Source organism: Tinamus guttatus, unplaced genomic scaffold (genome assembly GCF_059628265.1).
Source record: "Tinamus guttatus ecotype Peru unplaced genomic scaffold, ASM5962826v1 Tinamus_guttatus_pri_ptg001550l, whole genome shotgun sequence".
NCBI lineage: Eukaryota > Metazoa > Chordata > Aves > Tinamiformes > Tinamidae > Tinamus > Tinamus guttatus.
Window position 1 is genome coordinate 1 of NW_028290084.1, and position 59213 is coordinate 59213.

The 59213-nt window shown below is 65.6% G+C and overlaps 3 protein-coding genes and 1 long non-coding RNA gene across 4 annotated transcripts; 3 read left to right on the top strand and 1 right to left on the bottom strand.

Annotated features, from left to right (window-relative positions):
- The first annotated feature begins 10444 nt into the window (after positions 1-10444).
- KMT2B (lysine methyltransferase 2B) lies at positions 10445-37501 on the top strand. The gene is made up of 17 exons (XM_088539265.1): positions 10445-10449; positions 11027-11081; positions 12108-12245; positions 13686-13844; positions 15753-15873; positions 16370-16448; positions 18121-18257; positions 20651-21614; positions 23272-23325; positions 24136-24221; positions 24823-24936; positions 26455-26529; positions 27691-27868; positions 32301-32408; positions 33180-33263; positions 34629-34758; positions 37224-37501. Exons 1-17 carry the CDS (start codon positions 10445-10447, stop codon positions 37497-37499), a joined length of 2763 nt encoding a protein of 920 aa, XP_088395391.1. The 3' UTR covers positions 37500-37501.
- A 2049-nt stretch (positions 37502-39550) lies between these two features.
- On the top strand, positions 39551-42003 carry LOC148590249 (gamma-secretase subunit PEN-2-like). The gene is made up of 3 exons (XM_088539266.1): positions 39551-39622; positions 40493-40597; positions 41864-42003. The coding sequence occupies exons 1-3, from the start codon at positions 39562-39564 to the stop codon at positions 42001-42003; spliced, it is 306 nt and encodes a 101-aa protein (XP_088395392.1). The 5' UTR covers positions 39551-39561.
- A 103-nt stretch (positions 42004-42106) lies between these two features.
- On the bottom strand, positions 42107-51364 carry LIN37 (lin-37 DREAM MuvB core complex component). Its single transcript, XM_088539267.1, is given in 10 exon segments — positions 42107-42172; positions 42174-42189; positions 42994-43067; positions 43480-43602; positions 44652-44770; positions 47447-47532; positions 48137-48166; positions 48545-48595; positions 50483-50558; positions 51293-51364. Coding segments are annotated over 10 exon segments (675 nt in total). The 5' UTR covers positions 51327-51364.
- Positions 51365-56818: 5454 nt separating this feature from the next.
- On the top strand, positions 56819-57915 carry LOC148590251 (uncharacterized). Its single transcript, XR_015914341.1, has 2 exons — positions 56819-56899; positions 57862-57915. It is a non-coding gene; the product is annotated as an uncharacterized LOC148590251 (long non-coding RNA).
- The last annotated feature ends 1298 nt before the right edge of the window (positions 57916-59213 follow it).

Here is a 59213-nt window from a genome sequence, read left to right on the forward strand (position 1 = left end):
GGGACATTGAGGGTACATGGGGGGATGCTGGGCACACTGGGGACGTTGGGGACATGGGGACACCCTGGGGACATGGGGAGACACTGGGGACATTGGGGGGACATTGGGGGTATACGAGGGGCGTGGGGGGACACAGAGGTGGCATGGGGGGACATAGGGGACATTGGGGGTACATGGGGGATGTGGGGGGACATTGGGCCATGGGGGGACATGGGGGCACCCTGGGGACATTGGGGACAGGGAGGGACATGGGGGGGGCCTGGGGGGACACTGGGGGTACAGGAGGGGCGTGGGGGGGACGTAGAGGTGACATGGGGGGACCCAGGGGAACATAGAGGGGCACAGGGGACATGGAGGGACATGGGACATTGGGGACATGGGGGGACATGGAGGGACATGGGGGGACATGGGGGGACATGGGGGGATGCTGGGGACACTGGGGACATTGGGGACATGGGGACACCCTGGTGACATGGGGAGACACTGGGGACATTGGGGGGACATTGGGGGTACACGAGGGGCGTGGGGGGACATAGAGGTGGCATGGGGGGACATTGGGGACATTGGGGGTACATGGGGGACGTGGGGGGACACTGGGGACATGAGGGGACATGGGGACACCCTGGGGACATTGGGGACAGGGAGGGACATGGGGGGAGCCTGGGGGGACACTGGGGGTACAGGAGGGGCTTGGGGGGGATGTAGAGGTGACATGGGGGGACCCAGGGGAACATAGAGGGGCACAGGGGACATGGAGGGACATGGGACATTGGGGACATGGGGGGACATGGGGGGACATGGGACACGGGGGACATGGGGGGACATGGGAGGACATGGACATGGGACACGGGGGACATGGGGGGACATGGGGACATAAAGGGGCACAGGAGACATGGAGGGACATTGGGGGTACACAGCGGACATGGGGGGACATGGAGGGGACATTGGGGCCATGGGGACACCCTGGGGACATGGAGGGATATGGGGGGGACACTGGACACATGGGACACGGGGGACATGGGGGGACATAGGGGACATTGGGGGTACATGGGGGACACTGGGGCCATGGGGACACCCTGGTGACATGGGGGGATATGGGGGGGACACTGGACACATGGGACACGGGGGACATGGGGGGACATGGGGACATTGGGGGTACATGGGGGACACTGGGGCCATGGGGACACCCTGGGGACATTGGTGACATGGGGACACTGGTGACATTGGTGACACTGGTGACACGGGTGACACTAGTGACATTGGTGACACTGGTGACGCGGGTGACATTGGTGACACTGGTGACGTGGGTGACGCGGGTGACACTGGTGACATTGGTGACACTGGTGACACTGGTGACATGGGTGACGCGGGTGACGCGGGTGTCGCGCAGGGCGGGCGCTGGCGCGGGCGGCGCCCTGGGACACGGACGAGTCCCCCGAGGAGGCCCCCGCGGTCCCCGTTGTCCCCGCTGTCCCCGAGGGGCCCCGCAAGTCCCCGCGGCGCTGCGTGCGCCAGCGCGTCCCCCGCTACGGGGGGGGCGGCTCCTCGGGGGACGAGGACGAGGACGGGGAGGGGACCCTGCAAGGGGACGGTGAGTGAGGGGACGTGGGGACATGGGGGGACATGGGGGGACGTGGGGACATGGGGGAGGATGGGGGGACATGGGGACATGGGGGGACATGGGGGGACATGGGGACATGGGGGGGACATGGGGGGATGTGGGGGGACAGGGGACGCCATGCAGGGACGGTGAGTGAGGGGGGATGGGGACAGGGGGACGTGGGGGGACATGGGGGAGGATGGGGGGGACATGGGGACATGGGGACATGGGGGGGACATGGGGGGACATGGGGGGACGGGGGACCCGGCGCGGGGATGGTGAGCGGGGGGGGACAGGGACATGGGGACATGGGGGGACATGCGGGAACATGGGGGGACTTGGGGACATGGGGGGACGTGGGGACATTGGGGACATGGAGGACATGGGGGACATGGGGACATGGGGGGACATGGGGAAGGGGGGACCTGGGGACAGGGGGGACGTGGAGGGACACGGGGGGGGACATGGAGGGACATGGGCACATGGGGACAGGGGGGACATGGGGGGACGTGGCCCTGCGGGGACATGTGTGACACGTGGGGCTTTGGGGACATTGGGGTATGCAGACATGTGACGCAGTGTCCTCGTGTCCCCCCGTCCCCATGTCCCCTATTTGCTCGTGTCCCCCCGTGTCGCCAATGTCCCCGTGTCCCCCATGTCCTCCATGTCCCCCACCCCGTTCATCCATGTCCCCCCATGTCCCCTATGTCCCCCCATGTCCCCGTGTCCTCTTGTCCCCATGTCCCCCCGCTCTCATGTCCCCCCTATGTCCCCCCATGTCCCCTGGTCCCCCCATGTCCCCTGGTCCCTATGTCCCCCCAAATCCCCCCTGTCCCCATGTCCCCCCATGTCCCTCCATGTCCCTGTGTCCCCCATGTCCCCCCATGTCCCCCTGTTCCCATGTCCCTCCCGTGTCCCCCCATGTCCCCCCATGTCCCCTATGTCCCCTATGTCCCCCCATGTCCCTGTGTCCCCCATGTTCCCCCATGTTCCCCCATGTCCCCCTGTCCCCCTGTTCCCATGTCCCCCCATGTCCCCAATCTCCCCAATGTCCCCAATGTCCCCCCATGTCCCTCCATGTCCCCCAATGTCCCCCTATGTCCCCCCATGTCCCCTATGTCCCCCCATGTCCCCCCATGTCCCCCTGTTCCCATGTCCCTCCCGTGTCCCCCCATGTCCCCCCATGTCCCCCATGTCCCCTATGTCCCCCCATGTCCCTGTGTCCCCCATGTTCCCCCATGTCCCCCATGTCCCCCATGTCCCCCCCGTCCCCCCAGCCCCCCCCATGGTGACCGAGGACCCCCCCCGGCCCCGCCGCGCCCCTCCCCCTCCCTGCTGCAGCTCAAGGCCCGGAAGCGCCCGGAGCAGGTGGGGGAGGGGCCACCGGGGGGGGGGGACACGGGGACACTGGGGGGGGGCACCCAAGGGGGCTGCGGGGGGGCTGGGGGGGGCTGGGGACATTGGGGACACTGGGGGTCCTGGGGACACTGGGGGGGGGTTTGGGGACACTGGGGGTCCTGGGGACATTGGGGACACTGGGGGTCCTGGGGACACTGGGGGTGGCTGGGGACACTGGGGGGGGTGGGGACATTGGGGGGGGTTGGGGACACTGGGGGTCCTGGGGACACTGGGGGGGGTTTTGGGGACACTGGGGGTCCCTGGGGACACTGGGGGGGGGTCTCTGGGGACACTGAGGGGTCCCCGGGGACACTGGGGACACTGGGGGGTCCCTGGGGACACTGGGGGGGGCTCTGGGGACACTGAGGGGTCTTTGGGGACACTGGGGGACTCTGGGGACAGTGGGGGGTCCCCGGGGACCCTGGGGGGTCCCTGGGGACAGTGGGGGACACTGGGGGGGCTCTGGGGACACTGGAGTCACTGGGGGGTCCCCGGGGACACTGGGGGGGTCCCTGGGGACCCTGGGGTGGCTCTGGGGTCACTGGGGGGTCCCCGGGGACACCAGGGGACACTGGGGACACTGGGGGCTCCGTCCCCCCCCGTCCCCCCCCGCTGACCCCCCCGTCCCCCCCCAGGGCACCGACGGCCCCTGCCCCCCCCTGCCGGGGGGATGGGCGGGGAGGGGGCGGCCCCCGGACGGGACCCCCCGACTGCGAGTGGACTTCAAGGTGGGGGATGGGGGGACGTTGGGGACACGGGGGGACGTTGGGGACATTGGGGACACCCAGGGCTGGGGGGCGTCGGGGTCCCGCTCTGTGGGGAGGGCTCTGCTCCGTAGGGTCCGTAGGGATTCCGGGGGATCCGGGGGGATGTGGAGGGGATCCATAGGCTCCATAGGGCTCTGTAGGGCTCCACAGGACTCCATAGGGAGCCATAGGGTCCATAGGGCTCTGTAGGGATCCATAGGGCTCCATGGGCTCTGTAGGACTCCGTAGGGCTCCATAGGCTCCATAGGGGTCTATAGAGCTCCGTAGGGTCCATAGGCTCCACAGGGCTCCATAGGCTCCATAGGGCTCCATAGGCTCTGCAGAGCTCCATAGGGATCCATAGGGCTCCATAGCCTGCATAGGGCTGCATAGGGTTCCATAGGGCTCCATAGGCTCCATAGGGCTCCACAGGGTTCCATAGGCTCCATGGGGCCCATAGAGCTCCACAGGGCTCCGTAGGGTCCGTAGGGTTCCCCAGGGCTCCATAGGGCTCCGTAGGTTCTATAGGGCTTTGTAGGGTCCTTAGAGCTCCCTAGGGCTCCACAGGGATCTATAGGGCTCCATAGGTTCTACAGGGCTCCATAGGCTCCACAGGGCTCCCTGGGGCTCCACAGGGATCCATAGGGCTCCATAGGGCTTCATAGGTCTCCATAGGGTCCATAGGGCTCCGTAGGTTCTATAGGCTCCATAGGGCTCCCCAGAGCTCCATAGGCTCTATAGGCTCCATAGGCTCCACAGGGCTCCCTAGGGCTCCGTAGATTCTATAGAATCCATAGATTTTATAGGGCTCCCCAGGGCTCCGTAGGTTCTATAGGCTCCATAGGGCTCCATAGGGCTCTGTAGATTCTATAGGCTCCATAGGTTCCATAGAGCTCCCCAGGGCTCCGTAGGTTCTATAGGCTCCATAGGCTCCATAGGGCTCCCCAGGGCTCCGTAGGTTCTATAGGCTCCATAGGCTCCATAGGGCTCCTCAGAGCTCTATAGGCTCTATAGGCCTCCATAGGGGTCCATAGGGCTCCGTAGGCTCCATAGGCTCCATAGGGCTCCCCAGGCCTCCATAGGTTCTATAGGCTCCATAGAGCTCCATAGGGCTCCCCAGGGCTCCGTAGGTTCTATAGGCTCCATAGAGCTCCATAGAGCTCCATAGGGCTCCCCAGAGTTCCATAGGCTCTATAGGCCTCCATAGGGCTCCATAGAGCTCCCCAGAGCTCCATAGGCTCTATAGGCCTCCATAGGCGTCCATAGGCTCCGTAGGCTCCATAGGCTCCATGGCCCCGCTCCGTGTCCCGCAGGAGGACGGCGCCCTGGACAACGTGTGGCTCCTGGGTGGCCTCAGCGTCGTCACCTCCGTCCCCGTCCCCGCGGCCCTGCTGTGCCTGCTGTGCGCCAGCCGCGGCCACCACCAGGTGACAGCGCGGGGACGGCGGGGACACCAGGAACAGCGGGGACAGCGGGGACACTGGGGACCTGCCAGGGACAGCGGGGACCTGCTGGGGACAGCGGGGACCTGACAGGGACACTGGGGACAGCGGGGACACCGGGGACCTGCTGGGGACACCGGGGACAGCGGGGACAGCGGGGACCTGACAGGGACACTGGGGACAGCGGGGACCTGCTGGGGACCTGCCAGGGACAGCGGGGACCGGCCGGTGACACCGGGGACCTGCTGGGGACAGCGGGGACACCGGGGACCCGGGGACTGGCCGGGGACACCGGGGACAGCGGGGACACGGGGGACCTGCTGGGGACACTGGGGACAGCGGGGACCTGACAGGGACACTGGGGACACCGGGGACCGGCCGGGGACACCGGGCACAGCAGGGACCTGCTGGGGACACTGGGGACCTGCTGGGGACCTGCTGGGGATACCAGGGACACCGGGGACAGTGGGGACCTGCCGGGGACACTGGGGACAGCGGGGACACCGGGGACCGGCCGGGGACACCGGGGACCAGCCGGGGACAGCGGGGACCTGCTGGGGACACCGGGGACCTGCTGGGGACAGCGGGGACCTGACAGGGACACTGGGGACACCGGGGACCGGCCGGGGACAGCGGGGACCTGCTGGGGACACCGGGGACAGCGGGGACCTGCTGGGGACCTGCCAGGGACAGCGGGGACAGCGGGGACCTGCCAGGGGGCTGGGGACATTGGGGACCTGCTGGGGACCTGCTGGGGACACTAGGGACAGCGGGGACCTGCTGGGGACACCAGGGAGCTGCCGGGGACACCGGGGACCTGCTGGGGACAATGGGGACCTGCCAGGGACCTCCTGGGGACACCAGGGACACCGGGGACCGGCCGGGGACACTGGGGACAGCAGGGACCTGCCGGGGGACAGCAGAGACAGCGGGGACCGGCTGGGGGTCTGGGGACAGCAGGGGCAGTGGGGACCGGCCAGGGACAGTGGGGACCTGTTGGGGACACCAGGGACCTGCTGGGGACACCGAGGACAGCGGGGACCTGTTGGGGACACCGGGCACCTGCTGGGGACACCGGGGACACCAGGCACCTGCTGGGGACAGCAGGGACCGGCCGGAGACACTGGGGACAGTGGGGACCAGCCGGGGACACCGGGGACCTGCCGGGGACAGCGGGGACCTGCCGGGGACCGTCCCGGGGGGCTGGGGACACCAGGGACATTCCTGAGCGCTGGGGACCTTCCTGGACCCCAGGGCCCCTTCCTGGCCCTGAACCTTCTTGACCCCTTCCCAGATCTCCATTCCCGGCCCTATTCCCGGTATTCCCGGTATTCCCGTACAGATGCTCCTGTGCCAGGTCCGCCCCCAGCCCCATTCCCGCTCTCATTCCCGTTCTCATTCCCGGTATTCCCGGTATTCCCGGTATTCCAGATGCTCCTGTGCCAGGTCTGCTGCCAGCCCTTCCACCGGTTCTGCCTGGAGCCTCCGGAGCGGCCGGGCGGCTCCGCTCGCGGTGACGGTCACGGTGACGGTGACGGTGACGGTGACGGTGACGGCTGGTGCTGCCGGCGCTGCCGCTTCTGCGACGTGTGCGGCCGGCGGGGACGGAGCGCCAGGGTGGGGACAATGAGGGGACAATGGGGACACGGGGGACATGGGGACAATGGGGACAACGGGGACAACTGGGACAATGGGGGACACGGGGACAACGGGGGACATGGGGACAATGGGGACATGGGGGACAATGGGGGGACATGGGGACCCCAATGGGGACGTGTGCGACCGGCGGGGACGGAGCGCCAGGGTGGGGACAATGAGGGGACAACGGGGACAACGGGGGGACATGGGGACAACGGGGACAATGGGGACAATGGGGGGACACGGGGACAATGGGGGGACATGGGGACAATGGGGACATGGGGGAACATGGGGGACAATGGGGACGTGTGCGGGCGGCGGGGATGGACCTCCAGGGTGGGGACAATGGGGGACAATGGGGACAATGGGGGGACACGGGGACAATGGGGACAATGGGGGACATGGGGATAATGGGGACAGTGGGGGACATGGGGATAATGGGGACAATGGAGGGACACGGGGACAGCGGGGACAACAGGGGGACAATGGGGACATGGGGACTCCAATGGGGACGTGTTCGGCCGGTGCTTGCAGAACGCCAGCGTGGGGACAATGGAGGGACATGGGATAATGGGGACAATGGGGGACATGGGGACAACGGGGACAATGGAGACAATGGGGGACATGGGGACACGGGGGGACAACGGAGACATGGGGTCATGGGAACACAGGGGGACAATGGGGACAATGGGGACAATGGGGACAATGGGGATATGGGGACATGGGGGGACATGGGGGACGTTGGAGACAATGGGGGACATGGGACAATGGTGACACTGGGGACACGGGAGACATTGGGGACAATGGGGGGACATGGGGGACATTGGGGGACAATGGGGACATGGGGACATGGGGGACATGGGACAGTGGGGACACAGGGGACCCGCGGACATTGGGGGACATGAGGGACATTGGGGACATGGGGGACAGTGGGGACATGGGGGGACATGGGGGGACACGGGGACACGGGACCCGTTGGTGACGCTCGCGCTGTCCCCAGCCCCTGCTGCAGTGTCACCGCTGTCACCGCTGCTTCCACCCGTCCTGCCTGGGCCCCTCCTACCCGGAGCCGCAGGAGGGGCACCCATGGGTGAGGGGGGGGGAATGCGGGGGGGGGGGCACCCATGGGTGAGGGGGGGGGGACACGGGGGGGCACCTATGGGTGAGGGGGGGGGATGCGGGGGGGGGCACCCATGGGTGAGGGGGGGGGGGACGCGGGGGGGGGGGGCACCTATGGGTGAGGGGGGGGGGACACGCGGGGGGGGCACCCATGGGTGCTCTGGGGGGTCCCTGTCACCCATGGGTGTTACGGGGTGTCCATGTCACCCATGGGCGCTACAAGGTGTCATTGTCACCCATGGGTGCTATGGGGTGTCCTTGTCACCCATGGGTGCTATAGGGTGTCATTGTCACCCATGGGTGCCATGGCTGTCCCTGTCACCCATGGGTGCTATAGGGTGTCCCTGTCACCCATGGGTGCTACGAGGTGTCATTGTCACCCATGGGCGCTATGGGCTCTCCCTGTCACCCATGGGTGCCCTGGGCTCTCCCTGTCTCTCCCAGCTCTGCTCCCGCTGCGGCGGCTGCGGCGCCGCCCAGGACCCGGCAGGACCCCCCGGAACCGGCACCGGAGACCCCCCCGGTGAGAGACCCCCCCCCCGGGACCCCCAGCACCCATGGGATCCTCTGGGACCCCCCAGCACCCACGGGACCCCCTGGGAGCCACTGGGACCTCCTGGGCACCCATGGGAGCCCCCAACACCCGTGGGAACCTCTGGGACCCCCTGGGACCCCCCAGCACCCATGGGAGCCCTCAGGACCCATGGGATCCCCTTGGACCCCCTGGGACCCCCCAGGCTCTCATGGGACCCCCCAACACCCATGGGTCCTTCTGGGACCCCCCCAGCACCCACGGGACCCCCTGGGACCCCCCAGCACCCATGGGAGCCCCCAGGACCCATGGGATCCCCTTGGACCCCCTGGGACCCCCCAGGCCCCCATGGGACCCCCCAACACCCATGGGATCCTCTGGGACCCCCCAGCACCCACGGGACCCCCTGGGAGCCACTGGGACCTCCTGGGCACCCATGGGAGCCCCCAACACCCGTGGGAACCTCTGGGACCCCCTGGGACCCCCCAGCACCCATGGGAGCCCCCAGGACCCATGGGATCCCCTTGGACCCCCTGGGACCCCCCAGGCTCTCATGGGACCCCCCAACACCCATGGGTCCTTCTGGGACCCCCCAGCACCCACGGGACCCCCTGGGACCCCCCAGCACCCATGGGAGCCCCCAGGACCCATGGGATCCCCTTGGACCCCCTGGGACCCCCCAGGCCCCCATGGGACCCCCCAACACCCATGGGTCCTTCTGGGACCCCCCAACACCCATGGGACCCCCTGGGAGCCCGTGGGACCTCCTGGGCACCCATGGGACCCCCCAACACCCATGGGACCCTCTGGGAGCCCCCCAGGACCCATGGGGCCCCCTGGGACCCATAGGATCCCCCAGGCACCCACGGGATCCCCCTGCACCCATGGGAGCCCCTGGGAGCCCCCAGGACCTTCTGGGATCCCCTTGGACCCCCCAGGCCCCCATGGGACCCCCCAACACCCACGGGACCCCATGGGAGCCCCTGGGACCCCCTGGGACCTCCTGGGCACCTATGGGACCCCCCAACACCCATGGGACCCTCTGGGACCCCCCAACATCATTGGGATCCCCTGGGAGCCCCTGGGACCCCCCAGCACCCATGGGAGCCCCCCCAGGACCTGTGGGACCACGGGGCACCCATGGGACCCCCCTGGGCACCCAGGGGACCCCCCTGGGCGCCCATGGGACCCCCCAACACCCATGGGACCCCCTGGGACCCCCCAGCACCCAAGGGACCCTATGGACCCCCCATGCCATAAACCTGTCCCCATGGGGCCGTCTATGGGGGGGGGACACAGGGTGGGGGGGTCTCAGAGCAGCACCCATGGGTGCCCCCCCCTCCCCCCCCCTCCAAACAGACGAGGGCTCCGAGACGGGCGACGGCGCCGCCCCCCCACCCGGCACCCAGGTGAGGGGGGGGGCACCCATGGGTGGGGGGGGACACGGGGGTGGGGGGGAGACATGAGGGGGGCACCCATGGGTGGGGGGGGACACGTGGGTGGGGGGGACATGAGGGGGGCACCCATGGGTGGGGGGGGACACGTGGGGGGGGCACGTGGGGGGGGCACCCATGGGTGGGGGGGGGCACGGGGGGGACACGTGGGTGGGGGGGGGCACGGGGGGGACACGGGGGGGGGGACACGTGGTGGGGGGACATGTGGGGGGCACCCATGGGGGTGGGGGGGGGACATGGGGGGGCACCCATGGGTGGGGGGGGACACGGGGGTGGGGGGGGACATGAGGGGGGCACCCATGGGTGGGGGGGACACGGTGGGGGGACATGGGGCACCCATGGGTGCTGCCCCCCCCCTCCCAGGTGCCACCAGGTGCCACCGGCTGCTGCCCCAAGGGTGACACCGAGAGACAGAGCCGGGACACGGAGCGGTGAGAGGGACGGGGGGACATTGGGGACATGGGGGACGTGGGGGACATTGGGGACATGGGGGGACATTGGGGACATGGGGAGACATGGGGTAACACTGGAGGGATGTTGGGGACATGGGGACATTGGGGACAAAGGGCCATGGGGGGACATTGGGGGGACATGGGGGGACACTGGGGGGACATGGGGTCATGGGAGGACATTGGGGACATTGGGGTCATTGGGGCCATGGGGTCATGGGGGGCCATGGGGACACTGGGGGGACATGAGGGGCCATTCGGGACATGGGGGGCCATTGGGGACATGGGGACATGGGGGGGACATGAGGGGCCACTGGTGCCATTGGGGTGCCATTGGGGTGCCATTGGGGGGACATGGTGACATTGGGGGGACATGGTGACATTGGGGTGACATTGGGGTGCCATTGGTGCCATTGGGGTGACATTGGGGTGACATTGGGGTGCCATTGGTGCCATCGTCCCCCTGTGTCCCCAGGCCGCCGCCCCCGGTGCCCCCCCCCTCGGCCGATCACTCCTACGCCCAGCGCCGCCCCCCCCCCCCGCGGGGCCCCCCCCGGAGCCGCCCCCGGAGCCGCCGCTGCCACCCGGGGCCACCGGGGCCACCGGGGACAATGGGGACAACGGGGACAATGGGGACAATGGGGACAGCGGGGACACCCGGCAGTGCGTCCTGTGCCAGCAGCAGGGGGACGCCCCCGCGCAGGTGAGACCCCCCGGGATCCCGGATCCTGGATCTTCCCGTTATCCCGGATACCCCGTTATCCCGGATACCCCGTTATCCCGGATACTCCATTATCCCGGATCCGCCCGGGATCCCAGGTCCTCCCGTTATCCCAGGGCTCCCTCATTATCCTGGATCCCCCTGTTCCTGGCCCCGTTCCCGGCTCATCCCGGCCCCATTCCCAGCCCCATTCCCATCCCCATTCCCGGCCCCATTCCCGTCTCATCTCGGCCCCATTCCCATCCCCATTCCCAGCCCCATTCCCAGCCCCGTTCCCAACCCCATTCCCATCCCCATTCCTGGCCCCGTTCCCGTCTCATCCCAGCCCCATTCCCAGCCCCATTCCCGGCCCCATTCCCGGCCCCATTCCCAGCCCCATTCCCGGCTCATCCCAGCCCCATTCCTGGCCCCGTTCCCGTCTCATCCCAGCCCCATTCCTGGCCCCATTCCCAGCCCCATCCCAGCCCCATTCCCACCCCCATTCCCAGCCCTGTTCCCAGCTCATCCCGGCCCCATTCCCATCCCCATTCCCGGCCCCATTCCCGGCACATCCCGGCCCCATTCCTGGCCCCGTTCCCGTCTCATCCCAGTCCCATTCCCAGCCCCATTCCCGGCCCCATTCCCGGCCCCATTCCTGGCTCATCCCAGCCCCATTCCCATCCCCATTCCCGGCCCCATTCCCGTCTCATCCCGGCCCCATTCCCATCCCCATTCCCGGCCCCATTCCCGTCTCATCCCAGCCCCATTCCCAGCCCCATTCCCAGCCCCATTCCCGGCCCCATTCCCGTCTCATCCCGGCCCCATTCCCAGCCCCATTCCCGACCCCATTCCCGTCTCATCCCAGCCCCATTCCCAGCCCCATTCCCAGCCCCATTCCCGGCCCCATTCCCGTCTCATCCCGGCCCCATTCCCAGCCCCATTCCCGGCCCCATTCCCGTCTCATCCGGTGCCCATTCCCGGCCCCATTCCCGTCCCCGTTCCCGGCTCATCCGGTGCCCATTCCCGCAGGACGCGGGGCGGCTGCTCTACCTGGGCCAGAACGAGTGGGCCCACGTGAACTGCGCGCTGTGGTCGGCGGAGGTGTTCGAGGAGGCCGACGGTTCCCTGCGCAACGTGCACGCGGCGGTGGCGCGGGGACGCCTGTTGGTACGGGTGACACCCGGGTGACATGTGTGTGTGACACCTGACACGTGTGTGTGACACCTGTGTGTGTGTGCGACACCCGTGTGTGTTCGAGGAGGCCGACGGTTCCCTGCGGAACGTGCACGCGGCGGTGGCGCGGGGACGCCTGTTGGTACGGGTGACACCCGGGTGACACCCGGGTGACGTGTGTGTGTGACACCTGACACGTGTGTGTGACACCCGTGTGTGTGTGTGTGACACCCGTGTGTGACACCCGTATGTGTGTGTGACACCTGTGTGTGTGTGTGACACCTGACACATGTCCCCATGATGTCCCCATGCTGTCCCCATGTCCCCAGCGCTGCGAGCTGTGCCGCCGTCCCGGTGCCACCGTGGGCTGCTGCCTGGCCGCGTGCGCCATGTCCCCATGGTGTCCCCGTGTCCCCATGTCCCCATGGTGTCCCCCTGTCCCCATGATGTCCCCATGATGTCCCCATGTCCCCAGCGCTGCGAGCTGTGCCGCCGTCCCGGTGCCACCGTGGGCTGCTGTCTGGCCGCCTGCGCCATGTCCCCATGGTGTCCCCGTGTCCCCATGTCCCCATGTCCCCATGATGTCCCCATGTCCCCATGGTGTCCCCATGTCCCCATGATGTCCCCCTGTCCCCATGATGTCCCCATGATGTCCCCATGTCCCCAGCGCTGTGAGCTGTGTCGCCGTCCCGGTGCCACCGTGGGCTGCTGCCTGGCCGCGTGCGCCATGTCCCCGTGGTGTCCCCATGATGTCCCCATGTCCCCATGATGTCCCCATGGTGACACCGTGTTCCATGTCCCCATGTCCCCAGCGCTGCGAGCTGTGCCGCCATCCCGGTGCCACCGTGGGCTGCTGTCTGGTGACACCATGTGACATGTCCCCATGATGTCCCCATGTCCCCATGGTGTCCCCATGTCCCCATGATGCCCCCATGTCCCCTTGGTGACACCGTGCCCCCATGATGTCCCCATGTCCCCTTGGTGACACTGATGTCCCCATGTCCCCAGCGCTGCGAGCTGTGCCGCCGTCCCGGTGCCACCGTGGGCTGCTGTCTGGCTGCGTGCGCCATGTCCCCATGGTGTCCCCATGATGTCCCCATGGTGTCCCCATGGTGTCCCCATGTCCCCATGATGTCCCCATGTCCCCAGCGCTGCGAGCTGTGCCACCGTCCCGGTGCCACCGTGGGCTGCTGTCTGGCCGCGTGCGCCATGTCCCTATGGTGACACCATGTCCCATGTCCCCATGTCCCCATGATGTCCCCATGTCCCCTTGGTGACACTGATGTCCCCATATCCTTGTCCCCAGCGCTGCGAGCTGTGCCGCCGTCCCGGTGCCACCGTGGGCTGCTGTCTGGTGACACCATGTGACATGTCCCCATGATGTCCCCATGTCCCCATGGTGACACTGCTGTCCCCATGTCCCCATGTCCCCAGCGCTGCGAGCTGTGCCGCCGTCCCGGTGCCACCGTGGGCTGCTGTCTGGCCGCCTGCGCCAGCACCTTCCACTTCATGTGCGCCCGGCGCCGCCGCGCCGCCTTCCAGCGCGACAAGAGGGTCTTCTGCGAGCGCCACACGGCCCTGCTGGACGGCACCGTACGGGGACGGCGACGCGGGCGGCCCCGGGGGGCACTGGGAGCCGTTGGGTGGCCTTGGGTGGCCTTGGGAGTCATCAAACGTCATTGGGTGGCATTGGGAGCCATTGGGTGGCATTGGGAGCCGTTGGGTGGCTTTGGGTGGCCTTGGGTGGCCTTGGGAGTCATCAAACGTCATTGGGTGGCATTGGGAGCCATTGGGTGGCTTTGGGTGGCCTTGGGAGTCATTGGGTGGCCTTGGGAGTCATCAAGGGTCATTGGGTGGCATGGGGTGGCATTGAGTGGCACTGGGAACCATTGGGTGGCATTGGGAGTCTTTGGGAGTCATTGGGTGACATTGGGTGGCATTGGGAGTCTTTGGGAGTCATTGGGTGGCCTTGGGAGCCATTGGGTGGCTTTGGGTGGCCTTGGATGGCCTTGGGAGTCATCAAACGTCATTGGGGGGCATTGGGAGCCATTGGGTGGCATTGGGTGGCCTTGGGAGTCATTGGGTGGCGTGGGGTGGCTTTAGGCAGCATTGGGAACCATTGGGAGTCATTGGGAGTCATTGAGGGTTATTGGGAGTCTTGGGGAGTCATCAAGGGTCATTGGGAGTCATTGGGTGGCTTTGGGAATCATTGGGAGCCATTGAGGGTCATTGGGTGGCTTTGGGAGCCATTGGGTGACATGGGGTGGCATTTGGAGGCATTGAGGGTCATTGGGATTCATTGGGAGTCACTGAGGGTCATTGGGTGGCTTTGGGTGGCATTGGGAAACATTGGCAGTCATTGGGAGACATTGGGTGGCATTGGGAGTCATTGGGAGTCACTGAGGGTCATTGGGTGACTTTGGGAATCGTTGGGTGGCATGGGGTGGCATTGGGAACCATTGGGAGTCATTGGGTGGCATTGGGAGTCTTTGGGTGGCATGGGGTGGCATTGGGAACCATTGGGAGTCATTGGGTGGCATTGGGAGTCTTTGGGCGGCATGGGGTGGCATTGGGAGCCATTGGAAGTCATTGGGTGGCACTGGGAATCATTGAGGGTCATTGGGGGTCATTGGGAGCCATTGGGTGGCATTAGGTGACATTGGGAGTTATTGAGGGTCACTGGGAGTCGTTGAGAGTCATTGGGTGACGTTGAGAGCCATGGGGTGGCACAGGGTGGCATTGGGAGTCATTGAGGGTCATTGGGTGGCATTGGGAGTCATTGAGGGCCCTTGGGTGGCATTGGGTGTCTTTGGGTGTCCTTGGCTGTTGTTGGGAGTCGTTGAGGGTCATTGGGTGCCATTGGGTGTCTTCGGCCATCGTTGAGGGTCGTTGGGTGACATTGGGAGTCATTGAGGATCCTTGGGTGGCATTGGGTGACATTGGGTGTCCTTGGCCATCATTGGGCGGCACTGGCTGTCACTGGGAGTCATTGAGGATCATTGGGTGCCACTGGGAGTCGTTGAGGGTCCTTGGGAGTCATTGGGTGACTTTGGGAGCCATGGGGTGACATTGGGAGTCATTGAGGGCCCTTGGGTGTCTTTGGGTCTCCTTGGCCGTTGTTGGGAGTCGTTGAGGGTCATTGGGTGACATTGGGAGTCATTGAGGGTCCTTGGGTGGCATTGGGTGACATTGGGTGTCCTTGGCCATCATTGGGCGGCACTGGCTGTCACTGGGAGTCATTGAGGGCCCTTGGGTGACATTGGGTGACATTGGGAGCCATGGGGTGACATTGGGAGTCGTTGAGGGCCCTTGGGTGACATTGGGTGTCCTTGGCCGTCGTTGGGAGTCATTGATGGTCATTGGGTGACATTGGGTGGCATTGGGAGTCATTGATGGTCATTGGGTGGCATTGGGAGTCATTGAGGGCCCTTGGGTGCCATTGGGTGTCCTTGGCCGTCGTTGGGTGGCCGGGGGCGCCCTGAGCACCCGTGGGTGCCGCAGGGGCTGGTGGGCGAGGGCGGCTTCGCGGTGCTGCGCCGGGTCTACGTGGACTTCGAGGGCATCAGCTTCAAGCGCAAGTTCCTGGGCGGGCTGGAGCCGGGCGCCGTGCACATGGTGCTGGGTGAGCGGCACCCGTGGGTGCTGGGGGGGGCCTGCGGGTCCCCAAGGTCCCCAAAGGTCCCCCAAGGTCCCCCAGGGTCCCCCAAGGTCCCCAAAAGTGCCCCAGGGTCCCCAGAAGATCTGGAGATGCCGGGATGTCCCCTGGGCTCCAGCGGGATTCTAGGGGCACCCATGGGTGCTGGGGGGCGGCCAGCAGGTCCCCAAGGTCCCCCAAGGTCCCCAAAGGTCCCCAAGGTACCCCAGGGTCCCCAGAAGATCTGGAGGTGCCGGGATGTCCCGTGGGCTCTAGGGGATCCTAGGGGCACCCATGGGTGCTGGGGGGTCCCAAGGGGGTCCCGTGGGTGCTCAGGGGTCCCATGGGCCCCAAGGGGGTCCTGGGGGCACCCATGGGTGCTGACAGGTCTCGGAGGTCCCAAGGGGGTCCCAGGGGCACCCGTGGGTGCTGGAGGGTCTCCGGGGGCACCCATGGGTGCTGACGGGTCCCGGTGCTGCCGCAGGCTCCACCCGCATCGACAGCCTGGGGGCCCTGACGGAGCGATCGGAGCGGGACGGGCGGCTCTTCCCGGTCGGCTTCCAGTGAGTGACGGGATGGAGCGGGATAACGTGGGATGGACCGGGATAACGTGGGATGGAGCGGGATAATGTGGGATGGAGCAGGATAGTGTGGGATGGAGCAGGATAATGTGGGATGGAGCGGGATAATGTGGGATGGAGCGGGATAATGTGGGATGGAGCGGGATAGTGTGGGATGGAGCGGGATAATGTGGGATGGAGCGGGATAATGTGGGATGGAGTGGGATAATGTGGGATGGAGCGGGATAATGTGGGATGGAGCGGGATAGTGTGGGATGGAGCGGGATAATGCGGGATGGAGCGGGATAATGTGGGATGGAGTGGGATAATGTGGGATGGAGCGGGATAGTGTGGGATGGAGCGGGATAATGCGGGATGGAGCGGGATAATGTGGGATGGAGCGGGATGGACTGGGATAAAGCGGGATGGACCGGGATAATGTGGGATGGAGCGGGATGGAGCGGGATAAAGTAGGATGGAGCCGGATGGACTGGATTAAAGCGGGATGGAGCAGGATGGGGTGGGATGGGATGGGACTGGATGGGCGGCTCTTCCCTGTCGGCTTCCACTGAGGTTCCAGTACTGGTTCTGGTCCCGGTTCTGGTCCTGGTTCAGGTTCCCTCCATCCCAGTCAATCCCGGTCCCAGTGCCAGTCCTGGTCCCGGTTCCCCCCATCCCAGTCGGTTGTGGTGCCGGTTCTGGGTCTGGTTCTGGTTCCCCCGTCCTGGTGGGTCCCGGTGCTGGTGCCGGTTCTGGTGTGGGTCCTGGTGCCGGTTCTGGTTCCGGTTCTGGTGCGCGTCCAGGTGCCGGTTCTGGTTCTGGTTCCCCCGTCCCAGTGGGTCCTGGTCCCGGTGCCAGTTCTGGTGCGGGTCCTGGTGCCGGTCCCGGTTCCAGTGCGGGTCCTGGTCCTGGTTCTGATGCGGGTCCTGGTGCTGGTTCTGGTCCTGGTCCCGGTTTCCGCCATGCTGGTTGGTTCCGGTTCTGGTCCTGGTTCCGGTGCGGGTCCTGGTGCGGATATTGGTGCCGGTTCTGGTCCCGGTTCTGGTCTCAGTTCTCGTCCCAGTCCCGGTGGGTCCTGGTGCCGGTTCTGGTGCCGGTTCTGGTCCCGGTCCCGGTCCCGGTCCCGGTTCTGGTACCGGTCCCGGTTCCTTTCCCAGGTGCTGGCGGCTCTATTGGAGCGCCCGGGACGCCCGGCGCCGCTGCTGGTACCGGTGCTGGTTCTGGTCCCGGTTCTGGTCCCGGTCCCGGTTCCGGTCCTGGTTCCGGTCCCGGTTCCGGTTCTGGTCCCGGTTCTGGTTCCGGTCCCGGTTCTGGTCCCGGTTCTGATTCTGGTCTCAGTTCTGGTCCCGGTTCTGGTTCCGGTCCCGGTTCTGGTACCGGTCCCGGTTCCTTCCCCAGGTGCTGGCGGCTCTACTGGAGCGCCCGGGACGCCCGGCGCCGCTGCTGGTACCGGTGCTGGTTCTGGTCCCGGTTCTGGTACCGGTTCTGGTCCCGGTTCCGGTCCCGGTTCTGGTCCCGGTTCTGGTCCCGGTTCTGGTGCCGGTTCTGGTCCCGGTTCCGGTCCCGGTTCTGGTTCTGGTCCCGGTTCCGGTCCCGGTTCTGGTTCTGGTCCCGGTTCTGGTCCCGGTCCCGGTTCCGGTCCCGGTTCCGGTACCGGTCCCGGTTCCTTCCCCAGGTGCTGGCGGCTCTACTGGAGCGCCCGGGACGCCCGGCGCCGCTGCTGGTACCGGTGCCGGATCCTGGAGCGGAGCCCGGGGGGGGCGCCCGGTACCGGGGGACGGGAGCAGAACCGGACGATCGTCCACGAGGCCGGTACGGGAATGCGGGAAAACCAGGAATGGGAATGGGGAAAACCGGGAATGGGAACGGGGGAAACCGGGAATGGGAACAGGGAAAACCGGGAATGGGAATGGGGAAAACCGGGAATGGGAACAGGGGAAACCGGAAATGGGAACGGGGAAAACCGGGAATGGGGAAAAGCGGGAATGGGAACGGGGAAAACCGGGAATGGGAACGGGGAAAACGGGGAATGGGAACGGGGAATGCGGGAAAACCGGGAATGGGAACGGGGAAAACCGGGAATGGGGAAAACCGGGAATGGGAACGGGGAAAACCGGGAATGGGAACGGGGGGAAACCGGGAATGGGAATGGGGAATGCGGGAAAACCGGGAATGGGAACGGGGGAAACCGGGAATGGGAACAGGGAAAACCGGGAATGGGAACAGGGAAAACCGGGAATGGGAACGGGGGAAACCGGGAATGGGAATGGGGAATGCGGGAAAACCGGGAATGGGAACGGGGGAAAACCGGGAATGGGAACAGGGAAAACCGGGAATGGGAACGGGGAAAACGGGGAATGGGAATGGGGAATGCGGGAAAACCGGGAATGGGAACGGGGAAAACCGGGAATGGGAATGGGGAAAACCGCGAATGGGAATGGGGAATGCGGGAAAACCGGGAATGGGAACGGGGGGAAACCGGGAATGGGAACGGGGAAAACGGGGAATGGGAACGGGATGGGAACGGGAATGCGGGAAAACCGGGAATGGGAATGGGGGGAAACCGGGAATGTGAATGGGGAAAACCGGGAACGGGAACCGGGAACACGGGAAAACTGGGAATGGGAACGGGGGAAACAGGGAACGGGAATGGGAACCAGGGATGGGAATAGAGGAAAACCGGGAATGGGAATGGGGAAAACCGGGAATGGGAACGGGAATGGGGGAGGGAACGGGAATGGGAATGGGGGGGAAAACTGGGAATGGGAACAGGGAAAACCGGGAATGGGAACGGAGGAAAATCGGGAATGGGAATGGGGAAAACGGGGAATGGGAACAGGAACGCGGGAAAACCGGGAATGGGAATGGGAACGGGAATGGGGGAGGGAACGGGAATGGGAACCGGGAATGGGAATGGGGGGGAAAACTGGGAATGGGAACAGGGAAAACCGGGAATGGGAACGGGGAAAACCGGGAATGGGAATGGGAACAGAGGAGGGAACCAGGAATGGAAGGAAACGGGAATGGGGGGGGAACCAGGAATGGAGGGGGTGGGAATGGGGGGGGGGTCCCCGGACGCCGGGGCCCCTTGTTGGGGGAGGGCCCCCCCCACCCCCCCCCCCGGCCCAGCCATGGCCCCTCCCCCTCCATGGCCCCTCCCCCCTCCATGGCCCCTCCCCCGCCATGGCCACTCCCCCTCCATGGCCCCTCCCCCCTCCATGGCCCCTCCCCCTCCATGGCCCCTCCCCCGCAGGCGCAGCCGGAGCCCCTCCCCCCCCTGCGGCCCCCGAGGGGACGGGACCCCCCCGCGGCCCCCCCGGCCCCCGCGGCCCCGGTGAGTGACAATGGGGACAATGGGGACAATGGGGACACGGGGGACATGGGGGACATTGGGGACAATGGGGACAGGGGGGACAATGGGGACAATGGGGGGACGGGGGGACATTGGGGACAATGGGGACAGGGGGGACAATGGGGAAAGGGGGGACATTGGGGACATGGAGGGGACAGGGGGACATGGGGGACAATGGGGACATTGTGGGGACATTGGGGACATTGCGGACATGGGGACAGGGGGGACATTGAGGACATTGGGGACGAGGGGGACACTGGGGACCTGGAGGGACATTGGGGGACGGGGGGCAGGGGGGACATAGGGGACATGGGGGGACATTGGGCCATTGGGGACATGGAGGGATGGGGGACATGGGGACATTGGGGACAAGGAGGACATGGAGGGACATGGTGGGACATGAAGACATGGGGGGACATGGGGACATGAGGGACATTGGGGACATGGAGAGACATGGGGGGACATTGGGGACATGGAGGGATATTTGGGACATAGGAGCATGGAGGGACATAGGGGACATAGGGGACATTGGGGGCATTGGGGACGGGGGGACATAGGGGAAAACTGGGGACATGGGAGGACATGGGGACATTGGGGACATCTGGGAGATTAGGGACACGGAGGGACATGGGGGACATGGAGGACATTGGGGACATGGACATGGGGGACATGGAGGGACATGGGGACACTGGGGACATGGGGGCCACCCCCGGCCCCTGGTGACACCCGTGTCCCCGTGTCCCCGTGTCCAGGCGCTGCCACCGCGGCCGCCCACCCCATTGTCACCGTCGGGGACCCCGAGTTCCCCCCCCCCCGGCGGCCACGGGGACCCCTGGGCCCCCCCTGTCCCCAGCCGGAGCCACCGCTGTCCCCAAGGCCACCGTCCCCAATGGAACTAAAGTCATCGGTGAAGCCATCGTTGTCCCCAAGACCATCATCCCCTATGGAACTAAGGTCCTCTGTGAAACCACCGCTGTCCCCAAGGCCACCGTCACCTACGGAACTAAGGTCATCTGTGAAGCCACCAATGTCCCCAAGGCCACCGTCCCCCATGGAACTAAAGTCATCGGTGAAGCCACCGCTGTCCCCAAGACCATCGTCACCCATAGAGCTAAGATCATCGGTGAAGCCACCGCTGTCCCCAAGGCCATCATCCCCTATGGAACTAAGGTCATTGGTGAAGCCATCGTTGTCCCCAAGGCCATCGTCACCCATGGAACTAAGGTCATCTGTGAAGCCACCATTGTCCCCAAGGCCATTGTCCCCTATGGGGCTCAGATCCTCTGTGAAGCCACCACTGTCCCCAAGGCCATCGTCACCCATGGAACTAAGGTCATCTGTGAAGCCACCGCTGTCCCCAAGGTCATCGTCACCTATGGAGCTGAGGTCATCGGTGAAGCCACCACTGTCCCCAAGGCCATCGTCACCCATGGAACTAAGATCATCTGTGAAGCCACCATTGTCCTCAAGGCCATCGTCTCCTATGGAACTAAGATCATCGGTGAAGCCACCGTTGTCCCCAAGGCCATCGTCACCCATGGGGCTCAGGTCATCAGTGAAGCCACCTCTGTCCCTAAGGCCATCGTCCCCTATGGAACTAAGGTCATCTGTGAAGCCACCATTGTCCTCAAGGCCATCGTCCCCTATGGAATTGAGGTCATCAGTGAAGCCATCGTTGTCCCCAAGGCCATCGTCACCCATGGGGCTCAGGTCATCGGTGAAGCCACTGCTGTCCCCAAGGCCATCGTCCCCCATGGAACTGAGGTCCTCCATGAAGCCACCGCTGTCCCCAAGGCCACCGTCCCCCATGCGGCTGCGCTCGTCGCGCCGGGCGCCCCGCGGGGACAGGGAGGTGACGGCGGCGGTGGCCCCGCGCGGTGGCACCCGCGGGCGCCCCGGCCGCCCGGCCCGCGCCATGGGGACACGGGGGCCACCGGGGGCCACCGCCGGTGTCACCCCCCGCATCGAGCAGCTGGACGGGACGGGGGACACCGGGGACAGGGGACAGCGCCCGGGGCCACCCGCTGCCACCCGCGTGGCCAAGAGCCCGGGGACGGGGGACAACGGGGACAGCGGGGGTGGCACCCGGGGAGGTGGCACCTGTGATGTCATCGATGGCCATGCCACCCATGGAGGTGCCACCTGTGGAGATGCCACCCATGGAGGTGTCACCAGGGGAGATGCCACCCCTGGAGATGCCACCCATGGAGGTGTCACCCATGAAGATGCCACCTATGGAGGTGCCACCTATGGAGCTGCCATGTATGGAGGTGCCACCCACGGAGATGCCACCCATGGAGGTGCCACCTATGGAGGTGGCACCCATGACGTCATCGATGGCCATGTCACCCATGGAAGTGCCACCTACGGAGATGCCACCTACAGAGATGCCACCTATGGAGGTGGCACTCGTGATGTCATTGATGGCCATGTCACCCATGGAGGTGCCACCTATGGAGATGTCACCCATGGAGGTGGCACCTGTGATGTCATCGATGGCCATGCCACCCATGGAGGTGCCACCTGTGGAGATGTCACCCATGGAGGTGGCACTCGTGATGTCATCGATGGCCATGCCACCCATGGAGGTGCCACCTACGGAGATGCCACCAATGGAGGTGGCACTCGTGACGTCATCGATGGCCATGTCGCCCATGGAGGTGCCACCTATGGAGAGGCCACCCCCGCTCGTGTCACCTGTGGCCACGTCATCACCAACCGCGATGTCACCCGGGGCGGTGGCACCCACAGCCACGTCATCAACAGCCGTGTCACCTGTGGGGGTGGCACCCACGGAGGTGGCACCCGCGATGTCATCAATGGCCATGTCACCCGTGGAGGTGCCACCCATGGAGGTGCCACCTATGGAGATGTCACCCATGAAGATGTCACCCATGGAGGTGTCACCAGGGGAGATGCCGCCCATGGAGATGGCACCTATAGAGGTGTCACCCATAGAGGTGCCACCCATGGAGATGCCACCCATGGAGATGCCACCCATGGAGGTGCCACCAGGGGAGATGCCACGTGTGGAGATGGCACCTATAGAGGTGTCACCCATAGAGGTGCCACCCATGGAGATGCCACCTATGGCGGTGCCACCTATGGAGGTGCCACCCATGGAGGTGCCACTCACGGAGATGTCACCTATGGAGGTGTCACCCATAGAGGTGCCACCCATGGAGATGCCACCTATGGAGGTGCCACCTATGGAGGTGCCACCTATGGAGGTGCCATGTATGGAGATGTCACCCATGGAGGTGCCACCCGTGGCCAGGGGACACCCTGGGGGACCCCCAAGCGCCCCGGGGAGCCGCTGGGGCCCGAGGCCAAGAGGCCCCGTGTGGAGGCGGCCGGTGACACCGGTGACACGGGGACGCGGGGGGACAGGTGAGGAGGTGGCACCCGCGGGGGGTGGCACATGGGTGTCCCCATGGCGGGTGGCACCCGTGGGTGACACGAGTGTCCCCGCAGGCTCCGGGGCGGCCTGGACGTCAAGGAGGAGCCGAGTGACACCGAGAGCCTGGGGTGAGGCCACCTATGGGTCCTGGGACCCACATCTATGGGTGCCAGCAGCCACCTATGGGTCCTGGGACCCACTTATGGATACCCAGCAGCCACCTATGGGTCCCAGCAGCCACTTATGGGTCCTGGGACCCACCTCTATGGGTCCCCAGCACCCACCTATGGGTCCCAGCACCCACCTATGGGTCCTGGGACCCACCTATGGGTTCTAGCAGCCACCTATGGTCCCCAGCACCCACCTATGGTCCCCAGGAGTCACCTATGGGTCCCAGCAGCCACCTATGGGCCCCAGCACCCACCTATGGGTCCTGAGACCCACCTATGGGTCCCCAGCACCCACCTATGGATCCCAGCACCCACCTATGGGCCCCAGAACCCACCTATGGGTCCTGGGACCCACATCTATGGGTGCCAGCAGTCACCTATGGGTCCTGGGACCCACTTATGGATACCCAGCAGCCACCTATGGGTCCCAGCACCCACCTATGGGTCCCAGCAGCCACTTATGGGTCCTGGGACCCACTTATGGGTCCACAGCACCCACCTATAGGTCCCAGCACCCACCTATGGGTCCTGGGACCCACCTCTATGGGTCCCCAGCAGCCACTTATGGATCCCGGGACCCACTTATGGATCCCCAGCACTCACCTATGGGTCCTGGGACCCATCTATGGGCCCCAGCACCCACCTATGGGTGCCAGCAGTCACCTATGGGTCCAGCACCCACCTATGGTCCCCAGCACCCACCTATGGGTCCCAGCACCCGTCCCCCCCCCCCCCCAGCGCGTTGTCCCCAACCTCTGTCCCCCCCAGGTCCAGCCGGGGGCCGTCACCGGAGCCACCCGCAGGGGACAGTTCCCCCGAGAGCGACGACGAGACCTGGTGGCCCCAGAGCCCAGGTGGGACATGGGGACATTGGGGACAGGGAGGGACAGGGGGGACAGGGAGGGATGGGGGGACATGGGGACAGGGAGGGACATGGGTGACATGGGGACATGGGGGGACAGGGACGGAGGGACATGGAGGGACATGGGGGGACAGGGAGGGACATGGGGACATCAGGGGAGAGGGAGGGATGGGGGACATTGGGGACAGGGAGGGACATGGGAGGACAGGGAGGGACAGGGGGGACATGGGGACATTGGGGACACAGAGGGACATTGGGGGACATGGAGGGACATGGAGGGCCAGGGGGCATTGGGGGGACGTAAAGACATGGGGGGAGAGGGGGAACATGGAGGGACATGGGGACACTGGGGGACATGGGGGGACATGCAGGGACATGGGGGGACAGGGAGGGACATGGAGGGACGTGGCGGGATATTGGGGACGTGGAGGGACATGGGGAGTCATGGGGGTCCATGGGGGGACATTGGGGGCCATGGGGACATGGGGGGACATTGGAAGACACTGGGGGTCATTGGGGTCCATGGGGGTCCATGGGGACACCAGCCGCGTCCCCGTCACCCCCGATGTCCCCGATGTCCCCGTGTCCCCCAGGCGCCGGTGGCAGCCCCGGCCCCGAGGATCCCGGGGGGCTCCGGACGCGGCCCCGGCTCCACTTCGAGATCAGCAGCGAGGACGGGCTGAGCGTCACCGCGGCCACCCTGGAGGGTGACATGGGGACGGGGGGACATGGGGACATCAGGGGACACTGGAGGATATGGGGGGACATGGGGGACATGGGGGGATGTGGGAGACGTGGGGGGACATGGGGGGACATGGGGGAACATGGACATGGGGACATCAGGGGACACTGGAGGATATGGGGGGACATGGGGGACATGGGGGGATGTGGGGGACACGGGGGGACATGGGGACATGGACATGGGGACATCAGGGGACACTGGAGGATATGGGGACATTGGGGACATGGAGGGACACTAGGGACATGGGGGGATGTGGGAGACGTGGGGGCACATGGGGGACATTGGGGACATAGGGGGATGTGGGGGACACGGGGGGACATGAGGGGACATGGACATGGGGACATCAGGGGACATTGGAGGATATGGGGACTTTGGGGACATGGAGGGACACTGGGGACATGGGGACATGGGGGGCATGGGGGGATGTGGGAGACGTGGGGGGACATGGCACATGGACATGGGGACATCAGGGGACACTGGAGGATATGGTGACATTGGAGACATAGAGGGACACTGGGGAGATGGGGACATGGAGACACATGGGGACATGGGGGACACTGAGGGGACATTTGGGGGACATGGACATGGGGACATCGGGGGACATTGGAGGATATGGGGACATTGGAGACATGGACACTGGGGACATGGGGACATGGAGGGACACTGGGGACATGGGGGACATTTGGGGGACATGGACATGGGGACATCGGGGGACATTGGGGACATGGAGGGACACTGGAGACATGGGGACATGGAGACACATGGGGACATGGGGGACATGGACATGGGGACATCGGGAGACATTGGAGGATATGGGGACATTGGGGACATGGACACTGGGGACATGGGGACATGGAGGGACACTGGGGACATGGGGACATGGAGACACATGGGGACATGGGGGACATGGACATGGGGACATCAGGGGACATTGGGGGATATGGGGACATTGGGGACATGGACACTGGGGACATGGGGACATGGAGACACATGGAGACACTGGGGACATTGAGGGGACATTTGGGGGACATGGGGGACATGGACATGGGGACATCAGGGGACATTGGGGGATATGGGGACATTGGGGACGTGGACACTGGGGACATGGACATGGAGACACATGGAAACACTGGGGACATTGAGGGGACATTTGGGGGTCATGGACATGGGGACATCGGGGGACATTGGGGGACATGGGGGACACAGGGAACATGGAGACATGTGGGAAATGGGACATGGGGGACATCGAGGGACATGGGGACATTGGGGACATGAGGGGACATGGAGGGACGTTTGGGGGACATGGGGGGACATTCAGGGACATGGGGACATTGGGGGACGCAGGGCACGTGGAGACCTGCGGGAAATGGGACATGGGGGGACACGGGGACACTGGGGGCCACGGAGGGACATTTGGGGGACATGGGGACGTGGGTGACACCGCGGTCCCCGCGCTGACGTCACCGCGTCGCCGTCCCCGCAGGCGCCTGGCGCGCCGTCCTGGAGCGGGTGCAGGAGGCCCGGGCCCGCGCGCGGCTGCGGCAGCTCTCGTTCGCCGGTGAGTGTCACGATATGTCACGATATGTCACGATATGTCGCGATACGTCGCGATATCTCACGCTGTGTCACGCTGTGTCGGAATACGTCACAATACGTTGTGATATATCCCGCTATGTCGCGATACGTTGCGCTACGTCATGATACGTCGCGCTGTGTCGCTGTTCGTTGTCGCGATACGTCACGCGGTTGCGACGCGTCGCACTGCGTCGCGATGTATCGCAATATGTCGCGATACGTGGCGCTACGTCGCGATATGTTGCGATACGTTGTCGTGATACGTCACTGTGTCGCGATGCGTCACGCTACGTCGCGATACGTGGCACTATGGCGCCGCGTCACAATAGGTCACGATAGGTTGTCGCAATACCTGACGTGTCACGCTATGTCGCGATACGTCACAATACGTCACGATAGGTTGTCGCAATACGTCACACTGTGTTCTGACGCGTCACGCTATGTTGCAATACGTCGCAATACGTCGCGATACGTTGTCGTGATACGTCACACTGTGTTGCGACGCGTCACACTGCGCCGTGGCATATCGCGATATGCCGCAATACATTGCGCCATGTCGTGCTACGTTGCACTACGTCGCGATATATCGCGCTATGTCACGATACGTGGCGCTGCGTCGCGATACGTTGTTGTGCTATGTCACACTCCTTCGCGATACACCGCAATACGTCACAATACGTTGCGCTACGTCGTGATATATTGCGCTATGTCACAATACGTGCCGCTACATCACGATACGTCGTTGTGATACGTCACAATATGTCGCGATACACCGTGGTATGTCACAATACGTCGCGCTACGTCGCGATACATTGCTGCGATACGTCACGCTCCGTCGCGATGCACCGTGATATGTCACAATATGTCGCGCTACATTGTGATATGTCGCTGTGCTACGTCACACTCCATCGCGACGTACCGCGATATGTCGCGATACGTCGCGCTACATCGTGATATATCACGATATGTCACAACACGTGGCGCTACGTCGCGATATGTCGCTGTGCTACGTCACGCTCCATCGCGACGTACCGCGATATGTCGCGATACGTCGCGCTACGTCGCGATATATCGCGGTATGTTGCGACGTATCGCGATATATCGCGACATATCGCGATATCTTGAGCCCCCTGTCGCCCCCCAGGCATGAGCGGCCTGCGGCTCCTCGGCCTCCACCACGACGCCGTCGTCTTCCTCCTGGAGCAGCTCCCGGGCGCCGGCGCCTGCGGCCGCTACCGCTTCCGGTTCCACCCGCGCGGCGCCGCCCCCCGCCCGGCGCCCCCCAACCCCTCGGGCTGCGCCCGCGCCGAGCTCTACGCCAGGTGGGGGCCCTATAGAGCCTATGGGGGCCCTAGAGCGCCTATGGGGGCCCTAGAGCCACCGGGGGTGCCCTATAGCACCTAGGGGTGCCCTATAGAGCCTATGGGGGCCCTATAGCGCCTATGGGTGCCCTATAACGCCTATGGGGGCCCTAGAGCCACCGGGGGTGCCCTAGAGCGACCGGGGGTGCCCTATGGAGCCTAGGGGTGCCCTATAGAGCCTATGGGGGCCCTAGGGCGCCTATGGGGGCCCTATAGCGCCTATGGGGGCCCTAGAGCGACCGGGGGTGCCCTATGGAGCCTAGGGGTGCCCTATAGCGCCTATGGGGGCCCTAGAGCGCCTATGGGGGCCCTAGAGCGACCGGGGGTGCCCTATGGAGCCTAGGGGTGCCCCAGAGCGCCTATGGGTGCCCTATAGCGCCTATGGGGGCCCTAGAGCCACCGGGGGTGCCCTATAGCGACCGGGGGTGCCCTAGAGCCACCGGGGGTGCCCTATGGAGCCTAGGGGTGCCCTAGAGCGCCTATGGGGGCCCTAGAGCGACCGGGGGTGCCCCTATAGCGACCAGGGGTGCCCCTATAGCGACCGGGGGTGCCCTATGGAGCCTAGGGGTGCCCTATAGCGCCTATGGGGGCCCTAGAGCCACCGGGGGTGCCCTAGAGCCACCGGGGGTGCCCTATGGAGCCTAGGGGTGCCCTATAGAGCCTATGGGGGCCCTAGGGCGCCTATGGGGGCCCTATAGCGCCTATGGGGGCCCTAGAGCGACCGGGGGTGCCCTATAGAGCCTAGGGGTGCCCTAGAGCGCCTATGGGGGCCCCTATAGCGACCGGGGGTGCCCTATAGCGACCGGGGGTGCCCCTATAGCACCTAGGGGTGCCCTATAGCGCCTATGGGTGCCCTATAGCGCCTATGGGGGCCCCTAGAGCGACCGGGGGTGCCCTATGGAGCCTAAGGGTGCCCTAGAGCGCCTATGGGGGCCCCTATAGCGACCGGGGGTGCCCTAGAGCGACCGGGGGGTGCCCTATAGCACCTAGGGGTGCCCCTATAACGCCTATGGGGGCCCTATAGCGCCTATGGGGGCCCCTAGAGCGACCGGGGGTGCCCTATGGAGCCTAGGGGTGCCCTATAGTGCCTATGGGGGCCCTAGGGCGACCAGGGGTGCCCCTATAGCGACTGGGGGTGCCCCTATAGCACCTAGGGGTGCCCTATAGCGCCTAGGGGTGCCCTATAGTGCCTATGGGGGCCCCTATAGCGACCGGGGGTGCCCTAGAGCGACCGGGGGTGCCCTATAGCATCCAGGGGTACCCCTATAGCACCTAGGGGTGCCCTATAGCGCCTATGGGAGCCCTAGGGCGACCGGGGGTGCCCTATAGAGCCTAGGGGTGCCCCTATAGCGACCAGGGGTGCCCTATGGAGCCTAGGGGTGCCCCAGAGCGCCTAGGGGTGCCCTATAGCGCCTATGGGCGCCCTAGGGCGACTGGGGGTGCCCTAGAGCGACTGGGGGTGCCCCTATAGCGCCTAGGGGTGCCCTAGAGCGACCGGGGGTGCCCTATAGCATCCAGGGGTGCCCCTATAGCACCTAGGAGTGCCCCTATAGAGGCTATGGGTGCCCCCATAGCGCCCAGGGGTGCCCCTATAGAGTCTAGGGGTGCCCTATAGCACCTATGGGTGCCTTATAGTGCCTAGGAGTGCCCCTATAGCACCTATGGGTGCTCCTGCAGAGCCTATGGGTGCCCTATAGAGCCTATGGGTGCCCCTATAGAGCCTATAGGGGCCCTATAGCGACCAGGGGTGCCCTATAGCACCTAGGGGTGCCCCTATAGCGACCGGGGGTGCCCTATAGCCACCAGGGGTGCCCCTATAGTGACCGGGGATTCCCTATAGCGACCGGGGGTGCCCCTATAGAGCCTATGGGTGCCCCAGAGCGCCTAGGGGTGCCCTATAGCGCCTGGAGGCGCCCCATAGCACCCGGGGATGCCCTATAGCACCTAGGGGTGCCCCTGTAGGGCCTATGGGTTCCCCTGTAGAGCCTGTGGGTGCCCCTATACCACCTATGGGTGCCTCTAGAGCGTCCAGGGGTGCCCCTATAGCCCCTAGGAGTGCCCTATAGCGCCTATTGGTGCTCCTGTAGAGCCTATGGGTGCCCTATAGAGCCTATGGGTGCCCCTATAGAGCCTAGGGGTGCCCTATAGCGCCTATGGGGGCCCTAGGGCGACCGGGGGTGCCCCTATAGCGACCGGGGGTGCCCCTATAGCACCTAGGGGTGCCCTATAGAGCCTAGGGGTGCCCTATAGCGCCTATGGGGGCCCTAGAGCCACCGGGGGTGCCCTATAGCGACCGGGGGTGCCCTATAGCACCTAGGGGTGCCCCTATAACGCCTATGGGGGCCCTATAGTGACCGGGGGTGCCCTAGAGCGACCGGGGGTGCCTCTATAGCACCTAGGGGTGCCCTATAGTGCCTATGGGAGCCCTAGGGCGACCGGGGGTGCCCTATAGAGCCTACGGGTGCCCCTATAGCGACCAGGGGTGCCCTATGGAGCCTAGGGGTGCCCCAGAGCGCCTAGGGGTGCCCTGTAGCACCTATGGGTGCCCTATAGCGCCTATTGGCACCCTAGGGTGACCGGGGGTGCCCTAGAGCGACTGGGGGTGCCCCTATAGCGCCTAGGGGTGCCCTAGAGCGACCGGGGGTGCCCTATAGCATCCAGGGGTGCCCCTATAGCACCTAGGAGTGCCCCTATAGAGGCTATGGGTGCCCCATAGCGCCCAGGGGTGCCCCTATAGAGTCTAGGGGTGCCCTATAGCACCTATGGGTGCCTTATAGTGCCTAGAAGTGCCCCTATAGCACCTATGGGTGCTCCTGCAGAGCCTATGGGTGCCCTATAGAGCCTGTGGGTGCCCCTATACCACCTATGGGTGCCCCTAGAGCGTCCAGGGGTGCCCCTATAGCCCCTAGGAGTGCCCTATAGCGCCTATTGGTGCTCCTGTAGAGCCTATGGGTGCCCTATAGAGCCTAGGGGTGCCCCTAGAGAGCCTAGGGGTGCCCCTATAGTGCCTATGGGTGCCCTGTAGCGCCCATGGGTGCCCCTATAGAGCTTATGGGTGCCCTGGAGTGTCCATGGGTGCCCCATAGCACCTATAGGTGCCCTTATAGCATCCTCGGGTGCCCCTGGGAGTCCCTATAGCGCCCACGGGAGGGTGCCCATGTCTCCCCCCGGCCCAAGGTGCCACCGTCCCCTGGTGCCACCTGGTGACAGGTGGTCACACTGAGTGCCACCTGGTGCCATGTGGTGACACTTGGTGCCACCCGGTGCCACCCGGTGCCACGCGGTGACACGTGACACCTGGTGCTATGCAGTAACAACCGGTGCTGCGTGGTGACACGTGGTGCCACCCGGTGCCACCCGGTGCCACGCGGTGACACGTGGTGACACCTGGTGCTATGCAGTAACAACCGGTGCTGCGTGGTGACACGTGGTGCCACCCGGTGCCACCCGGTGATGCCTGGTGCCACCCAGTGCCACGTGGTGACACCCGGTGACACTCGGTGACATGTGGTGACACCCGGTGCCACCCGGTGCCACGCGGTGACACGTGGTGATGCCTGGTGCCCCCCGGTGCCACCTGGTGCCATGCGGTGGCACTCGGTGACACTCGGTGCCACCTGGTGACACGTGGTGACACACGGTGCTGCCTGGTGACACTTGGTGACACTCGGTGCCGCCCGGTGCCACCCGGTGCTGTGTGGTGCCACCTGGTGCCATGTGGTGCCACTGAGTGACACGTGGTGACACTCGGTGATGCCTGGTGCCACCTGGTGCCACCCGGTGCCACCCGGTGCCATGCAGTGCCACCTGGTGCCATGTGGTGACGCTGAGTGACACCCAGTGCCACCCGGTGCCACGTGGTGCCACCTGGTGCCATGTGGTGGCACTCGGTGACACTCGGTGCCACCTGGTGACACGTGGTGACACACGGTGCTGCCTGGTGACACTTGGTGCCACCTGGTGCCACCTGGTGCCATGCGGTGACACGTGACACCGGGTGCCATGTGGTGACACTTGGTGACACCCGGTGACACCCGGTGACACGTGGTGACACACGGTGCTGCCTGGTGACACGTGGTGCCACCTGGTGCCACCTGGTGCCATGTGGTGCCACTGAGTGACACGTGGTGCCATGTGGTGACGCCCAGTGCCACCCGGTGCCATGTGGTGCTGTGTGGTGCCACGCGGTGAGACGTGGTGCCATGTGGTGCCACCTGGTGCCATGTGGTGACACTCGGTGACACTTCGGTGCCGCCCAGTGCCGCCCGGTGCCACCTGGTGCCACCTGGTGCCATGTGGTGCCCCCTGGTGGCACTTGGTGACGCGCGGTGCCACTCGGTGCCATGTGGTGACACCCGGTGCCCCCGGTGCCACCCCGTCCCCGTCCCCACAGGAAGTGCACGTTCGACATGTTCAGCTTCCTGGCGTCCCAGCACCGGGCGCTGCCGGCCGGGCCGGAGCCACCGCGACACGAGGACGAGAGCCCCGACAGCGGCCCCCGGTGAGAGGGGACAGGAGGGGACAGGGGGACAGGGGGGGACATGGGGAGACATGGGGACAGGGGGACATGGGGACATGGGGACATGGGGACATGAGAGGGGACATGGGGACATGGGAGGGGACATGGGGACGGGGGGGACATGGGGACACCTGGGGACATGGGGACACAGGGACATGGGGGGACATGGGGACAGGGGGACAAGGGGACATGGGGGGGACACCTGGGGACAGCGGGGACATGAGGGAACACAGGGACATAGGGACATGGGAAAATGGGGACATGGGGACATGGGGGACATGGGGAGGGACATGGGGACACGGGGGGGACATGGGGACACGGGGGGACATGGGGACATGTGGGGACACCTGGAAACAGCGGGGACACGGGGGGACATGGAGGGACATGGGGACACGGGGATAGCAGGGGACATGGGGACACATGGGGACACAAGGGCAGCGGGGACAACAGGGGACATGGGGACAGCAGGGACAACCTGGGGACACATGGGGACACATGGGGACACTCAGAGACACATGAGGACACCTGGGGACACCAGGGGACACCTGGGGACCTCCCAGACACCGGGGACACCAGGGGACACAGGGACAGGGGGGGACAGCGGGGACAACGGGGGACACCAGGGGACACTCGGACACCTGGGGACACGTGGGGCCCTCCCGGCCGCCGGGGCCCCCTGACCGTGTCCCCCTGTCCCCGTGTGTCCCCCTGTCCCCGTGTCCCCCCGTGTCCCCCCGTGTCCCCCCGTCCCAGCCGGGCCACCAGCCTGGAGCTGCCCATGGCCATGCGGTTCCGGCACCTCAAGCGCACGGCCAAGGAGGCCGTGGGGGTCTACCGGTGAGGAGCGCGTCACCGCGTCACCGCGTCACCCGGTGTCACCCGGTGTCACCCGGTGTCACCCCGCGTCACCCTGTGTCACCCCGCGTCACCCCGTGTCACCCCGCGTCACCCTGTGTCACCCCGTGTCAGCCTGTGTCACCCTGTGTCACCCGGTGTCACCCCGCATCACCCCGTGTCACCCACGTCACCCCGTGTCACCCCGTGTCAGCCCGTGTCACCCCATGTCACCCGGTGTCACCCCGTGTTACCCGCGTCACCCTGTGTCACCCACGTTGCCCAGTGTCAGCCTGTGTCACCCACGTCACCCGGTGTCACCCCATGTCACCCGGTGTCACCCACGTCACCCCATGTCACCCCGTGTCACCCTGTGTCAGCCCATGTCAGCCTGTGTCACCCTGTGTCACCCCATGTCACCCACGTCGCCCCGTGTCACCCTGTGTTACCCGCGTCACCCCGTGTCACCCACGTCACCCGGTGTCACCCCGTGTCACCCTGTGTCAGCCCATGTCAACCTGTGTCACCCCGTGTCACCCTGTCAGCTTCCGACACCTCCCGCCACCTCCTGTCACCCCGTGTCACCCACTCTCGTCACCCTGTGTCACCTCGCGTCACCCTGTCACCTTCCATCACCTGCTGTCACCTCCCGTCACCATCACCCCGTGTCCCCATCGCGTCCCCTCTGTCACTTGTCCTGTCACCCACCTTGCCAGGGGTGTCGGGGGGTCCCCCAGGGGGCTCCCGTGGGTCCCGTGGGTGTCAGTGGGTCCCGGGGCTCCCGTGTGGGTCCCGTGGGTCCTGGGGGTGTCAGTGGGTCCTGGTGGGTCCCATGTGGGTCCTGGTGGGTCCTGGTGGGTCCCGTGGGTCCCGTGTGGGTCGCAGTGGGTCCCGGTGGGTCCCAGGGCTCCCTGTGGGTCTCACGTGGGTCCTGGGGGTGTCAGTGGGTCCTGGTGGGTCCCGTGTGGGTCCTGGTGGGTCCCGGTGGGTCCTGTGTGGGTCCCATGGGTCTCACATGGCTTCCAGGGGTGTCAGTGGGTCCCATTGGGGTGTCAGTGGGTCCCGTGGGTCCCGGTGGGTCCTGGGGGTCCCGTGTGGGTCCCGTGGGTCCCGGTGGGTCCCGTGGGTCTCACGCGGGTCCTGGGGATGTCAGTGGGTCCCATTGGGGTCCTGTGGGTCCTGGGGGTCCCATGCGGGTCCCGGTGGGTCCCAGGGCTCCCTGTGGGTCTCACGTGGGTCCTGGGGGTGTCAGTGGGTCCCGTGGGTCCCGTGGGTCCCATGTGGGTCCCGTGGGTCCCGTGTGGGTCCTGGGGGTCCCGTGGGTCCCGTGTGGGTCCCGTGGGTCCGACGCGCCCCCCGCGCCCCCAGCTCGGCCATCCACGGCCGGGGCCTGTTCTGCAAGCGGAACATCGACGCCGGGGAGATGGTGATCGAGTACTCGGGAATGGTGATCCGGTCGGTGCTGAGCGACCAGCGCGAGAAGCGCTACGACAGCAAGGTGACATGGGGGGACATGGGGGGACATGGGGACACCTTGGGGACACGGGGGGCGTTGGGATCCGCTCGGTGCTGAGCGACCAGCGCGAGAAGCGCTACGACAGCAAGGTGACACCTGGGGACATGGGGGGACATGGGGGGACATGGGGATATGGGGACACCTTGGGGACACCTGGGGACACGGGGACACCTTGGGGACACGGGGGACGTTGGGGTCCGGTCGGTGCTGAGCGACCAGCGCGAGAAGCGCCACGACAGCAAGGTGACACCTGGGGACATGGGGACATGGGGGGACATGGGGGGACATGGGGGGACATGGGGGGACATGGGGACATGGGGACATCCCTGGGACATGGGGACATGGGGACACTGCGGGGACATGGGGACATCCCAGGGACATGGAGACATGGGGGGACATGGGAGGACATGGGGACATGGGGACACCCCTGGGGACATGGGGACATCCCAGGGACATGGGGACATGGGGACACGGGGGGACATGGGGACACAGGGGGACACGGGGGACGTTGGGATCCGGTCGGTGCTGAGCGACCAGCGCGAGAAGCGCTACGACAGCAAGGTGACACCTGGGGACATGGGGACATGGGGGGACATGGGGACACAGGGGGACACGGGGACACAGGGGGACACAGGGGGACATGGGGGGACATGGGGACACTGCGGGAACATGGGGGGACGTGGGGACACCACGGAGACGTGGGGACACCTTGGGGACATGGGGACACCACGGGGACACGGGGGGCATTGGGGTCCAGTCGGTGCTGAGCGACCAGCGCGAGAAGCGCTACGACAGCAAGGTGACATGGGGGGACATGGGGACACCTTGGGGACACCCCTGGGGACATGGGGACACCTTGTGGACACCTGGGGACACGGGGACACCTTGGGGACACGGGGGACATTGGGATCTGCTCGGTGCTGAGCGACCAGTGCGAGAAGCGCCACGACAGCAAGGTGACACCTGGGGACATGGGGACACCTTGGGGACACCTGGGGACACCCCTGGGGACATGGGGACACAGGGGGACATGGGGACATCCCAGGGACATGGGGACATTCGGGTTTGCTCCACACTAATGACGGACGCGAGAAGCGCAACAGGAGCAGGGTGGGGACACGGGGACACCCTTGGGGACACTGTGGGGACACCTGGGACACCCTGGGGACATGTGGGGACATGGGGATGTGGGTGTCACCCACCCGTGTCACCTGTGTCACCCGTGCTACCCGTGTCACACACGTTACCTGTCACTGGTGGCCCCTGTCACACGTGTCACCCGCACTACCTGTGTCACCTGTCCCTGTGTCACCCGTCCCCCATGTCCCCTGTCCCCCGTGTCACACATCACCCGCACTACCCATGTCACCCATCCCACGTGTCCTGTCACCCATGTCACCCGTGTCACCCGTCCCCGGTGTCACCCATCCCATTTCCCCTGTCACCCATATCCCCTGTCACCTGTCACCCATCACCCGCGCTACGTGTGTCACTTGCCCCGTGTCCCCCGTCCCCATGTCACCGTATGTCCCTTGTCACTCGTGTCACACGTCACCCGCACTACCCATGTCACCCATCCCATGTCCCTTGTTACCCATCACCTGCACTACCTGTGTCACCTGTCCCTGTGTCACCCGTCCTTGCATGACCCGTGTCCCCTGTCACCCGTCACCCATCACCCGCACTACCCATGTCACTTGTCCCCTGTGTCACCCGTCCCCCATGTCCCCGTCCCTGTGTCACCCATGTCCCCGTGTCACCTGTGTCCCCGTCCCCCGTGTCACCCATCCCATTTCCCCTGTCACTCGTGTCCTGTCACCCATCGCCTGCACTCCCCGTGTCCCCGTGTCACCCGTCCCCCATGTCCCCCGTCCCTGTGTCACCCGTCCCCGCGTCACCCATCCCATTTCCCCTGTCACCCCTGTCCCCTGTCACCCATCACCCGCACTCCCCGTGTCCCCGCGTCACCTGTCCCCGTGTCACCCGTCCCCCATGTTCCCCGTCCATGTCCCCCGTCACCCATTACCCGCACTACCCATGTCACCCGTACCGTGTCACCCGTGTCCCTGTGTCACCCATCCCATTTCCCCTGTCACCCGTGTCCCGTCACCCGTCACCTGCACTGTGTCACCTGTCCCTGTGTCACCCGTCCCCATGTCCCCCATCCCCATGTCCCCTGTCCCCGTGTCACCCGTGTCCCCGTGTCCCCCATCCCCGCGTCACCCATCCCCGTGTCACCCATTCCCCATGTCACCTGTGCCCCCGTGTCACCCGTCCCCCATGTCCCCCATCCCCATGTCCCCCATCCCCGTGTCACCCATTCCCCATGTCACCTGTGTCCCCGTGTCACCTGTCCCCATGTCCCCCATCCCCGTGTCACCCATTCCCCATGTCACCCGTCCCCCTGCGTCCCCCGTCCCCCCGCGTCACCCGTCCCCGTCCCGCAGGGCATCGGCTGCTACATGTTCCGCATCGACGACCTGGAGGTGGTGGACGCCACCATGCACGGCAGCGCCGCGCGCTTCATCAACCACTCGTGCGAGCCCAACTGCTACTCGCGCGTCATCCACGTGGAGGGCCACAAGCGCATCGTGATCTTCGCGCTGCGCCGCATCCGCCGCGGCGAGGAGCTCACCTACGACTACAAGTTCCCCATCGAGGAGCCGGCCGCGAAGCTGCCCTGCAACTGCGGGGCCAAGCGCTGCCGCCGCTTCCTCAACTGAGCGGCCGGGGGGCGCCCGCGGCCTTGGGAGGGGCAACCGGGGCCTTCGGGAGTCAATTGGAGTCTTTGGGAGTCAACTGGGGTCTTGGAAGGGTCAACCAGGGCCTTGGAAGAGTCAACCGGGGCCTTGGGAGAGTCAACCGGGGCCTGGAGAGTCAACCAGGGCCTCAGGAGAGTCAACTGGGATCTTCGGGAGTCAACCGGGATCTTCGGGAGTCAACCGGGATCTTCGGGAGTCAACTGGGGTCTTGGAAGGGTCAACCGAGACCTTGGAAGAGTCAACCAGGGCCTTGGAAGAGTCAACCGGGGCCTTCAGGAGTCAACTGGATCTTCGGGAGTCAACTGGAGTCTTTGGGAGTCAACCGGGGCCTTGGACAGTCAACTGGGGCCTTCAGGAGTTAACCAGGGTCTCAGAGAGTCAACTGGGGCCTCGAGAGTCAACTGGGGCCTTGGAAGAGTCACCCGGGGCCTTGGAAGAGTCAACTGGGATCTTAAGGAGTCAACTGGGATCTTGGAAGAGTCAACCGGGGCCTGGGGAGTCAACTGGGATCTTCAGGAGTCAATTGGAGTCTTTGGGAGTCAACTGGGCCCTGGAGAGTCAACCGGGGTCTTGGAAGAGTCAACCGGGGCCTTCAGGAGTCAACCGGGGCCTTGGAAGGGTCAACCAGGGCCTTCAGGAGTCAACTGGGATCTTCAGGACTCAACTGGAGTCTTTGGGAGTCAACTGGGGCCTCAAGAGTCAACCGGGGCCTTGGAAGAGTCAACTGGGATCTTCAGGAGTCAACTGGGATCTTGGAAGGGTCAACCAGGGCCTTGGAAGAGTCAACCGGGGCCTTCAGGAGTCAACTGGAGTCTTCAGGACTCAACTAGGATCTTCAGGAGTCAACTGAGCCCTTTGGGAGTCAACCAGGGTCTTGGAAGGGTCAACTGGGACCTTCTGGAGTCAACCGGGATCCTGGAAGAGCCAACCGGGGTCTTCAGGAGCCAACCGGGATCTTGGGGACTCACCTGGGATCTTGGGGAGCCACCTGGGCCCTTCGGGAGCCAATGGGGGTCGTGGGGACCCGGCGGGAGCCTTGAGGAGCCGGGGGGGGGGGTCACGGGAAGCCAACGAGGATCATGGGAAGCCAAGGAGGATCATGGGAAGTCAACGAGGATCATGGGAAGCCAACGAGGATCATGGGAGCCCCAACAGGGCATCATGGGAGCAGCCCGGGCCCCCCCATGGGCGCCGCGGAGCCCCCCCCCCCCCATCCTCCCCGCAGCCCCGTTCACTCTGGAGCCTAATGGTGGCGGCGCCTGTAGATACTGTACAGCCCCCTCCCCCCCCCCTTTTCTATGCACTTTGGTTTTTTATTTAAGGCGGCGGAAGCGGCCGCCCCCCCCCCCCCGTCCCTCCCCCCTTTGGAATAAAAGAGGCTTCTTTGGACCCCCCCGTGTGTTGGGGGCGCCGCGGCAACATGGCGGCCCCCGGGAGGCGGCGCGGTGCCGTACAGCAAGATGGCGGCCGCCGGGGCGGGGGAGGGACACACGCGGTGCTGCGGCAACATGGCGGCTGCGCGGTGCCGTGCAGCAAGATGGCGGCTGGCTCGTCGGGGCTGTACACGCACATATACGGCGCCGCGGCAACATGGCGGCCGCGTAGTGCCGTACAGCAAGATGGCGGCCTCCGCCCCGGAGGGGGAGGGCCGGCGCGCCGCGCTCCCATTGGCCGCGGCGGGTCACGCGGCGGCCGCGCGTGCGCAGTGCGCGGAGCGGCGCGACGAGGTGCGCGGCCCGTTGAGGGCCCGGGGGGAACCGGGGGGCGGTTGTGGGGCCCGGGGGCGGTTGTGGGGCCGGGATGTGGGGCCGGGGGGTCTCTGTGGGGCCGGGATGTGGGGCCGGGGGCGGTTGTGGGTCCGGGGGCGGTTGTGGGGCCGGGATGTGGGGCCGGGGGCGGTTGTGGGGCCGGGATGTGGGCCCGGGGGTCTCTGTGGGGCCGGGATGTGGGGCCGGGGGCGGTTGTGGGGCCCGGCGGCCGTTGGGGGTCGCTCTAGGGCGGCCGTCGGTCCCCAGGTGCCACCATGAACCTGGAGCGGGTGTCGAACGAGGACAAGCTGGAGCTCTGCCGGAAGTACTACCTGGGTGAGCCCCACGGCGACCCACGGGACCCACGGGACCCATAGTGACCCCCGGGGAGCCCCGCGGCAGCCCATGGGGACCCTATAGAGCCCTATGGCACCCCATGGCGACCCACGGGGACTCACAAAGCCCCCACAGCCCCATAGAGTGACCTATGGGGACCGTATAGAGCCCCACAGGGACCCACAGGCTCTGTGGGGGGGTATTTACGCAGGTAGTTGCCCCCCAGGCGGGTATTTACCCCCTGGGGCAGGTATTTCCCCTGGTAGTTGCCCCCCAGGGTGGGTGTTTCCCCCAGTATTTACCCCCTAGGGTGGGTATTTACTCCCATATTTCCCCCTCCGGACAGGTATTTCCTCTGGTATTTGCCCCCGGGTGGGTATTTGTCCCCTGGGGTGGGTATTTACCCCCCAGGTGGGTATTTACCTCCCAGGCGGGTATTTACCCCAGTATTTCCCCCCCCGGGTGGGTATTTACCCCCCAGGATGGGTATTTCCCCTGGTATTTACCCCCCAGGGGGGTATTTACTGCTCGGGTGGGTATTTACCCGTATTTACCCCCCGGTGGGTATTTCCCCTGGTATTTACCTCCTGGGGTCTGTATTTCCCTGTGGGTGGGTATTTACCCCGGGTGGGTATTTACCCCCGTATTTGCCCCCGGGGTCTGTATTTCCCCCCTAGGTGGTTATTTACCCGGTATTTGCCCCCAGGGCGGGTATTTACCCCTGGGTGGGTATTTACCCGGTATTTACCTCTGGGGTGGGTATTTACCCGCTGTCTGCCCCCCGGGGGGGTATTTACCCGCTATCTGCCCCCCGGGGGGGTATTTACCCCATATTTACCCCCGGGGGTATTTACCCGGTATTTGCCCCAGGCGGCTTCGCGCTCCTGCCCTTCCTGTGGCTGGTCAACGTGCTCTGGTTCTTCCGCGAGGCCTTCGTGGTGCCGCCCTACAGCCAGCAGCCCCACATCAAGCGCTGTGAGCGGGGGGATCTGTGGGGCTGGGAGGATCTATGGGGCTGGGGGGTCCGTGGGGCTGGGGGATCTATGGGGCTGGGGGGTCTGTGGGGCTGGGAGGGGCTATGGGGCTGGGGGATCTGTGGGGCTGGGGGGGATCTATGGGGCTGGGGGGATCTGTGGGGCTGGGGGGGATCTATGGGGCTGGGGGGATCTATGGGGCTGGGGGATCTGTGGGGCTGGGGGGGGTCTATGGGGCTGAGGGGTCTGTGGGGCTGGAGGAGATCTATGGGGCTGGGGGGGATCTATGGGGCTGGGGAGGGTCTGTGGGGCTGGGGGGGTCTGTGGGGCTGGGGGATCTGTGGGGCTGGGGGAGGTCTATGGGGCTGGGGGATCTGTGGGGCTGGGGGGGTCTGTGGGGCTGGGGGGATCTATGGGGCTGGGGAGGGTCTGTGGGGCTGGGGGATCTATGCTGGGGGGAGATCTATGGGGCTGGGGGGGGGCTATGGATCTATGGGGCTGGGGGGGGGTCTGTGGGGCTGAGGAGGATCTATGGGGCTGGAGGAGATCTATGGGGCTGGGGGGGCTGTGGGGCTGGGGGGTCTGTGGGGCTGGGGGGGTCTGTGGGATCTATGGGGCTGGGGGGGGGGCTATGGGGGTCTGGAGATGGGAGGGTCTATGGGGATGGAGAAGGGTTAGGGGGTATCTATGGGGCTGGGGGTATCTATGGGGCTGTGGGGGGGTTGTGGGGATGGAGGATCTATGGGGATGGAGGGGGAGGCTATGGGTGTGGGGGGGTTGGAGGGTCTGTGACACTGGGGGGGGTCTATGGGGTTAGGGGGGATCTATGGGGCTGGGGGATATGTATGGGGCATGGGGGGCTCTGTGGGGCTGGAGGATCTATGGGGCCGGGGGTATCTATGGCGCTGGGGATTTTATGGGGCTGGGGTATCTATGGGGCTGGGGGTATCTGTGGCGCTTGGGGTGTCTATGGGGCTGGGGATCTATGGGGCTGGGGTGTCTATGGGGCCGGGGGTATCTATGGGGCTGGGGTATCTATGGGGCTGGGGGGGTATCTGTGGGGCAATGGGGGGTGGGGTTCTGTCTGTCTATGGGGCTGGGGGGCACCATGGGGGGACGGGGGGGTGTCACGGGGAGGGGGTGTCACGGGGGGGTCCCCATTTCCCCCCGTTGTCCCCAATGTCCCCCCGTTGTCCCCCATGTCCCCGCTCCCCCTCTCGGCGCTCGGCTCGCCGCCCTGCGCGCTCACTCCCCCCCCCCCCCGCAGACGTGCGGCGCTCGGCGCTCGGCTTGCTGGCCTGGCTGCTGGCGGGCGCCGCGTGGCTCTCGGCCTTCCAGAGGCTCCGCCCCCGCTGGGGCGCCCTGGGCGACTACCTGGCGTTCACCGTGCCGCTGGGCACGCCCTGACCGGAAGTGACGCGCGCGCGCGCCCCGCCCAATAAAGAAGCGCGCTGCGCCCAGCCCCGCCCCTCGGCGCCGTTTATTGGCCGGCGCGGCGCGCGGGCGCCGCCTATTGGCGCTCGTACATGTCGCGCAGGACGCGCATGCTCTCCGCGTAGCGCTGCTGGTTGCGCTGGCGACGCCTCCTTCCACCTACGGCGGCCGCCGAGGGGCACAAAGCGGCCGTGGGAACGCGCGGAGCGCCCGGCCGGGTCCCCATGTCCCCCCCCATGTCCCCAGTGTCCCCCCCCATGTCCCCCCTCCCCCTCCATGTCCCCCCATCCATGTCACTCCCCGTCTCCCCATGTCCCCCCCCCATCCCCCCGTGTCCCCAATGTCCCCCCTGTCCCCCCCATCCCCCTCTCTGTCCCCCAGGAACCCCCAGTGTCCCCCCCCATGTCCCCATTGTCCCCCCCGTGTCCCCATGTCCCCAATGCCCCCACCGTGTCCCCAATGTCCCCCCATTCCCCCTCCCGTGTCCCCATTGTCCCCCCCATTGTCCCCCCCATTGTCCCCATTGTCCCCCCCGTGTCCCCAATGTCCCCCCCGTCCCCATTGTCCCCCCATTCCCCCCCCGTGTCCCCATTGTCCCCTCGTGTCCCCATTGTCCCCATTGTCCCCCCATTGTCCCCATGTCCCCATTGTCCCCCCCCGTGTCCCCATTGTCCCCCCCCATGTCCCCAATGCCCCCCCCCGTGTCCCCAATGCCCCCCCCGTGTCCCCATGTCCCCAGTGTCCCCAATGTCCCCCCCGTGTCCCCCCCGTGTCCCCATTGTCCCCATGTCCCCAATGCCCCCCCCGTGTCCCCAATGTCCCCCCGTCCCCATTGTCCCCTCATGTCCCTATTGTCCCCATTGTCCCCCCCGTGTCCCCATTGTCCCCCCCCGTGTCCCCATTGTCCCCCCATTGTCCCCCCATTGTCCCCATTGTCCCCCATTGTCCCCCCATTGTCCCCACCTCTGTCTCACTCTCTTCCACCTCTCCATGTTCTTGTAGATGAGGGAGGCCATGGAGGGGGCGGGGTCGGGCGGCTGCCGGGAGGCGGGGCCACGTGACGTCACCAGCGGGCGTGGCAGCCCCCAGCAGTGACGTCACGGGGAATCCCCCCTCCCCGGGGGCGGTCATATTGTGGTGGGAGGGGCTCCACAGGGGACAGCTTGGCCCCACCCCCTCATGAATATTTAAATATTTGGGGGTCCCGGGGAGGGGGGGAAGATCCCCAGGGATTTTCATGACATCACATGGCCGGGGGCGGGGTTATCGTGGGCGGGGCTATGACATCACTATTGGGGGTGGGGCTATGGGGGTGGGGTGTGATGTCATTCCCGTGGTCAGGGGGCGGGGTTATCGGGGGGGGGGTTCCGCTTATGCGGGGCGGGGCTATGTGACGTCGCGGTTCGGAGGGGCGGGGCTACGGGGGCGGGGCCGCGTGACGTCACTCACGCGGTCCGGGGGCGGGGCCCCCTCGTCGCGGCCCAGCGGGGACGGCACCCGCCGCGGGGGGGCGGGGCCGGGCGGCGGCAGCGCGAACACGTCCGGGCCCTTCCCAGCGGGCCCCGCGGCGCCCTGCCGCAAAGGAGCCTGGGATGTATCCACCCCCCGGCCGCAAGGCAGCATGGGATGTATCCACCCCCCCGCCGCAAAGGAGCCTGGGATGTATCCACCCCCCCGCCGCACTGCACCCTGGGATACACGTGATCGCTGTTTTCCCACTGGTTTTGCCTGTTTTGTTGCTGTTTATGGCTCTTTTTGGAACATTTAAGGGCTGTTTTGCCCATTTCTGGGCCATTTTTGCCCGTTTCTGCCCATTTTTGGCCATTTGGGGGCTGTTTTTGCCCCTTTCTGTGCCATTTTTGCCCATTTTGGGGCTGTTTCTGGCCGTTTTTGCCATTTCCTGGGCCATTTTTTCCCCTTCCTGGGTCATTTCTGCCCATTTTTGCCACTTCCTGGGCTGTTTCTGCCCGTTTTTGCCCGTTTCAGGGCCGTTTCTGCCCATTTCGGAGCCATTTCTGCCCGGTTGTGCCCATTTTGGGGCCTTTTTTGCCCATTTGGGGGCTGTTTCTGCCCGTTTCTGCCTGTTTTGGGGGCATTTCTGCCCATTTTGGGGCGTTTCTGCCCGTTTTTGCCCATTTCGGGGCCTTTTTTGCCCATTTGGGGGCTGTTTCTGCCCATTTTTGCCCGTATTGGGGCCGTTTTTGCCTGTTTAAGGGCTGTTTTTGCCTGTCTCTGCCTGTTTCTGCCCGTTTTGGGGCTGTTTCTGCTTGTTTTGGCCCATATCGGGGCCGTTTTTACCTGTTTAAGGGCCATTCCTGCCCATTTCGGGGCCGTTCCTGCCTGTTTAAGGGCCGTATCAGGGCCGTTTTTGCCCGTTTAAGGGCTGTTTCTGCCCGTTTAAGGGCTGTTTTTGCCCGTATCGGTGCCGTTTTTGCCCGTCTCTGCCCGTTCCTGCCTGTTTTTGCCCGTTCCTGCCCGTTTTTGCCCGTTTTTGCCCGTTCCTGCCCGTTCCTGCCCGTTTTTGCCCGTTCCTGCCTGTTCCTCCCCGTTCCTGCCCGTTCCGGGCTCCGCGGTACCTGGGCGCTCTCCCCGTCCCCGTCCCCGTCCCCGGTGCCGGCGGCTCCGTCGGGCGCCGCGGGCCGGTTGCGCATCCAGGCCCGGCACACCGGGTACAGGGGGCTGCTCTCGCCGAACCGGGCCAGGTCCAGGCTGCGGTCGAACAGCTTGATCACGTAGGAGCCTGCGGGGGGGGACAGGGGGGCTGACCCACACCGCGACCCACGGAGAGACCCATAGGGAGACCTAGAGACCCATAGGGAGACCTAGAGACCCATAGGGAGCCCTAGAGACCCACGGGGGGACCTAGAGACCCACGGGGGGACCTAGAGACCCATAGGGAGACCTAGAGACCCATAGGGAGACCTAGAGACCCATAGGGAGACCTAGAGACCCATGGGGAGACCTAGAGACCCATGGGGGGACCTAGAGACCCATAGGGAGACCTAGAGACCCATAGGGAGACCTAGAGACCCACAGAGGGACCTAGAGACCCATAGGGAGACCTAGAGACCCACGGAGAGACCTAGAGACCCATGGGGGGACCTAGAGACCCATAGGGAGACCTAGAGACCCACGGAGGGACCTAGAGACCCATGGAGGGACCTAGAGACCCATAGGGAGACCTAGAGACCCATGGGGGGACCTAGAGACCCATGGAGGGACCTAGAGACCCATAGGGAGCCCTAGAGACCCATGGAGGGACCTAGAGACCCACGGAGGGACCTAGAGACCCATGGGGGGACCTAGAGACCCACGGGGGGACCTAGAGACCCATGGAGAGACCTAGAGACCCAAAGGGAGACCTAGAGACCCATGGGGAGACCTAGAGACCCATGGGGGGACCTAGAGACCCACGGGGGGACCTAGAGACCCATGGAGAGACCTAGAGACCCAAAGGGAGACCTAGAGACCCATGGGGAGACCTAGAGACCCATGGGGGGACCTAGAGACCCATGGAGGGACCTAGAGACCCATGGAGGGACCTAGAGACCCATAGGGAGACCTAGAGACCCATAGAGGGACCTAGAGACCCATAGGGAGACCTAGAGACCCATAGGGAGACCTAGAGACCCACGGAGGGACCTAGAGACCCATAGGGAGCCCTAGAGACCCATGGAGGGACCTAGAGACCCATGGAGGGACCTAGAGACCCATAGAGAGACCTAGAGACCCACGGAGGGACCTAGAGACCCATAGAGGGACCTAGAGACCCATGGAGGGACCTAGAGACCCATAGAGGGACCTAGAGACCCACGGAGGGACCTAGAGACCCATGGAGGGACCTAGAGACCCATAGAGGGACCTAGAGACCCATGGAGGGACCTAGAGACCCACGGAGGGACCTAGAGACCCATAGAGGGACCTAGAGACCCACGGAGGGACCTAGAGACCCATGGAGGGACCTAGAGACCCACGGAGGGACCTAGAGACCCATGGAGGGACCTAGAGACCCATAGAGGGACCTAGAGACCCACGGAGGGACCTAGAGACCCATAGGGAGACCTAGAGACCCATAGGGAGACCTAGAGACCCATGGAGGGACCTAGAGACCCACGGAGGGACCTAGAGACCCACGGAGGGACCTAGAGACCCACGGAGAGACCTAGAGACCCACAGAGAGACCTAGAGACCCACAGAGGGACCTAGAGACCCACGGGGGGACCTAGAGACCCATAGGGAGACCTAGAGACCCATGGGGGGACCTAGAGACCCATAGAGAGACCTAGAGACCCACGGAGGGACCTAGAGACCCATGGAGGGACCTAGAGACCCATAGAGAGACCTAGAGACCCATGGAGGGACCTAGAGACCCACGGAGGGACCTAGAGACCCACGGAGGGACCTAGAGACCCACGGAGGGACCTAGAGACCCACGGAGGGACCTAGAGACCCATGGAGGGACCTAGAGACCCATGGGGGGACCTAGAGACCCATAGGGAGACCTAGAGACCCACGGAGGGACCTAGAGACCCATGGAGGGACCTAGAGACCCATAGAGAGACCTAGAGACCCACGGAGGGACCTAGAGACCCATGGAGGGACCTAGAGACCCATAGAGAGACCTAGAGACCCACGGAGCGACCTAGAGACCCATGGAGGGACCTAGAGACCCATGGAGGGACCTAGAGACCCACGGAGGGACCTAGAGACCCATGGAGGGACCTAGAGACCCATAGAGAGACCTAGAGACCCACGGAGCGACCTAGAGACCCATGGAGGGACCTAGAGACCCATAGAGGGACCCCTAAGAACCCCCCTAGACCTATAGAGACCCACAGAGGGACCCTGGGGACCCCCCAGACCCACAGAGATCCCTCCAGACCCATAGAAGGACCCTAAAGACCCCCCCCCAACCCACAGCAGGGTCCTAAGAACCCCCCTAGACCTATAGAGAACCCTAGGGAACCCCCAGACCCATAGAAAGATCCCCTAGACCCATAGAGGGGCCCTAGTGTCCTCCCTCAGCCCCACAGGGACCTCCTAGACCCACAGAGATCCCCCCAGACCCACTGCGAGCCCTGGGGACCCCCCAGCCCCACAGAGACCCCCCCAGAGCCACTGAGAGCCCCGGGGACCCCCCAGCCCCACAGAGATCCCCCCAGACCCACTGCGAGCCCTGGGGACCCCCCAGCCCCACAGAGACCCCCCCAGACCCACTGAGAGCCCCGGGGACCCCCCAGCCCCATGGGGATATTTGGGCTGCCATGGGGTGGCTCTGACCCCCCCCCAGCCCCATAGGGGGTATTTGCCTCCCCCCCAGCCCCATAGGGGATATTTGCCCCCCCCAGCCCCATAGGGGGTATTTGCCCCCCTCCCCACCCCACAGGGGGTATTTGGGCTGCCGTGGGGCACTCACTGTGTCGCTGCGGCCCCCCCTCGGGCAGCCCCTCGTCGGCCTCGCGCCGCTTCTTGCGCCGGTGGTGGGAGAAGCGCCCGGACGGCCTGGGGGGCCCAGGCGTCCGGGGGGGGGCCCAGAACCATCCCCCCCCCAAAGGGGCCCAGGCGTCCGGGGGGGCCCAGGCGTCCGGGGGGGGGCCCAGAACCAACCCCCCCCCCCTTAAAGGGGCCCAGGCGTCCGGGGGGGCCCAGGCGTCCGGGGGGTACCCCAGAACCACCCCCCCTGCAATGGGCCCAGGCGTCCGGGGGGGGGCCCAGAACCAACCCCCCCCCCCCTTAAAGGGGCCCAGGCGTCCGGGGGGGCCCAGGCGTCCGGGGGGTACCCCAGAACCACCCCCCCTGCAATGGGCCCAGGTGTCCGGGGGGGGGGACCCCAGAACCAACCCCCCCCCCTTAAAGGGGCCCAGGCGTCCGGGGGCGGCCCAGGTGTCTGGGGCGGGGACCCCAAAACCGCCCCCAAGGGGCCCAGGCGTCCGGGGGGGGGAACCCAGAACCAACCCCCCCCCCCTTAAAGGGGCCCAGGCATCCGGGGGGGGACCCAGGTGTCTGGGGGGGGGGGACACCCCAAAACTGCCCCCAATGGGCCCAGGCGTCCGGGGGGGACCCCAGCCCCCCCCCGAGTGGGCCCAGGCGTCCGGGCCCCGCCCACCTCTTGCCGGCGGCGCCGGGTGACGACTCCCTGTGCGGGGACAACAGGAACCGGCTCCAACAGGCGGCAACACCCGAAACAACCCGAAGCGGCCCCTTTTCACCCCAAAACGCATCGCGCCGCCCAAAAGCCACGAGTTTACCCCAAAACAGGCTCCTTCACCCCAAAACAACCCCAAAATGGGGGGGAAATGCCCCAAAAGAGCACTGCTGCCCCCCAACTGCCCCCCCGGCCCCAATACGGGGCTATTTAGCCCCAAATGGGACTTTGCGCTGCCCAAACGGCGCCGTTTTCCCCCCAAAACACAACTCCTGCCCCAAAACCCCACAATTTGCCCCCAAAACGGGGCGCTCCCCCCGCCCCGGCCCCAAAACGGCCCCGTTTTACCCCAAAACGGTCCCCGCTCACTTGCTCAGGGCGTCGTGGGGCGTCTTGGCCGCGTCCTCGTCCATCTGCTCCCTGTGGAGAGGGCGGCATCACCAAAACGAGCCGAAATCACCCCAAAATGAGCCAAAACCACCAAAATCACCCCAAAACCACCCCAAAACCCGCCAAAAAGACCCCAAAATGAGCCAAAACCACCCCAAAACCTGCCAAAATCACCCCAAAATGAGCCAAAATCACCCCAAAACCACCAAAATCACCCCAAAACCACCCCAAAACCCGCCAAAAAGACCCCAAAATGAGCCAAAATCACCCCAAAACGAGCCAAAATCACCCCAAAATGAGCCAAAACCACCCCAAAATGAGCCAAAATCACCCCAAAAGGAGCCAAAACCACCCCAAAACCCACCAAAATCACCCCAAAAGGAGCCAAAACGACCCCAAAACGAGCCAAAATCACCCCAAAAGAGCCCCCCGCGCTGGGATTTTCCCAAACCTGCTGGTTTTTCCCCACATTCCCCGTTTTCTCCCCGTTTCCCGGTGTTTTCCCGGTTCTCCCCTGTTTCCCAACCTGCTGCTTTTCCCCACATTCCCCGTTTTTCCCCATTTCCGGGCGGTTTTCCCGGTTCTCCCCTGTTTCCCAACCCGCTGCTTTTCCCCACATTCCCCGTTTTTCCCCATTTCCGGGCGGTTTTCCCGGTTCTCACCTGTTTCCCAACCTGCTGGTTTTTCCCCACATTCCCCGTTTTTCCCCATTTCCGGGCGGTTTTCCCAGTTCTCACCTGTTTCCCAACCTGCTGGTTTTTCCCCACATTCCCCATTTTTTCCCCATTTCCCGGTGTTTTCCCGGTTCTCACCTGTTTCCCAACCTGCTGCTTTTCCCACATTCCCCGTTTTTTCCCCATTTCCGGGCGGTTTTCCCGGTTCTCACCTGTTTCCCAAACCTGCTGTTTTTCCCCACATTCCCCGTTTTCTCCCCATTTCCCGGTGTTTTCCCGGTTCTCACCTGTTTCCCAAACCTGCTGGTTTCCCCACATTCCCCGTTTTCTCCCCATTTCCCGGTGTTTTCCCGGTTCTCACCTGTTTCCCAATCTGCTGGTTTTTCCCCACATTCCCGTTTTTTTCCCCGTTTCCCGGTGTTTTCCCGGTTCTCACCTGTTTCCCAACCTGCTGGTTTTTCCCCACATTCCCGTTTTTTCCCTGTTTCCCGGTGTTTTCCCGGTTCTCCCCTGTTTCCCAACCTGCTGCTTTTCCCACATTCCCCGTTTTTTCCCCATTTCCGGGCGGTTTTCCCGGTTCTCACCTGTTTCCCAACCTGCTGCTTTTCCCCACATTCCCGTTTTTTCCCCATTTCCGGGCGGTTTTCCCGGTTCTCCCCTGTTTCCCAACCCGCTGCTTTTCCCCACATTCCCGTTTTTCCCCATTTCCCGGTGTTTTCCCGGTTCTCACCTGTTTCCCAACCTGCTGCCTTTCCCCACATTCCCGTTTTTTCCCCATTTCCGGGCGGTTTTCCCGGTTCTCCCCTGTTTCCCAACCCGCTGCTTTTCCCCACATTCCCGTTTTTTCCCCATTTCCGGGCGGTTTTCCCGGTTCTCCCCTGTTTCCCAACCTGCTGCTTTTCCCCACATTCCCGTTTTTCCCCGTTTCCCGGTGTTTTCCCGGTTCTCACCTGTTTCCCAAACCTGCTGGTTTTTTCCCCACATTCCCCGTTTTTCCCCGTTTCCCGGTGTTTTCCCGGTTCTCCCCTGTTTCCCAACCTGCTGGTTTTTCCCCAAATTCCCCCTTTCTCCCCATTTCCCGGTGTTTTCCCGGTTCTCACCTGTTTCCCAATCTGCTGGTTTTCCCCACATTCCCCGTTTTTCCCCATTTCCCGGTGTTTTCCCGGTTCTCCCCTGTTTCCCAACCCGCTGCTTTTCCCCACATTCCCGTTTTTCCCGTTTCCCGGTGTTTTCCCATTCCCACCTGTGGCCGTCGCTCCGCTCCAGCAGCCCCTGCAGCACCGCGTCCAGGCGGCTCCGCGCCGACGCCGCCTCCAGGTCTGCGGAACGCCGGGAATACCGTGGGGGATCCGATGGGGGATCCGATGGGGGATCCGATGGGGGGACACTCCATGGATCCCAATGGGGGATCCCGGTGTCCATGGGGAAACTCCATGGATCCCAATGGGGAATCCAGGGATCCCGGGGGACACTCCATTGAGCCCAATGGGGGATCCAGGGATCCCAGTGTCCGGGGAGAAACTCCATGGATCCCAATGGGGGATCCGGGGATCCCGGGGTCCAGGGACACTCCATGGATCCAATGGGGGATCCCGGTGTCCGGGAGTGGGGGGGACACTCCATGGATCCCAATGGGGGATCCCGGTGTCCGGGAAGGGGGGGACACTCCATGGATCCCAATGGGGAATCCCGGTGTCCGGGAAGGGGGGGACACTCCATGGATCCCAATGGGGGGATCCCGGTGTCGGGGGGCGGGGCACGCTCCATGGATCCCAATGGGGGATCCGGGGAACCCGGTGTCCGGGAAGGGGGGGAAACTTCCATGGATCCCAATGGGGGATCCCGGTGTCCGGAAGGGGGGGGAAACTCCATGGATCCCAATGGGGGATCCCGGTGTCCGGGAAGGGGGGGACACACTCCATGGATCCCAATGGGGGATCCCGGTGTCCGGGAAGGGGGGGACACTCCATGGATCCCAATGGGGGATCCCGGTGTCGGGGGGCGGGGCACGCTCCATGGATCCCAATGGGGGATCCGGTGTCCCGGCGCTCACCTGGTTTCTCCACCTTCACTTTAACGGACAACATGGCCCCGCCGGACACCGGGGCCCCTCCCGGCCGCCCGGGCCCGCCGCCGCTTCCCCGTCCCCCGCCTCAGCGCCTCACGGCCGCTAACGGCCGCGCGCCCCGCTCCCATTGGACGGCCGCGCCGCCCGTCAAGAGACCGCGGCCAATCAGCGCGCGCCGCTCGGGGCGGTGGGCGGGGCGGCGCGGAGCACGCCGGGAGCTGTAGTCCCGGGTCGGCGCCGCCATTTTGTGGGAGTGTTTCCCGCCTCGCCGCGCGGGGGCCGCCGGGAAACGGAGGCGCGGGGCGGGGCGGAGGGGGGGCGGGGCGTGCTTTCCCGCCGTTTTCCCGGCGGCCCCCGCGGCGTTGCCGGGAGACGGGAGCGCGGGGGCCGCCATCATGGCGTCCGCGCGGGGCCCCCCCCCGGGGGCCTCCAGGTGGGCGGGGCCGGGGGGAGGGGGGAGCGGGGGGGGTCCCGGATACTGGGGACCCCCCCGGGGGGGGTCACGTGGCCTCTCACTGTGTCCCCCCCCCCCCCCCCCGGTAGCCCCGGGGCCCCCTCGCAGGGTCTGGAGCAGCGGACGGGGCGGCTGCTGCAGCGCAGGTGGGAGCCCCCCCCCCCGCACCGGAACCGGAACCGAACCGGGACCCCCCCCCCCCCCCCCACCCCGAACCGGAACCCCCCCCTCCCTAAAACCGGGACCGAACTGGGATTTCCGCCCCCCCCCCCCCCCCCCAAACCGGAACCCCCGAAACCGGAACCCCCCCCCCCCGAACCAGAATCCCCCCCCCCCCGGGGCCCCCCGGACCGCCCCCTCCCCCCCCCCCCGGCAGTAGTTGCCCCCAATGATTCCCCCCCCCCCGGCCCCAACCTGCCCCGCCCCCCAAACTGCCCCGCCCCCCCGGAATGCCCCGCCCCCCCGGAATGCCCCGCCCCCTAACTGCCCCTCCCCCTAGCGAGGCCCTCCTGAGCAGCCGGCGGCCCCCCGCGGCCCCCCCCCGGGTGAGCCACAAAGGGGGCGGGGCCTATGAGGGGGAGGGGCCTGTGAGGGGGGGGGGCTCTATGGGGAGGGGACCCTTGGGGGGGAGGAGCCTATTGAGACGGGTCATGGGGGAGGGGCCTATCGAGGGGGAGGGGCTCGTGACCCATGGAGGGAGGGGCCTATTGAGGGGGAGGGACCCCATGGGGGGGGAGGCCCCGTGTGGGAGGGGCCCGGGGGGAGGGGCCTGTGGAGGGGGAGGGGCTCTATGGGGGGAGGGACCTACTGGGGGAACCGGGGGGAGGGGCCTGTTGAGGGGGAGGAGCCCCATGGGGGAGGGGCTCTAGGGGGGAGGGGCTTATTGAGGGTCATGGGGGGAGGAGCCCCAAGGGAGGGGCTCTTTGGGGGAGGGGCTCCATGGGGAGGCCCCGCCCCCTCTCACCCCCCCCCCGCAGCCCCCTCCCAGCAGCCCCCGGGGCGGCTCCCACGATGCCCCGGGGCCGGCGACGTCCTCCTGCGGTGGCGCCTGCAAAGGAAGATGGCGGCCGCCGGGGGGGCGGGGCCCGGCGAGGCCACGCCCCTCCCCGCCCCCCAGGAGCCCCCGCGGGGCCCCCATGATGCCCCGGGGGGCCTCCATGACACCCCATGGGGCTCCCATGATGCCTTGGGGGCCTCCCATGAGGCCCTATGGGGCTCCCATGAGGCCTTGGGGGCCTCCCATGATGCTTTGCGTGGTCCCCATGAGGCCCTATGGGGCTCCCATGATGCTCTGGGGGGCCCCCATTTTGCCTTAGGGGGCTCCCATGATGCTCTATGGGGCTCCCATGATGCCCTGCGGCCCGTGACGTCACCAGGGTGCCAACGCAGCAGCTCCCATGATGCCCTGCGAGTTCCCCATGATGCCTTGGGGGGCCCCCATGTTGCCTTGGGGGGCTCCCATAATGCCCTATGGGGCTCCCATGATGCCCTGGCGTCCTCCCATGATGCCCTATGGGGCTCCCACGATGCCCTATGGGGCTCCCATGATGCCTTGCGGGGTTCCCATGATGCCCTATGGGGCTCCCATGATGCCCTATGGGGCTCCCATGACGCCCTATGGGGCTCCCACGATGCCCCGGGGCGCCGCCGCAGCAGCTCCCATGATGCCCCGCGCAGGGGCGGCCGCCATGACGCCCAGGGTGCCCCGCGGCCCAGGAAGTCCCGCTCCCACGATGCCCTGGGGCCCGGAAGGGGCGGCTCCCATGGCGCCTTGGGGCCGGAAGGCCCCGGCGGCCATGACAGTTCCGGGCTGAAGCCTCCCCGGCCCCATGATGCCTTGGGGCCCGGAAGGGGCGGCTCCCATGGTGCCCTGGGGCCGGAAGGCCCCGGCGGCCATGTTAGCTGTGGGCGGAAGCAGCCCGGTTCCCATGATGCCTTGCGGCGCGGCGGATCCGGCTCCCATGATGCCCCGGGCCCCGCGGGGGGGCAGGTGGGCGCTGTGGGGCGGGGCTTGGCTATAGGGGCGGGTTGGGGGTGGAGCTCTGCTGGGGGGCGGAGCTCTGGGGCTGGCCAATGGGGCTGGAGGGCGGAGCTCTGGGGCTGGCCAATGGGGCTGGGGGTCCCTATGGGGTTGGGGGGTTGCTATGGGGCTGGGCTATGGGGCAGGGGTTCCTATGGGGTTGGCGTCCCTATGGGGCTGGAGGTCGCTATGGGGCAGGGGGTCCCTATGGGGCTGGGGGTCGCTATGGGGCAGGGGTCCCTATGGGGCTGGGGTCCCTATGGGGCTGGGGTTCCTATGGGGCTGGGGTCCCTATGGGGCAGGGGTCCCTATGGGGCTGGGGTCCCTATGGGGCAGGGGTCGCTATAGGGCTGGGGGTCCCTATAGGGCTGGGAGTCGCTATGGGGCTGGGGGTCGCTATGGGGCTGGGGGTCGCTATGGGGCTGGGCTATGGGGCTGGGCTATGGGGCAGGGGTCCCTGTGGGTCTCAGCTCCCTGTGGGGCTGCAGGCGCCGGGAGCAGCCGCCGATGCCGCCCCCGGGGGGCAGCCAGGTGAGGGGGGGGCACTTGGGGGTCCCGGGGGGGCTATGGGGGTCCTGGGGGGGTCCCGGGGGGCACTTGGGGGGCCGGGGGGGCTATGGGGCTTTGGGGAGGGGGGGCTTCAGGGTCAAGGTCCCATGGGGATGGGGGTCCGGGGGGCACTTAGGGGTCCCAGGAGGGGTATGGGGGGTTCTGGGGGGCACTTGGGGGTCCCGGGGGGTCCCGTGGGGGCTATGGGGGTCCTGGGGGGCACTTGGGGGTCCCGGGGGTCTATGGGGGATCCCAAGGGGGTCCTGGGGGGCACTTAGGGGTCCGGGGGGGGTATGGGGGTCCCGGGGGTGTCCCAGGGGGCACTTGGGGGTCCTGGGGGGCACTTGGGGGTCCCGGAGGGGCTATGGGGGATCCCAAGGGGGTCCTGGGGGGTTATGGGGTTCCCGGGGGGGCCGTGGGGCAGCCGTGTCCCCCCCCCGCAGGGGACCCGGTGCTGCGGGGGCTGCGGGGGGCGGCGCGAGGCCCTGAGGAGGCGCCTGCGGTGAGACCCCTATAGAGCCCCTATACAGCCTATAGAGCCCCCGAACTCCTATAGAGCCCCTATAGAGCCCCTATAGACCCCCTATAGAGCCCCTATAGACCCTATAGAGCCCCTATAGAGCTCCTATAGACCCTATAGACCCCCTGAACCCCTATAGACCCCCTTGAGCCCCATAGACCCCCCAAGTCCCTGTAGAGCCCCTATAGACCCTATAGACCCCCCGAACCCCTATAGACCTCCTTGAGCCCCATAGACCCCCCAAGTCCCTGTAGAGCCCCTATAGACCCTATAGACCCCCCGAACCCCTATAGACCCCCTTGAGCCCCATAGACCCCCCCGAGCCCTTAGAGCCTTTATAGAGCCCCTATAGAGCCCCCTGAGCCCCTATAGACCCTATAGACCCCCTGAACCCCTATAGCTCCTATAGAGCCCCTATAGACTCCCCGAACCCCTATAGACCCCCTATAGAGCCCCTATAGACCCTGTAGACCCCCCGAACCCCTATAGAGCCCCTATAGACCCCCTGAACCCCTATAGACCCCCCGAACCCCTATAGACCCACCCCCGAGCCCCTGGAGCCCCTCTAGTCCTTGTGGCTCCTCTATAGCCCCTGTAGACCCCCTGATAACCCCCCATAGCCCCTACAGCCCCCACCACCCCCTTAGTGCCTATAGCTCCTTTAGAGTCCTCCAAGAATCCTCATAGCCCCTATAGCCCCCCACAACTCCCTATAGACCCTATAGCCCCCCACAACTCCTTATAGTCCCTATAGCCCCCCACAGCGCCTTATAGCCCCTATAGCCTCCCACAACTCCTCATAGTCCCTATAGCCTCCCATAGTCTCTATAGAGCTCCCATACCCTCTATAGACCCCCCACAGCCCCCTATAACCCCCTATAGTCCCTATAGCCCCCCGTAGTTCCTATAGACCTCTCATTGCTCCTATAGACCCCCCAACAGCTTTCTACAGCCTCTATAGACTCTCCTATAGGCACCTTGTAGTCTTTATAGATACCGCACAGTTTCTATAGAGTTTCCTATAACCCCTATAGTGCCTACAGTCCCTATAGTGATTATAGCCTCCCTATTGCTCGTCTATAGATCTTACACTCCCTATAGCCTCTACACCCCGTATACCTTTCATAGCCCTTATAGCTCCTTATAGGCCTTATAGCCCCCCTATAGCCCCCCTATAGCTGCTCTATAGCCCCCATAGCTCTTATAGCTCCTTATAGGCCTTATAGCCCCCCTATAGCCCCCCTATAGCTCCTCTATAGCCCCCATAGCCCTTATAGCTCCTTATAGACCTTATAGCCCCCCTATAGCCCCCCTATAGCTCCTCTATAGCCCCCATAGCCCTTATAGCTCCCTACAGCCCCTATATCCCCCTATAGACCCTATAGCCCCCCCGGTGGCCCCACCCACCCCCCCGGCTCCGCCCCCCTGACGCCCCTCCCCCCCCAGGGCCGTCGAGACCCTCCTGTGGCAGCTGCTCCCCCCGCCCGCCCCGGGGGCCCCGCCCACGGCGCAATAAAGGCTCCGCCCCCTTCCTGCGTGTCCGCTCCTCATTGGCTGCTCCCGCCGCCCCCTCCCGCCCCCCGCGCGGTCGCCATGGCGACAGCGCCGCGCGGGAACTACGGATCCCGGCATGCCCCGCGCGGCGCCATGGCAACAGTGGCGCGCAGGAACTACGGATCCCGGCGTGCCCCGCGCGGCGCCATGGCTGCAGCTCTCGGCAGCCCCCGCGCGGCGGAAGTCGGAAGTTCCGGCAGTGCCGCGCAGTCGCCATGGAGGCGGCGGCGCGCAGGAACTACGGGTCCCGGCGTGCCCCGCGCGGCGCCATGGCGACAGCGGCGCGCCGGAACTACGGATCCCGGCATGCCCTGCGCGGCGCCATGGCGACAGCGGCGCGCAGGAACTACGGATCCCGGCAGCCCCCGCGCGGCGGAAGCCGGAAGCCGGAAGCTCCCGCCGCGCGGTCGCCATGGAGGCGGCGCTGCGGGACTGGGCCCGCTCCGAGATGGGGCTGGCGGCGGGGGGGGCCCCGGGGGGGGCGGCGCTGCGCAGGTGGGGGCGGGGCCACGGGGGGGCCTATGGGGGTCCCTGTGGGGCGGGGGGGCCTGGGGGTCTCTATGGGGGTCGGGGGGTCCCTAGGGCAGGACCGGGGGGTCCTGGGGGTTCCTATGGGGCAGGAATGGGGGTCCAAGGGCCCTATGGGGCAGGAACGGGGGGTCTCAGGGCCCTATGGGGGTCGGGGAGTCCCTATAGGGCAGGATCGGGGGGTCCTGGGGGTTCCTATGGGGCAGGAACGGGGGGTCCCAGGACCCTATGAGGGTCTAGGGTTTCCTATAGGGCAGGACCAGGGGGTCCTGGGGGTTCCTATGGGGCAGGAATGGGGGGTCCAAGGGCCCTATGGGGCAGGAACGGGGGGTCCCAGGGCCCTATGGAGTTCGGGGGGTCCCTATAGGGCAGGACCGGGGGGTCCTGGGGGTTCCTATGGGGCAGGAATGGGGGTCCCAGGGCCCTATGGGGCAGGAATGGGGGGGTTGGGGCCCTATGAGGGTCTAGGGTTTCCTATAGGGCAGGACCAGGGGGTCCTGGGGGTCCCTATGGGGCAGGAACGGGGGTCCCAGGGCCCTATGGGGGTCTCTATGGGGTAGAACCGGGGGGGCTGGGGCTCTATGGGGGTCAGGGGGGCCCTATGGGGCAGGACCAGGGGGTTCTGGGGGTCCCTATGGGGCAGGATGGGGCATTTGGGGGTCTCTGTGGGGCAGGATTGGGGGTCCTGGGGCCCTGGGGGTCCCTATGGGGCAGGACCAGGGGGTCCTGGGGGTCCCTATGGGGCAGGAACGGGGGTCCCAGGGTCCTATGGGGCTTCTATGGGGCAGAATGGGGTGTCTGGGTGGGTCTCTGCCCCGCGCACGTAACATTTTGCGTTTTTCATGTGTTTTTGGTTACTTTGGTGTTTTTGAGAGTGTTTTTGGGGCACAAATGGTGATTTTGGGGTTCCAAAGTTTTCCTGTTTCCAGGTTGTGCTCCGGGCCCTGCGCCGACATCTGGGACTACGTGACCCGGCACGTCCGGAACCCGCGGTGAGAGAGCGGGAACGGGAACGGGGAACGGGGAACGGGAACGGGAGCGGGAATGGGAACGGGAACCGGAACCGGGAACGGGGAACGGGAACCGGGAACGGGGAACGGGAACAGGAACCGGGAACGGGGAACGGGAACGGGAACCGGGAACGGGAACCGGGAACGGGAACCGGGAATGGGAGCGGGAACAGGAACCGGAACCGGGAACGGGGAACGGGAACAGGAACCGGGAACGGGAACGGGGAACGGGAACAGGAACCGGGAGCGGGAATGGGAACGGGATATGGAACCGGGAATGGGAGCGGGAACAGGAACCGGGAGCAGGAGCGGGAATGGGAATGGGATATGGAACGGGGAACAGGAACCGGGAATGGGAGCAGGAATGGGATCCGGGACCTGGGAAAGGGGCCTGGAGTCCAGGAAAGGGATCCGGGACCCGGGAATGGGATCCAGGACTAGGAATGGGATTGGGGACCTGGGAATGGGGCCTGGAGTCCGGGAATGGGATCCGGGAATGGGATCTGAGACCTGGGAAAGGGGCCCGGGCGTCCGGGAATGGGAGCCGGGACAGGGATCCGGGACCAGGAATGGGGTCTGGAACCTGGGAATGGGATCTGAGATCCAGGAATGGGGTCTGGAACCCGGGAATGGGACCTGGGAATGGGTTCTGGCATCTGGGAATGGGATCTGGGGCCTGGGAAAGGGCCCTGGAGTCCAGGAAAGGGATTGGAAGCTGGGAATGGGATCCAGAACCCAGGGAAAGGATTGAGTGTTTGGGAATGGTGCGTGGGAACAGGATGTAGCATTTGGGAATGGGATACGGGCACCAGGAATGGGATCTGGGGTCCGGGAATGGGATCTGGCATCTGGGAAAGGGGTTCCGGCGTCTGGGAATGGGATTTGGGGTCCGGGAGGGCCCCGGCGTCCGGGCGCCGACCCTTTTCCTGCTCCTTTTCCCCAGGAACGTGCGGAAGATCCGGGGAAACCTGCTCTGGTACCGGGGGGCTGGACCCCCAAAACCCCCTGGAATCACCCCAAAACGCCCGGGGGGCTCCCGAACCCTCCAAACAGCCCCAAATCCCCCCAAATTGTCCCAAATCCTCTAAAATCGCCTCAAACCCCCCCAAATCCACCTCAAATGTCCCCTACGGGCTCCTAAATCTTTCTAATTTGTTTTGTTTTTTATTGCTTCCCTTCCCCATTTTTGTTGCAGTGTTCCCAAATTCCCCCTAAATCACCCCAAAACTCTCCTGAAGAGTTCCAAATTGTGTATTTTGCTCATCAAAACT

Bases quoted from the DNA above. Each gene is read 5' to 3' on its own strand.
- KMT2B (XM_088539265.1), top strand. The intron at 16,449-18,120 runs GTGAGTGACGGG...TTCCTTCCCCAG, and splicing joins CTCTTCCCGGTCGGCTTCCA to GTGCTGGCGGCTCTACTGGA. The intron at 21,615-23,271 runs GCTCGTCGCGCC...GTGTCCCCGCAG, and splicing joins ACCGTCCCCCATGCGGCTGC to GCTCCGGGGCGGCCTGGACG.
- LOC148590249 (XM_088539266.1), top strand. From the start codon at position 39,562: ATGAACCTGGAGCGGGTGTCGAACGAGGACAAGCTGGAGCTCTGCCGG. The intron at 39,623-40,492 runs GTGAGCCCCACG...TATTTGCCCCAG, and splicing joins CTGCCGGAAGTACTACCTGG to GCGGCTTCGCGCTCCTGCCC. The intron at 40,598-41,863 runs GTGAGCGGGGGG...CCCCCCCCGCAG, and splicing joins GCAGCCCCACATCAAGCGCT to ACGTGCGGCGCTCGGCGCTC.